The 72,089-nt window shown below is 40.0% G+C and overlaps 2 protein-coding genes across 3 annotated transcripts in view; one reads left to right on the forward strand and one right to left on the reverse strand.

The window, feature by feature from the left end:
* Positions 1–13,556: 13,556 nt before the first annotated feature.
* On the reverse strand, positions 13,557–53,941 carry ift43 (intraflagellar transport 43 homolog (Chlamydomonas)). 2 transcript variants are annotated; one of them, XM_026285244.1, is made up of 9 exons: positions 53,834–53,941; positions 53,068–53,169; positions 44,344–44,414; positions 40,172–40,207; positions 39,028–39,074; positions 24,341–24,413; positions 23,378–23,453; positions 23,103–23,156; positions 13,557–14,747 (listed from the first exon to the last, which is right to left on the reverse strand). In XM_026285244.1, the coding sequence occupies exons 1-9, from the start codon at positions 53,876–53,878 to the stop codon at positions 14,637–14,639; spliced, it is 615 nt and encodes a 204-aa protein (XP_026141029.1). In that variant the 5' UTR covers positions 53,879–53,941; the 3' UTR covers positions 13,557–14,636. The 2 variants fall into 2 exon arrangements, with proteins under 2 accessions (XP_026141029.1, XP_026141028.1); XM_026285243.1 differs by having other exon boundaries at positions 23,094–23,156.
* Positions 53,942–57,627: 3,686 nt separating this feature from the next.
* Positions 57,628–72,089, forward strand: part of LOC113116939 (transforming growth factor beta-3-like) — a 33,790-nt gene continuing 19,328 nt past the window's right edge. The window contains exons 1-2 of the mRNA XM_026285247.1: positions 57,628–58,344; positions 68,492–68,655. Coding sequence (XP_026141032.1) covers positions 57,999–58,344; positions 68,492–68,655 — 510 coding nt within the window. The 5' untranslated portion in view covers positions 57,628–57,998. The remainder of the gene's footprint in view (positions 58,345–68,491; positions 68,656–72,089) is intronic.

Here is a 72,089-nt window from a genome sequence, read left to right on the forward strand (position 1 = left end):
TAGTATGAAAATTATTTAAAAAATGTAAAGAACCTTATAAAGGCTGTGTGGATGCTTTGCTACTTCATGGAACCATCAAAGCCCATAAATAAAGGCATCTCATAAGACATCTTTTGGAACAGTTTTGGAAGTGTGCATACGATGCCTCAGAATGCTGTCTATGTAGGCAGCACACAGTGTTTTGGAACAGAGCCAGTGCTGAAAATCCCCTGAGAGGCGGGTGATAAGAGTAATCAGAGCTGTGCTGGGGACACAGTGTCACAATCTACACACGTCGAGCCTTCATCTGATCTGAGCCCGAGAGCTCACTGTCTTCACAGAAACTCACTGGACAGAGCGCTGCGTGAGACCACCGGAGCACCGAGGGTCCAGACAGAGACGAAGCCGCTCTGACAGTACCATGGGATTCAGGGGAAATAGTGTGCCTTTTGTTCTGATTAAATATTGTACCTCAACAATTATATTTTTGCTCTGATATGACTCGATATGATTCTTACAATGAGAGAATAAGAATTTCAAAATGTTATTTGAAACTCAAAAAATTTCAAATTAAATAAAATTAAATAAAAACAGTTAAAAAATAAATCAAAAGCACATTATATTCATATTTAATGTCATAATATTAACCAAATCATTTTGAATATCACCAGCCCGTGTTTTGAACATCACTAATTCGAAAATACCTAAATACATTTCTGTACATTTAAATAGTGTAGTGAAAAATAAACTTCACTACTTATATTAATATTCATATAATATTTATTAATTTCCTTCCTTTTTTTAAGTAATACCCATGAAGGTTTCTTTAAAAATATATGCAGTACTTTTAAATGAAATTGTAGTGAAAATAACATTTAATAAATGAATGATTATTATCCTATAGTATGTATTAATATTCATACTATTGTATTACATTATATTAATTATACTCATATAACTATTAAGATGTTTATGGTATTTTGTTCATGTGTGTTATGTCTTTATACAGGACAACACTGTTAAGAATGGGAGGGATGTCAGAGTTCTGGATAAGGCTACGGATCCAATATTCTGTGTGTATTGAAATATATATTACAAAGCTTCTATCCAGTATTCTTAATGTCTATGTTGTAAATATTGCTAATATAAGTGGAAGTGCAGTGGAGAAGCTGAGTCCAGTTGCTGTGGGCAGCTTGGAGCCTCCACCCAGCTCAGTTTACCATCCAAATGAAAGCGTCTCACCAGTCCAGATCCAAGAGCTTCTGTCATTGCCGTCCAATAATGGAATGACCTCCCAAACACAGTGAGAACCAGACGAGGGTCTGCCAGCACACCTATTCAAAAACAAGTTAATACTGCTCTACTTCTGACTGACTGTGTGTCCAAACAGATCCTAGCAGCCTCTCTCCTGTTTATCTCCGTCTTCATTCACACACAGACCGCAAGTGCAACCAGCAACCGATGGATGAAAAACAGTTTAGTTTTTTATTTTCCTTCTTCAGGGAATCATCACAATGCAGTGGAACAGTCTTGTTGAGAAATGATTTTTTCCTGTGTCTGGGTCATAGAGGGAGGAGCCCAAACATGGGTTTTTAAATGGCAGACCCTAAAACTTTCATTCACAGACGTTAATGTATGTGCCTTACAACAAGGAAACAAGAAAGAGGAACTAAACAAAACTACAAACTTAAAGTCCTCAAAACAAGAACAGAAAGACATGAATATTGGAACACTGTAAAAAAAAAAGTTTTAAAAAGAATTTTAAACTAAAAAAATGTACTCATGATTTACCAAAGCATTTTTTTTTTTGTTATGTGATGGAAATGAATAAAAAATGAGCTTATATATATAACAAACAGAACAAACAAAAACTAAATAATGCAATACATTTACAATCCCTTGGCACTTCATTTGAAACCCAAACATTTCTTAACCTGATGAAGTAGCTCAAACAAAAGGAAGTGTTTGGTCAGTTATCGGTGAGTTTCGGAGGATAGTCAGTAAGGAGAGTGACAGCAGCAGACGTGGAGGTGGACGTTACCTCGCTGGTTTTAGGAGGTGAGTCCGGCCAGCTGGCACCGGCGTCTCACAATGGAAGTGTTTGGATTTAGAGGAACACAGAGAGACCCCGGCAGACGCACCACAAGGGTCCGGGACCCTCTCAGCACGCCTCTGTAGGGCTGCCCGGACCCCCGCTGGCTCAGGACAGATGGAGCGGCCGACCCCGGAAGCCAGGAGGGAGGAGAGGCTTGACACACAGGAAGGAGAATGGCAGCGGCCGCAGATGCCAGAGGAAGCTGAACTGCAGCAGGTGTGTGATCAACCTCACGCTTCGCTTCATACCGGCCTGCTTTCTGATACCAGACAGAACGCCAGTCACAGCTCTCAGACCCCGCCGGACGCTGGGTCAGGGCACTGTTATACCACTGTTTATTATACTGCCACCACGAGAGAGTATTTGTCACACTTCGAATCCTCAGTACGTCATTGCATTTCATCAAGGAAATCAAACTGTTCATTTATTTTAAAGTCAACCTGAATCCAAGACAGAACTTGATTGCATTCATCAGGAATTGATTGGAGGGTGAAAGCAGGTGGCTGAAAAATAAGAGGCTTAGTAATGAAATGGAAAGTAATGCAAGAACTGGTGTAAAGTGTGTAAAATGTTACTTAGGCTCATTAGAAATATGTGCCTCTACCTACATTTCTTCAAAATAGAATGAACACTAGAGGCAGTAAAACACAGACAACGTTTGCTCCTTTTCACACGAAGTATGTTTTACAGGGTAAGCCAACATTTTGCACAATTCTATGCACTTTACAAAATTGTTTACATGCGGTGAGATTTGAAAACTGATACTAACTGAACATTAGCGTCACATATACAGCTTCACGTGTATAGATTTTCTTGGTAGTCAAAGCGATACAGTGTTGTGCACTTTTAAAGTGAAGTACTCTAGTACAAATCGACAAAACTACAGTTTGACAAAACATCTCATACCTGCATAGAAGGAAGATATATAACAGGGTTGCATCACTGAGTGTGTTTTTCTATCACTTTTGCATTCGTTGACACTATCAGGCATTACCGTGTAGCGACATTCTTCAGACATTTGAATTCTGAACCAATGTAATAAAATGTGGACATGGTTACAAAGTGATCATGCTTTTTAGTGCCTCTCATGTGATATTTTACTTTACTGTGAAACATGCAATAGGTATGTAATATCAGTTTTGTAGAAACAGTGCCACAATAACATATATTTAATAAGCCAGGCTTGCGAAAAAGTAAAAATGTGTTAAAATGATTAATGCATTTACAGGTTCATCTCAATAAATTAGAATGTTGTGGAAAAGTTAATCTATTTCAGTAATTCAACTCAAATTGTCAAACTTGTGTATTAAATAAATTCAAACAGCAAACAGACTGAAGTAGTTTAAGTCTTTGGTTCTTTTAACTGTGATGATTTTGGCTCACATTTAACAAAAGCCACCAATACACTATCTCAACAAATTAGAAATATGGTGACATGCCAATCAGCTAATCAACTGAAAACACTTGCAAAGGTTCCCTGAGCCTTCAAAATGGTTTCTCAGTTTGGTTCACTAGGTTACACAATCATGGGGAAGACTGCTGATCTGACAGTTGTCCAGAAGACAATAATTGACACTTTTCACAAGGAGGGAAAGCCACAAACATTCATTGCCAAAGACCAAAGAAGCTGGCTGTTCACAGAGTGCTGTATCTAAGCATGTTAACAGAAAGTTGAGTGGAAGGAAAAAAGTGTGGAAGAACAAGATGCAAACACAACCGAGAGAACCACAGCCTTATGAGGATTGTCAAGCAAAATAGATTCAAGAATTTGAGTGAACTTCACAAGGAATGGACTGAGACTGGGGTCAAGGCATCAAAAGTCAACACACACAGACGTGGTAAGGAATTTGCAGAACCACAGACAATGTCAGAGACGTCTTACCTGGGCTAAGAAGAAGAAGAACTGGACTGTTGCCCAGTGGTCCAAAGTCCTCTTTTCGGATGAGAACAAGTTTTCTATTTCATTTGGAAACCAATGTCCCAGAGTCTGGAGGAAGGATGGAGAAGCTCATAGCCCAAGCTGCTTGAAGTCCAGTGTTAAGTTTCCTCAGTCTGTGATGATTTGGAGTGCAATGTCATCTGCTGGTGTTGGTTCATTGTGTTTTTTGAAAACCAAAGTCACTGCACCCGTTCACCAAGACATTTTGGAGCACTTCATGCTTCCTTCTGCTGACCAGCTTTCTGAAGATGCTGATTTAATTTTCCAGCAGGATTTGGCACCTGCCCACACTGCCAAAAGCACCAAAAGTTGGTTAAATGACCATGGTGTTGGTGTGCTTGACTGTCCCGCAAACTCACCAGACCTGAACCCCAGAGAGAATCGATGGGCTATTGTCAAGAGGAAGATTAGAAACAAGAGACCAAACAATGCAGAAGAGCTGAAGACCACTGTCAAAGAAACCTGGGCTTCCAGACCACATCAGCAGTGTCACAAACTGATCACCTCCATGCCACACAGAATTTAGGCAGTAATTAAAGCAAAACAAGCCCCAACCAAGCATTGAGTACATGTACTGTAAATGAACATACTTTCTAAAAGGCCAACAATTCACAAAAAATGTAGTGAATGTATATTATTCTAATTTGTTGGGTTTTTGTTAAATGTGAGCCAAAATCATCAAAATTAAAAGAACCAAAGACTTAAACTACATCAGTCTGTGTGCATTTAATTTATTTAATACACGAGTTTCACAATTTGAGTTAAATTACTGAAATAAATGAACTTTTCCTCAACATTCTAATTTATTGAGATGCACCTGTAATGCAGTTGCCTATCTCTGACCTGTCTATTATAATTCAGTGATATAGCCCTAAAACTCAAGATATCAGGGCATGAAATTACACTGTATGGTTTTTTATCTTGTAATATAGTTTAGCAATATCATACCAGCAAGAGTGCTGTATCCTGAATATCTGCAAGATTTTTGCTTAGTTTCACAAATGAAAATGTTTATACTTTTTGCATGAAGTATGCTTCTGGTCCATATACTGTGTAGCTTCACTGTTTATCAGGTTCTCATCTGATATCACTTGCAGATGATGGTGCTCTGATCTCTTGACTCGCATTGCTTTGCAACTTTTTATGCGTCCATGTCAAGCATACAGCCATGCGCAGCCCTGACCTCTACATGCTCTCACATGCAAACGGCGTCTCCTATCCATCCTGCTTTATTGCCACCAGCGGCAGGACAGACGGTCCACCCTGCGCAATCGGTTGCAGCCGAATGACTCCAGTGATGGAGAGGGTTTATAGGAGGGCAGCGTGCTGGAGACCACCTTGACCCGTCCCTCCGCAGACCCCAGATCCCGACACCCTGCTCACCTCAGCTCTTGAGTTATTATCATAATTTCTCATGGCTCCATGTTTTACAGAATGTTTTGTGTTTTATTGCTTGAGAATCAGAGGCAGGAGCGGCAGCAAGCGCCGGCGTGATAAGAAAAGCAGTCATGTGAAAAATGAAAGGGGCCACATGTCCGGCAGAGAGAGGAGTGAGGGTCAAATAATATAATACATGACAAACGCACCGGCGGTATTTCATGTTCAATGTGAAATGCACACACAAACACACGCGCACCAAATTCACATACAAAAAAGTCAAAAGATCAAAAGACAAAGCAGATCTTTTTATCTCATAGTTATGACTTGTTAATTTTAGAATCTCATGACCCTGCATATAAGCGGTTATAAGTATAAGCAGTTTGGAGAACAGATGGATGGATAGAACCTTTTCACAATTACAAACAATGTCATAATTGAGACTTTTTGCCAGATAATCGCATCTCATTTTTATCTCATAATTGTGACATACTGTAATATTTTTTTATTTTTGTATAATAATGGTTTAATCTCATAACTATGTCTATTTAATAATTCTAAATTTTGATCTATGAACTATGATCTCGATATTTTGATTATAGTCTTTATTATGACTTTTTATCTCAAAATTGTTAATTGGTTTGGAGAATGGAGATGGAACCTTCTCATAATTATGACTTGGTAAGTCATAATTGTGATTTTCTGTCATGATCTCATTATTGTGACAAATTATCTCATCATTTTTGTTACAATTGTAACTTTTTTTATTTCATAACTGACTTGGAATTTCATAATGTCCATGTTGTCATAATTGTGACTCATAATTTATGACTGATGATTTAAACTTTTTATCTCATAATTGTGACGTGTTATCATTTCAACATCACACTGATGACTTTTTATCTCATTAATATGGGGTTTTATGTCATTATTTTCAACTTTTTTATTTAATAATAGTAAATATAATAAAGATCAAAAGACAGATGCTGAACTGGTGACTGGTGTTTTTCATTTATTTTTATTTGATTCAGTCTCTATATTTTGATGTGATGTCACTTCACCACATTCATTTCTCAGTTTGTTGTACGAAGAGATTGTGTTGCTTTTTTGTCCTCTTTCATGATTTCTGGAGGTAGAAATGTTTGGACCCTGTTTATTATAAATTAACGAAAAAAAGAAAAAAAAACAGCTGGATATTCTTCAACCATCGTTTGTGTTTTACATGAGAAAGAAAACCATACAAGGACATGATGGTAAGAAAACGATGAAAGAATTTAAAATTTTAGGTGATCGATCACTTTAAACATGAACTGCTGGTTTCTGGCAGACAAGAAAAGCTAAAGCTTTCACACACTTTACCTCATAAAAGTATCTACACAGTGTGACTGGATGGCACAAGTTTGCATTGAATAAATGTTCATTTGTACAACAAAGTTGGAGCAGTTCAGAATGAGCTGTTTTTACAGTTTACAGTAGTTTCAAAAAATGCTCTTTTCTGAGTTCTGAAAATTACGATATGTTTCCAAAATTAATGTCTGTATTATCACTAAAGATCAAGGACAGTTTGATTCCTTGTGACAAGAGTCTCAGTGCATTAATGGCCCCGATGTATCTACATGTACTGTATGAAGTCATGTGCTTTCTTGCAGCCAAAGCCAGTGAGGAATCAAACAATACGGCCCCTATAAGAGGTCAGGACCTGAGGCCCAGCACGCGGTCAGGTACGTATAAGCGTGCGCTCATAACATCTTGTGACTTCCACGCTTGGTCACTTCTGTCTGCACCCCTCACTCTCCCATATCTCTCAATCTGCACATTTTCTTACACTTTAATTACACGGCCGTATATTGCTCTGGGACATTTGGATGGGCCATACTGAGAGCAGATCAGATGGAGGAGCTTCTGTCACCACCCAAACATATTAGAATGGCACCAAAGCCAATTATCTCCATTCTGAACGACAATTAAGCATCCGACTCCATCCAAACACATGATTCCAGACCTAGGGAGCTCCGGCAGCTTCACTTTTAGGACCAGAGGGCATTTTTAATAAAAATGTATTAATTCCCCCTGGTTTGTTTTACTAGCTATGAGAATGAGCGACAGGATGAAAATATATTCTTCTGATTAATAGGTCAAGAGTTTTTTCTTTTCTTTTTTCATCAAGTATACATAAATTTAATAGAATAAGAAACAGAAGTTACAATAAAGACATGATGTTGCAAAATATTTCAAAATTTCAAATAAATGCTGTTCTTCTGAACTCTCTATTCATCTGTGAATCCTAAAAAACAAAATGTATCAGTTTCCACAAAAATATTGTGCAGTACAACTGTGTTCAACATTGATAATAATCAGAAATGTTTCTTGAGCAGTAAATCATCATATTAAAAAGAGATTCCTGAAGATCATGTGACACTGAAGACTGGAGTAATGATGCTGAAAATACAGCTGCACATCACAGAAATAAATTACACTTTAAAAGAGATTCACACAGAAAACAGTAAATTTTATTTTATTTTGCGATACTTTCTCCCCGATGAGAGGGCACGACGCGCTGCCTGTCTTTCTCTGAGGAGATTGATGTGGAAAGGCGTCGATGAGCTCGCCAGTTGCACAAGCACCAGTTACACAAGCATATTATGCCTAATATTATAATAAGCAGCATTAATGAAGAGTGGAGCTCACGCAATCGGCTCTCGGGGGGGCTGATTGTGCTTTTCTCGCTGTTAAGCAGTCCGCTCTCGCCGGGCACGCTCTGAGGAGTGTGTCCGTGCCTGCGATCTTGATGTTGCAGTCGCGCTGTTGCTGAGGCACGGCGGCGACCGCGATCCACCCGTGTTCACTAGATCAAGAGCTCGTTCTCGAGGCTTGGCGCTTCGTGGCGCTACCCGCGCTATGTTTTTTTTAGGGGCTGCTGGGTGGAGCAGTCCCAACTGTGTTCCAGCCCCTCGTGCCGGGGGGTCACTTTTGTACTCCGCAGACACTAGAATCTGAGTGGCGCTCTCAGGCTGAAGGCATCTAGTGGAAAGCAGTTCTATGGACCGTTGTTTTCGCTGGATAGCCTTCATCATAACGTCCTGACGCCTAAGGACTAGGACGTTTTGAGGGCCAGCTCCCTCTGGGGAAGAGAGGTGTACTCCGCATTACATGGTGCCCGTCTCTCCTCAGTGCCCTCAGGAAATTGTTCTGCCAAACCTGCCGGTGTTCCAGGGCGCAGCGATTTCCGGCGAGCGCTTCTCTGAGTTACTGCCTGAAAATGTAGCGGTGCTGAGAGAGTCTCGTGAGACTGGTTCCCTTAGGAGGTCACATGGCAGTGTGGGAGCCCCTGCCAAGTGTACTTCACAGGGTCCTGCCCCGAGCAGGCTCTGGTCTAGTCTTCCTAGCAGACGACATGGGTCTGAGGACCGTCGTTTTTAGGAGACTTCAGCAACGAGAGTCCTGATGCTGCGGCTCAGGACCTCTGAGGTCAGGCCTCCTGGGAGGTTTCCAGAGCAGCTAGTTTGGCCATCTCTTGTCGGTGCGCTGCTTCAGGGCACCGAGCTAATTGCTCTTATGCCACCAGAGATCAGTCTTGAGAGACTGATTCCCTTAGTAGACTGGCAGTGGAAAAATACCAAATGTGTCTCAGTGGGTCCTGCGCACTGTAGTGAGAGGCCACAGAATCCAGTTCTGGTGGGCCCCAAGCAGGCTCTGGTAATGGAACAGAAGGTGTTTTCTCCTTGGGTTGCAGAGTCTGGGTCCTACAGCCGGTACTTCACTGTTCTGAGGAAGGATGAGGTGTTGTGTCCTTTTTTTTTTTTTTTTTTTTTTTTTAGATCTGTGCTTTTTGAACCTCTCAGTCAGGGGACTGAAGTTCAGCATGCCTGCACAGGCCAAGTCCAAGGACTGGTGTGTTACGATCTATCATAAAGATGCACTTATCTCCATCCTTCTTCATCGGAAGTTCATGAGGTTTATTTTTGGGGGCAAAAGCCTACCAATACGGATCTTCCACTTGCCTTGCACTCTCATCCCAGACTTTCACGACTCAACCACATTGACGATTCTCGCTCACATGAAAGAGCTGGGGTTAAGACTTAATGCCATGAAAAGTGTGCTTTCTCCAGTACAGAGAACCACTTATATGGGCATCGTGTGGGATTCGACCATGATGCAGGCATGTATGACACCTACTCAGATCGAGTCGATCCTCACTGCAGTCACGAGAGTGAGAGAAGGCTTGTCACTCACTGTCAAGCAGTCATTGAGATTGCTTGGTCTGATGGCAGCTGCGTCCATCGTGAATACTACTGGCCTGCTGTACATGAGTACCCTACAGTGGTGGCTCAAGACCAAGGGGTTCTCCCTGAGGGGAAACCCACTTCGCATGCTAACATCACACGGTGCTGCCTACGTGCCTTGGATATGTAGAGGAAGCCTTGGTTCTTGTCTCAGGGCCCGGTGCTGGGAGCTCCTTGTAGCCGCGTGATGCTAGCGACGGACACGTCCCTCATGGGCTGGGGTGCGGTCATGAGTGGCCACCCTGCCCGCGGTCTGTGGAGTGGTCGCCATCTGACATGGCACATCAACTGCCTGGAGATGCGGGCTGTGCTTTGTGCACTTCCTTATTTTCTCCCAGACCTAAAAGGTCACCATGTATTGGTGCACACCGACAAACACAGCGGTTGTCTCTTACATCAACCACCAAGGAAGTTTGCACTCACAGCGTTTATACAATTAGCGTACCAGATCCTTGTGTGGGCCCAGGACAAATTCCTCTTGCTCAGAGCAGATCACATTCCTGGGCATCTTAATATGGGAGCAGACATGGCGACTTCACACCAAGGTGATTGGAGTTGGAGAGGTTGGCCAGACTCGAGAGACATCGCAGTGTCCTCTCTGGCTTCCTCTGACTCATCCAGCTCCGCTGGGGCTGGACGTCATGGTACAGACATGGCCGAGGCTTCATAATTTTTCCCCCGATTGCTCTGCTTCCGGGAGTTCTGCAGATAGTGCGCCGGGATGGAGTCCAGATGCTGTTAGGAGCCCTGTTCTGGCCGGGCAGGGCAGGGCCGGGCCGGGTATGGTTCCTGGGCCTGATTTCTCTTTTTGACGGCACTCCACGGGAGGTTCCCGTCAGGAGAGATCTCCTCTTGCAGGCAGAGGGTGCACCCCCGCATGGAGCTTAGAGGCTGTAAGTGTGGTCTCTGAGGAGCCACAACTCTTAGCGTCCAGTCTCTCAACCGAGGTTGTTAAGACCATTCTCCAATCCAGAGCTCCCTCAATGAGGAAACTGTATGCCTTGAAGTGGAAGCTTTTCACTTCTTGGTGCGGAGACAGCCAGCTCGACCCAGTTAACTGCCCGGTTGGTACAGTGCTAGAGTTCCTGTAGGCTCTCCGTAGGGTTGACTCACTACACCCTGAAGGTCTACATGGCAGCCATGGTGGCCTACTGCGCCCCTCTCGGTGGCCAGTCAGTGGTCAGAAACCCTCTGGTTAAATGCTTCCTCCATGGTGCACTAAGGCTGAGGCCTCCGGCCAGAAGAAGCTTATGCTAAGCGGTGATCAGGATGCTATCCTAGGTCTCGAGTCCTCTGATCTCCCCTCTCCTGGGGGTCAAGACTCCTTCTGAAGTTTGGCAATTGGACGGGTTGTCCTCGATTTCTGTCAGGTTCCTTCTCCTTCTCTTGCTTTAGCTGTGCTCTTCCACACTAGGCAGAGATTTGAAAGTCTGGCGGCCTGGGCATTCTCATTCCCCATTCATTCTCGAAGCAGCTCGAGTTCCTGAAGAGGAATGTCTAAGGTTACGTATGTAACCCTGGTTCCTTGAAGGAAAGAGATGCTGCGTCGCGGTGCCACACTTCCGGCATTTCAGGTCGGCACTTGCTTCATCCTTTGAGGCTGATTACCGGCTTTGCCGTTTATGCTTTTATGCTTCCTGTACTCTGTTGTCACCCGCCTATGACGTCTCGCCCTTCCATTGGACTGATTATACATGTTATTCAGAGACGTCACGCTGGACGCGTTCCCCATTCGTTCTCGACGCAGCGTCTCATTTCTTTGAGGAACCATGGTTACATACGTAACCTTATACGTTTTCTTGCATGAAATAATCACTTGTCTTAAATAAATACTTCTAAAAATAAAAATTCTATCATCACAATATTTCATAGAGCTTCGAGGCTAAAATGTATGTTTATCCTCACTGTCAATTGTCTTCTCTGACATTGCTCACAAATCATGTGTTTTTACAAAGTTGCACGTTTGCGTACATGTTTTTGTTGAGTATCATATTTGATCCATCAGGCTTTTATGGCTCATATATTCGGATATGGTGTGAATATGAAGTAAAGAAAAGCCAAATTTTATTATTTTAGAAAAACATGCAATTTAATGCAGATATGTTATATGTTGCTTTTACTGTAAATCAATTAGATCTTTCTAACAGTGCAGCAGATACTGACATAAACTGATGTGAATATGAGTCTGTGCTCTATATCTCCAGTAATGTGTGTCAGTAAGATGAGATGTAAATGATCCGCACATATAATGCAGTGATTAAGATCTGAAGAAATAAATGCTCCTCAGAAGATGTAAGATGTTCTGGAGGCTTGTGAAGATCATTCCTCCGCTGAGGAACAGTGAAAGTAAAGCTTCTGGAAACAAACGCTCAAAAGATCCTGAGGATCAGATTTGAGACTCTAAAACATGATTGATGTAGAATCAACCTTTCTGACCTTCTGACCAAATCTGACCTTTACTTGATCAAAATCAGACAAGATCTGAGTTGAGCTGAAGCTGGACACTTCTACAGTTACACTAGAGGAGCTGTGACTCTATCAATCACAGGCAGATGACCTGCAGGAGATGAGTGTGAAACAAGTTTAACAGTAAAGTTTTGATTGTGTTGAGGTCTTAGAAAATTTGAGCATTATTAAATAAGATGCAGTGGCACTCATAAGGTTAAAAGTCACACAGTAAACAGGACAGAATGATAAAATTTTGGTGCTGCATCTCTATAATAAGCTATAATCTTCAGAAGAGATGCAGTACAGTGGAGCTGCACAGAAAGCAAGATGGAGAGAAATAAAACAACAGAGAGAGAGAGAGAGAGAGAGAGAGAGAGAGAGAGAGAAAGAGAGAAAGAAAGAAAGAGAGAGAGAGAGAGAGAGAGAGAGAGAGGGGTGACTTTGAAGAGCTGGACTGAGTCTTGTGCCAAGCATCTCTCTCTCTCTGTCACCTAATCCTCAGTCCGACGGGTCGGTTATGGGAGCGTTTGGTTGAGGCGGGTCAGTTACCCGCTATCACAGGGCTTTAATCTGAGCGGCCGCCTCCTAAACTGGCTGTGAGCGTGGTGCCAGGCGCTGGCATCCCTGAGAGAGACAGCTAGAGGTTGTCTGTACATGGATGGGCACTTCACAGCTCGGTGGGGGGGGAGGAAGGGGCATCGTGGCAGCTGCTCGGGGCATATGGGCAGAATTCATTAAAAGAGCCCAAAAAAGCTGATGTGAGGAGAGAGACAGAGAGACGAAGTACAGCAAGAGTGTTTCTGTGTGTGTGGATGTGTCCATGTACATCACAGGTTCTTGAGAAACGTCTTGCATCACACTTGGAAGCTGTGCTAGACCTGGAGCCAGCGTTAGTTTATTATCTTTGATAGGTTACACTTTATTTTTATTTTTATTTTCCACTTCAGACATTCTACTAACTATAATAAGTAACTTTGCAACTACATGTGAACTAACTCTCAGAGTAGACTGTTAGGTTAGGTTTAGGGTTAGCAGAATAAGTTGACATATACTAGTAATGTTTCTCATAGTCAGTATGTTGTAGACCCGTCATAATAAAGTGTGAGCAGATATTAAACAGACAGTCTAATACTCTAATGACTGCTAGCTGACACATAGTTGTAAAGTTACTTAATGTTAGTAGAATACCTGAAGTGGACTATCAAATAAAATGTTACCCTTTGATATATTATTATAGTATATTTAGAAAAATAATTACATTTTAATTAAAGTTTTAACAATGTTTTTGTGCTTTTGCCATTTATGTATTTTTTATTTAAACAGTCTTTCTATATTTAGGGTTAAATTTCTTTTTTTATTTTATTCTATTTCAGCTATATTTTAGTTATTGAAAACAATTGTATTAGTCTTATCAATAACGACACTGTGTAGAACATGCTATTTCTACTGTTTTTATTTTCAGTCTGCTGGTCAAATCCTCATTTAACCTTTTAACCATTTACAGTTTTTCTCCATGGATTTCACACGTCTCCAAACTCAAAACAGTTAACAGTGATCTGAAAACTTAATAATTTTCCTAAACAGACTGAACGTTTTCATTCATTTCATACAAATGACTGTAAAACACTGATCTGTAGTTTTCAGGAAACTTAGTTGGCAGTTCTTGCTGCACAAACAGATCTGAAGTTTTTTTTTTTTTTTCTCAAAGGTGATAACAGGTGTTTCATTTAGTTTAGATATACAGTACACTATATATGTAAAACAAAACTTCCTGTTGAAGTATTGCAATAAACATTTATTTTCATTAGAATATTTGTGCATCTACAGCTAAATGTGTAATGTGTTTTATAATAAATAGGGAACACATCTATAGATTTGATATTAATATTTCATTTTAATAATTGCATTATTAGGAAAAATTGCCGTGCTTCATTTTGCAGTAAAGCTGAACTGTTTGGTTAAGGCTGTGTTAAATGTTTTGAGAACAAGTCCATTGGAGACAAGTATCAAATCGATTGAGAAAAACGGTAAAAACAAATACATAGTATACAAAATACATACTGATTATCATAAAAAAATAATAATAATGAAACATTTCAGTTTGAACTAATGCTTATGAATGAATTCATGAGATGTAAAGGTTTCAAACACATATCTCTGATGTTGTGGCTTAAATCCACACGTTGTGATAGAGACGCAGGAATGAAGCTCATGAGCACAGGACGAGCTCAGATGGTCGATGCTGTGGTCAATAATGATAAGGCCGGCTTGCTCGGATGTGCAAAGTTAATTTTAACTTAATCAACTGGATTTCAGTTTGCTCGCTCATTAACCTTGGGTTTATGTTTTTTCCAGATACTACAAACGGTGACAAATGTCTCCAGATTGATCTAGTTAATAAAAGCAATGTTTCTGGGTTTGCAAGGTTAACCTTAATGAGAAATGCACACGTCAAGAAACACATTCAACATGAACAATATTTTCCCATCTGAACACATGACGTGTAAATCCATCCTCAGGCCACAGGAAGTGGAGACTGATCTTCTCGCTCTCCTTGATCCCATTCTGTCTGGAGTTCAGAGGAGACCTCGGTGAACAGATGATCCCAATCCCAGCCCGCGTCCTCCTGCACAGACACCACCAGACCACAAACACAGTGCATTTAATCCTAGAGTTCCTCTTCAGGAACTTGAGCTGCGTCGAGAACGTTTGGGGAACGCGTCCAGCGTGACATCTCTGAATAACATGTATAATCAGTCCTAAAGGAAGGGTGAGACGTCATAGGCGGGTGACGTCAGAGACCAGGAAGCATAAAAGCATGAGCGGCGAAGCCGGTAATCAGCTTTGTGCCTTCAGCAAGCACTCTGTGTGTGTGTCAGTCGCTATCTGTTTCTGAGTCTTATTTAGTGTCGTTTGTCCACTGATAAACTCCATTGTCAAAGCCTCAATCAAAGAGAAGTTTTGGGCGAGAGCAGGCAGCGCTCAGGCTGTGTGTTTTTCCCTACCAAAAAAAAAAAAAAAGGGTAGGGACACACGCAGCTCGTGTGTTGTCTGCTTGAGAGTGAAGTGCGCAGTCTCAGCTCTCGAGGGAGTTGACGGCTGTGAAGCGAGCCTTTGCTTCACTCTCAGAAGGCTCTCTTTGAGGAGAGAGCTTTCACTGGCGTTTCTCGCGGTGCCAGTTCGCTTTCGGATCTGCTGGAAGGAATGTAAGACGGGCAAGTCCCTATCTTCTTTCTTAGCCACCAGATCCAGCGCCCGCTATCGGTGGTCGGAAGCCCGCATTTGCGGTACTTTATCCCAGATGAGAGGGCGCGACGGCGCTGCCTGTCTTTCTCTGAGGAGATTGATGTGGAAAGGCGTCGATGAGCTTGCCAGTTACACAAGCACCAGTCACACAAGCACCATTTACACAAGCATATTATGCCTAATATTAACATAAGCAGCATTAATGAAGAGTGGAGCTCGCGCAGTCAGCTCTCGGGGGGCTGACTGTGCTTTTCTCGCTGTTAAGCGATCCGCTCTCGCCGGGCACGCTCTGAGGAGTATGTCCGTGCATGCGATCTTGCGGATTGCGGGAATCGCACATGATCTGGCGAATGGGTTGGAGACAACACATCCTATCTCCGCCCGTGTTCACTAGATCTAGAGCTCGTTCTCAAGGCTTGGAAACCAGTGCTGCGGTTTCTTCGCCCTCTGAGACAGCTGGCTGCTGCTGCTGCTGCATGCTCTCTCGCCGGGCACGCTCAGAGGAGTGTGTCCGTGTGTGTGATCTTGCGGTTGCGGTCGCGCTGTTGCTGAGACACAGCGGCGACCGCGATAGCGGGAATCGCACATGATCTGGAGACGGCTTGTCCTATCTCCACCCGTGTTCACTAGATCTAGAGCTCATTCTCGAGGCTTGGAAACCAGCGCTGCAGTTTCTTCGCCCTCTGAGACAGCTCGCTGCAGCATCCATCTTTCTCTGAGGAGATTAATGTTGTTTGTGTGACTGAGTAGCATAAAATAATATACAGTATTGTTCAAAATAATAGCAGTACAATGTGACTAACCAGAATAATCAAGGTTTTTCGTATATTTTTTTATTGCTACGTGGCAAACAAGTTACCAGTAGGTTCAGTAGATTCTCAGAAAACAAACAAGACCCAGCATTCATGATATGCACGCTCTTAAGGCTGTGCAATTGGGCAATTAGTTGAATTAGTTGAAAGGGGTGTGTTCAAAAAAATAGCAGTGTGGCATTCAATCACTGAGGTCATCAATTTTGTGAAGAAACAGGTGTGAATCAGGTGGCCCCTATTTAAGGATGAAGCCAACACTTGTTGAACATGCATTTGAAAGCTGAGGAAAATGGGTCGTTCAAGACATTGTTCAGAAGAACAGCATACTTTGATTAAAAAGTTGATTAGAGAGGGGAAAACCTATAAAGAGGTGCAAAAAATGATAGGCTGTTCAGCTAAAATGATCTCCAATGCCTTAAAATGGAGAGCAAAACCAGAGAGACGTGGAAGAAAACGGAAGACAACCATCAAAATGGATAGAAGAATAACCAGAATGGCAAAGGCTCAGCCAATGATCACCTCCAGGATGATCAAAGACAGTCTGGAGTTACCTGTAAGTACTGTGACAGTTAGAAGACGTCTGTGTGAAGCTAATCTATTTTCAAGAATCCCCCGCAAAGTCCCTCTGTTAAAAAAAAGGCATGTGCAGAAGAGGTTACAATTTGCCAAAGAACACATCAACTGGCCTAAAGAGAAATGGAGGAACATTTTGTGGACTGATGAGAGTAAAATTGTTCTTTTTGGGTCCAAGGGCCACAGGCAGTTTGTGAGACGACCCCCAAACTCTGAATTCAAGCCACAGTACACAGTGAAGACAGTGAAGCATGGAGGTGCAAGCATCATGATATGGGCATGTTTCTCCTACTATGGTGTTGGGCCTATTTATCGCATACCAGGGATCATGGATCAGTTTGCATATGTTAAAATACTTGAAGAGGTCATGTTGCCCTATGCTGAAGAGGACATGCCCTTGAAATGGTTGTTTCAACAAGACAATGACCCAAAACACACTAGTAAACGGGCAAAGTCTTGGTTCCAAACCAACAAAATTAATGTTATGGAGTGGCCAGCCCAATCTCCAGACCTTAATCCAATTGAGAACTTGTGGGGTGATATCAAAAATGCTGTTTCTGAAGCAAAACCAAGAAATGTGAATGAATTGTGGAATGTTGTTAAAGAATCATGGAGTGGAATAACAGCTGAGAGGTGCCACAAGTTGGTTGACTCCATGCCACACAGATGTCAAGCAGTTTTAAAAAACTGTGGTCATACAACTAAATATTAGTTTAGTGATTCACAGGATTGCTAAATCCCAGAAAAAAAAAAATGTTTGTACAAAATAGTTTTGAGTTTGTACAGTCAAAGGTAGACACTGCTATTTTTTTGAACACAACCCTTTCAACTAATTGCCCAATTGCACAGCCTTAAGAGCGGGCATATCATGAATGCTGGGTCTTGTTTGTTTTCTGACAATCTACTGAACCTACTGGTAACTTGTTTGCCACGTAGCAATAAAAAATATACTAAAAACCTTGATTATTCTGGTTAGTCACATTGTACTGCTATTATTTTGAACAATACTGTACATACACACACACACATATATATATACACACATATATATATATATATATATATATATATATATATATATATAAATAAAAGACATGAGCGCTGCCGAGGCAACGCGTGTATTACATGGTTTCATTTTTATGTGAGTTTTTTCTACACCAGACTGTGTTGACTAGTCTGGTTGCTGACTACATTTAATTCTAAGGAATAAAATGACATATTTATCTGGCTATGTGAAGTTAGATGAACAGGGGCTCTAGGGATGTGATTTCTTGTGTGAGAACACGTGTGTACCTCTCTTCCTCTGAGGAGGTTGAGGCGGTCAGGGGCTGCTGGGCGGAGCAGTCCCAACCATGTTCCAGCCCCACGTGCCGGGGGTGTCACTTTTGTACTCTGCAGACGCTAGAGTCGAAGGCTTCTAGTGGAAAGAAGTTCTACGGAACGTTGTTTTCGCTGGAGAGCCTTCATCATAACGTCCTGACGCCTAGGACATTTTGAGGGCCAGCTCCCTCTGGGGAAGTGGTATACACCGCATTACACGGTGCCCGTCTCTCCTCAGTGCCCTCAGGAGATCGTTCTGCCAACCCTGCCGGTGTTCCAGGGTGCAGTGATCTCCGGCGAGTGCTTCTCTCAGTTATTGCCCAGAAACGTAGCGGTGCTGAGAGGCTCGCTACCTCTACGGAGGTCTCTAGAGCAGCTAGTAAGGTCGTCCCCTGCCGGTCCACCACTTCAGGGCACCGAGCTAGTGGCTCTAGGCGCACCAGAGGCCAGTCTCGTGAGACTGGTTCCCTTAGGAGGTCACAGGGCACTGTGGGAGCTCCAGCCAAGTGTACTTCTTGGGGTCCTGCCCCGAGCAGGCTCTGGTCTAGTCTTCCTAGAAAGAAGAAAAGTGTGCTTTCTCCAGTTCAGAGAACCACTTATCTGGGCATGGTGTGGGTTTCGACCACGATGCAGACACGTATGTCACCTGCTCGGATCGAGTCGATCCTCACTGCAGTCGCGAGAGTGAGAGAAGGCTTGTCACTCACTGTCAAGCAGTCACGGAGATTGCTGGGTCTGATGGCAGCTGCGTCTAACGTGAATACTATTGGCTTGCTGTACATGAGACCCCTACAGTGGTGGCTCAAGACCAAGGGGTTCTCCCTGAGGGGAAACCCACTTCGCATGCTTAAGGTCACACGGCGCTGCCTACGTGCCGTGGATATGTGGAGGAAGCCTTGGTTTTTGTCCCAGGGATGCGCCCCTCACCGGCTGGGGTGCAGTCATAAGTGGCCACCCTGCCCACGGTCTGTGGAGTGGTCGCCATCTGACATGGCACATCAACTGCCTGGAGATGCTGGCCGTGCTTTGTGCACTTCGTTATTTTCTCCCAGACCTAAGAGGTCACGATGTGTTGGTGCGCACCAACAACACAGCGGTGGTCTCTTACATCAACCATCAAGGAGGTCTGCACTCACGCCGTTTATAAAACTAGCATACCAGATCCTTGTGTGGGCCCAGGACGAATTCCTATCGCTCAGAGCAGTTCACATTCCTGGGCATCTTAATATGGGAGCAGAAATCCTGTTGAGGCAGGGGCCAAGGCCCGGGGTATTGTGGCTTCACACTGAGGTGATGAAGCAGAGTTGGAGATGTTGGCCAGACTCATGGTGTGCTGAGGCTGAGGCCTCCGGCCAGAAGAAGCTTATGCTAAGCGGTGATCAGGATGCTGTCCTAAGCCTCGAGTCCTCTGATCTCCCCTCTCCTGGGGGTCAAGACTCACTTCCTTCTAAAGTTTGGCATTGGACGGGTTGTCCCAGATTTCTGTCAGGCTCCTCTCCTTCTCTTGCTTTAGCTGTGCTCTTCCACACTAGGCAGAGATTGGAAAGTCTGGCGGCCTGGGCATTCTCGTTCCCCAAACGTTCTCGACTCAGCTCGAGTTCCTGAAGAGGAACGTCTAAGGTTACGTATGTAACCCTGGTTCCTCGAAGGAAAGAGACGCTGCATCGCAGTGCCACACTTCCAGCATCTCTGGCTGGCGCTTGCTTCATCCTTTGAGGCTGATTACTGGCTTCCCCACTCATGCTTTTATGCTTCCTGGTCTCTGACGTCACCCGCCTATGACGTCTCGCCCTTCCTTTGGACTGATTATACATGTTATTCAGAGACGTTACGCTGGACGCGTTCTCCAAACGTTCTCCACGCAGCGTCTCGTTCCTTCGAGGAACCAGGGTTACATACGTAACCTAAGACGTTCACCTCAAAATCAAGCTGCTGTCCTCATTCACTTACACTCATGTCGAGGAACACAAAAGGAGGTTTTCTGAGAAATCTTTATGCATCTTATTTCCATAACATTGGATGTATAGGACAGTTCATAATTAGCATGTCTTTCAAGCTCCAAAATGACTGCAAAATGTAGGAATAAAGTAGATTTTATGAATTTTGTGCCATATTTCACTTCCTCACATTTAGAATGTAGTATGCAAATCATATGTAATTCTATAGTGTTTTTTAAAAAAATATCATTTCTGTCTTAAAGTCATTGTATATACAAGAGAGAGGGTTCTTCAGAATATCTTTGACATTAACACTGTGATTTCAATTAATTTAATTCAAAGCTATTAATTTGTCATCACTTTCAAAGTGAAATAGTGAAAAACACAATAACAGACACTATTATAGTTTTTAGAATTTTAAACGCGCAGTATGGAATTTTTGGTCACCAGGGGTCACTCAATCAAAATAATAACATAAGACGTACTTTGATGACATCGGGAAAGAGCGTAAGGCTCATGGGAGTTGTTGTTCATTGGAACACGTGCTCTGTCGCTCCCTATCATTCCTCACTCATTCTAACTTAGTATTTTGACAATCACGTCTTTTCGAAAGGAGAGACGGTTTCAACGGCAACAAAATAAACAAACGTTACTGCGCATGAGCGCTTTTGCGGATCTAACTTAACTTCCGGTAGACTTCCAAATAGCATCAATAACAACAGCCAAGTCCCTCTAGAGTAGATATTTTTTGATAACAAACAAAATGTTTGCTGCGTGGATCAGGCGGTCTTAATGAAAATGCAAATTCATTATTTGCCAACAGGAAATGTTTTAAAGCACAGACATAAAGCGCGAGAAATAGAGGTTTCCCCAGTAACAGCTGTAAATGAAGCAGAGCTGGTACGCTCATACGCTGCTTTATCAGGCATATAACATGCAAGTCTTCAGAAATACAGCGATATAAAAACACCCGTATAAATGTAAGGAATTATTATGAAACGTGCAGTAAGTAACGTTACTCATGTTTATTCAATGAAGCCTTTTTGAAAAAAGATCAGTTTTAAAATTGTGGCGAGTCTCCAAAAATAAATAAATGTATGGGAAACACACCCAGCAGCACAACCACCTGAGCCCAACTTCAGTCTACTCATCACCTTGCCTTTAACTGTGTTTGTAGAAGGCACCACAGCCAGACCGATATACATGACTGGCGCCCGATGAAACTGTCTATATGAATTATGTGACCCCTATCAAATCAATATTCCATCTAGCTAGTAGTAATATATGTTAAAAAACACGGCCGCCTTTCGTTAATAATTATAATTACGTTATACTATGATATCGAACAAGTTAGAGAACTGCATTTGAAGCTACTTTATTCAGCTAGATATAGAACAAATGTAGATTTACAAGAGAGCTAGTCCATCTGCGTTTTACACAAGACATCATATCGTTTCACAAAATATACGGATAGATACAGTTAGCTGAATGGATGCATACCTGTTTATCAGAATGCAAGCGAGTTCGGCATCTCTCTGTAGTTTCAGCTTGTCACGAAGCTTGGAAATGTAACTCCAATATTTACCCGTGTCTTGTAGGTTCTCTTGTCCCAAAACCATCTCGGGTCATTTATTTCACCCATGCGTTTGCGCTTCACAGAACGTGCAGGCAAAGCATAATCATGATCCATAACTAAGTTATTGATTGAGGTTTAAATACGAATATAAGTATAAAATATAATAGTCTCAATCAAGGCTACTACTTTTACTTCTTCGTCTCGTCTTTGTTTCTGTTCACCTTTGTATTTGGCGGGTCCGCAGGAAGTTAGATAAACTAGAGGGGTCAAAGTTTATATGACGCCATAGACGGGCGACAAAACGGAAATAAAGAAACGTGCCGTGTCTTCTAATTAAACTATAATTTTCTCCGGATTTGAAAGTTCGTGGAAACTGTCAGGATTATGTAAGTACACAACTAAAAAATATATATAACATAGATATAGTGATTTCTGCTATTTTTAAAGCAAAAAAATTACATATTGTGCCTTTAATTACAGCTTTTATTTTTTACTATTTGTTTATAAACGCTATTTTAATTGTAGTAAAATTTTTAGTATTTTTGTAATGTGCTTTTGTCATTCATATTATTTACGATTATCAAAAAAATCTATTTTTTTCAGTAACAGTAATTTAAGTTTTTTATCTAATATTTATATTTTGTTCTATTTCGACTTCATGGAATATGGCTTTTAATAGTTGCATTTTTAGTTTAAGTTAAATGTTTTACAGTATGTGGTCAAACTTGCTGTCTTCACTGCTTTTATTTTGAGCCTACTGGTTAAAAAGAAGATTTCTCTTTTAACCATTTAATATCCATTTAAAACAAATACATAAGATACAAATACTAAATATCATCAAAATGCTGAAAAATATTTGATGAAAAAATATTATAAACTTTAGCTCTAGATGATATTTAAAACACCATACAGACAGATATTACCTATTCATTATTTAATCTGGATATAGATCATTTCACAAGAAATTTACTTTTTTATTATTATTATTAAACATGTTTACATGAATCAAATGCACTTTTATGGTGCTTTTTTATTATTTTGATGTTTTTGGTTCTTTTCATCAGGGGTCAACCGATATTGTTTTTTTTAAACCGTAAACAAGAGAGAGTGTGAGTACTGTGAGCTCAGTTGCCGCTGCTCTCAGCGCCCTCAAAATAAAAGTCCCGCCTTGAACACATCGCCGAGCAGAAAAACTTATCGGCTGAAAAATGCCAAATATCGGCTGTTATATCGGTCGACCACTACTTGTCATAATGGACTGTCATTCTATATAGAAGAGTGAAGATTCTTCAAAATATCTTCTTTTGTGCTCCACAGAATAAAAGTCATATGAGTTAGGAACGACGTGAAGGTGAGCAAATGAAGACAGACCGCTCATTTGTGGGTGAACTGTCCTGTAACACACTGTGGAACAGTATGAGATGAAGAATGCTGCTGGTGACTTCATAAATCTGTTGGTCTGGCCTAGAAAGAGCCGGATAGACGCGATATTTACTAGCAGAGCTCACCTCTCTCACCTCCTGCTCCGGGGCTAAAACCTTCGTGAGCAGCTTCAGGTCAATCTCTCCATCCTGAGAAACATTCAGTACAGACAAAACATTAGCCAAGCCATCACTGACAATACTGAAGCATTGCAATATGATGCCAGGTCAGTCAAAAAAACTAAAGAGATGCTGTAGGACGTGAAGGATGAACTAGGCAGTAACTTCACGCTCCTTACAACATCCTTGATTTACACAAAGCAGCAGTTTGTTGTTGAGGCATGATGGGTAATGATAGGTGAGTGTCTCACCAGAGTCTGGAAAGCCGAGTACTTCATGAGGTCATTATCCAGGTCTCTGTAGGTCATAACTCTGTTCACCTGGATACTGCAGACAAGAGAGATCCATAAACACGTGTCTGTTTTTAGCATCGCAAAGGTATCTAAAGACTATTTTATACTGGATGAACTGGATAAAATTCAGCTCCATCAATGAATTCAAACTTTGACAACATATTATGACAAACCACAGACATGAACACTGATTGTTAAACCCATTATTCATGAGACAACCGTTTGCACGACATATCCACGTGTTTTTGGCAGATGTGTGTGCACAGACTTGTGTTGGGACATTAAATAAACAAGTTTAGTGCAAATATAAAGTGATAACTATTGAAGAGCAGCTGTTTTATTAGTGTTGTATGTGGGTAGACTTTTTGTGAAAAAATATTCTCTGTAAAGCTGCTCTGGAGTGATATTTATTGTGAAAAGCACTACACATGTAAATCTGAATTTAACTGAAAATGTTTCTCTTCTGTTAACTTAATACAAATAATTGTAGTCATTTGTTTTGGCTTCAGTACAGTGACAAACTAACACCAATTATTTTATTTGGGAAATTATAACTTTAAGATTGGTTACTACTTATGTTTACAAAGAGAATAAATGGGTCTGTATACATGAAAATGAAATTTATTTACTGAAGGAGTCCAAACAAGGAGATCTTCATATTTGAGGGTCACTGGCACCAACAACTATCCATTTACCTATGCGTTTAAAAATTATGTAAATAATATAATATAATATAATACAATACAGCAAGAAGGTTAATGGAAAGAAAGTCTCTTTATTAAGTACCATAGTGTCTTTTAAGCCAGAAGCACATAGACAGTTTAATTAACTTAACTAAGATTCTCAGCAAGATCCAGCAGATCTTCAAGCATATGAGAGTTTGTTTTCTTGATGATGATTATTGTTTTGACTGAAGGATACCTGGGTGGAGCAGCGATCTGCATGCTGAGGTCTTCCTCTTGAACCTCCTCCAGGTCTGGAATCACTGGGATGTCTAGAAAATGCAGGTGAAATGTGTTAATCTTGTTAATAGATCAGTGGAAAATACAAAACATTTCGCATAACTACCTATAATATTATGGCCAAGAGAGAAACATTCTTACAGTGGCTGATTCAGAATAAGTGCCAGATTGTCCTAGCAAAGTCGGAATATTTTTTTTTTAGAAATAGCCTTTACACACAAAACTGTTGTCCATAAAATGTGTTGCACAAATTCGAACATCTGGGTTGTGCTGTTCTGTTGTAAATAAATCTTAACCAATGATTCCTCATTCTATCTAGTTTCAGAAGCCCAAATAAAGTGCTTTTGCTTTGGCACAGAAACACAGAGCATCTCCCTGACATGCTGCATCCACACTACTGCGCTTCCTGAAACCACACCGGGCTCTACTTCAATCTAAACACACAGTGTAAAGCGCACAGTGCAGGTGCACTCAGGGCGTGTCCAAATCCACTTTTGCTATTTTAACGACAGAAAAACGGTTTGCGTGCCCGGGAGCATAGTCTAAATGGGTTGTCCCTATTCTCTTAATGAGTAATGGGTGTTTTTGGGGCATAACATGCAATAAACCAATCAGAGTCTCATCTTCCATTCCCTTTAAAAGCCAGTTGTGCTCGTGCCATGATAGATTGGCTATTTACACACCTGAATTTGGCAAGCGCAAAGACAGAACACGTCTCCGAGATGAAATTCTTATACTCTGCAATACTTTAATTTTTTTATATTTGCCATGTTTGTGTGCTGCTGTGCGTCCCTGTGTTTAATAAGCAGCATGTACGTGCGTTGTGGACCCGTCTATACTAACACGATCTTTAAATAACAAAGAAAAAAACATTGTGCCACACTTTAGATAAGGTTTGAGTTGGTCTATGGCGCAGTCTATTTTCAACTCTTTAAAATAGCAATGCACCAGGCAATGTGCCTGAACACACCTCTGTTTTAGACCAGCACGCCCATGGGCACACAAATGAGCACACATTAATTTGCTAATTACACGACGTGGCACTGGACGGGAAAATGAGTATTATAGGGCCCACCTTCTTTATTTGCGTGAACATTTGGGCGGCATTACGCAAATATTTCCACATCGTGACACAGTCTTGTGAGTGCCTGTTTGAATGAGGTGTTTTAGCCTGTTCTGGATCAGCCTTCTCTTTTAGATAGAATAAGTCCTTTTGTGGGAGACTTTTGAGTTTTGTAACTCTCCGCAGAACTTATACACGCACAAATAGCTTCTAATAACTAAATAAATAAATAGCTAAATAACACACTAAAGAAAAGGAATCATATGCATCATATGACTCTCTTAAAAGTAATCCATCTTTGTAATTCCAAATAATGCAAGTGGATAGGATCCTCAAAGTTAATGCTTCAAAAACCATGCGAATGAAAATTACAGTAATCCATAAGATCCCAGCCAATGAAGAAATGTCTTAAGCAAAACAAAAAAAAAGTTTTTTAAATACAACTAAAATCTGTTGCCATGAACTCAGAATCCACTGTTTTAAATATTATTATTTTACTTATACACACCTATAGTTTTGCTTTTAAAGACATTAATTTATCATCTCTGGGGTCACATGAATTACCACCATGTTCACTTTTTTTGCATGGTTTTCGAAGCATCATCTTTGAGGGTCCCATCCATTTTCATTATATTGACTTCCATAGATGGATTATTTGTCTTAAAGGGGTCATATGATGCAATAAAAAAAATTCATTTCTCTTTGGAGTGTTACAAGCTCTTGGTGCATGAAGAAGATCTGTAAAGTTGCAAAGACTAAAGTCTCATATCTAAAGAGATTTTTTTGAATAAAATGTAAGTCAACCACACCCTCCTAAAACAGCTCGTTTAGACACACCCCCACATGTCTATGTCACTATGTGGGAAGATATTTTCACACAAATAAACAAGGCCTAACTTTTATTTCTCGCTGTTGCCATGCCATCTTGTAAAGACACTGTGTGTTTCATTGTGAAAGTGAAACTACTAGCTCTTCCAAAAGAGGACACAGCTAGAAATCAGTGGTCAAGTTGTATTTACCCAACCCAAATATTCAGAAGGAAATACAGTGCGTTTATGGAGGATGAGGACTGTTTGCTGAACCAGTATCCTACAATGCCTCTGTGTACAAAGGCTGTTTCTATAACCTTTGCAAGGACAGTCTGGTGCTTCTGAATCACAGTCTGTAAGTACATTTTCATATTAAAAAGAATTTGCCACTGATGATTCAAACATGAGTTTTGAGCAGTGTAGAGCTTGCTGTTTGACGTTTCTCCCATCACAAATGCAGACATGGTTTTATGTTTACGCAGCACGATATGCAACACAACACATAAAAACACAGTATAAGTCATTATATTCATTAGTTATCTCCCCACTGGATACAACAAATGTCTTGTTTGTAATGGGTTTTATTGGTTTTGTCTCTGCGCTCCGGGACACACATCACAGTATGGTGAGGGGCATAACATTTCCGTCACATGCTTGAGGTATTCAGCCAATCACAAAGCAATAGATAGCTGGCCAATCAGAGCATGCCTCACTTTTCAGGTGAGCTTTGTAAAAATGTATGTTTCAGAAAGGCGGGGCATAGAGGAGCAGCAATAATGTACAGTAAGTTGAAAATAGTTTTTTTTTTGTTTTACTTTAAACCACATAAACACATTGCATTACACCAAATACACAAAAAAATGTTATTTTAAGCAACATCATATGACCCCTTAAACATCTCCATATTTGTTCATAGAAAGGAATAGTCACACATTATTTCAAACATCTGAGACGACATTAGAATGAGTGCATTTTCATTTTAAGGTGGAGTATCCCTTTAAATGATTCACAATGGTTCTGCATGGAGACGGAAAAAAAAAGTAGTAAATAAAACAGAGTACTGAAGTACATTTTGTGAAGTACACAAATTAAAAATGTTCTACTTCAAAATCTTTTTTTAGTTTCACGTTACTTGGAGTTTCTATGTAATTCTTTGAGAAAATAACTAACAATTTACGAGTGAAAACTGTTTTCACATCACATTTTTCATGCACAGCACATTAATGTTAAGCTTCAAGTGTCAATCATTCATTTGTAACAGTTAGTTTACAAATATTGGCCGGTTATAATTGACTTACATGTTTATTACAGTCAGGTTTATTTAATCGTCAAAGCCATTTTTGTTGATCTTGGAGTCTGATTATGGATTTAAACCGACCATGTGAGCAGCATAAAGTTTTTCTCGAGATGCACTCGGCAATATGCTGCAGCTACTGCTGTGTGTTACTGCGAGTTGCAGCATTTCCCACAATCCCCGCAATCATCACAGATGCTGTCTGTCTCCTCGGCGCGGCTCTGTTTATATTGTGTGTGAACTGCCGTTTGATTTCCTCTCTCTCTGTGTTTCTCTCACTCTCACTCTGACATCCTCTTCCTCGCTGCCCCCTGTCACGGCGACCAGGCGGCCATGAATATTCAGTGATCAAGACAGTATCTCTTCCCGCTGTGAGGCGGCGCTCCGGCCAGGGGCTCCCCAGAAAGACCCCCCCCCACCCGACACACACTCGTGCTTGTCCCTGCGCCGAGCATTTGGGCCCTGTCAGCAGCACCCACCCTCAGGACCCTTCAGGCCAGAGCGGCGACCTCAGTGTCCATTTGGGGCCGGGCCGGGCTCCAGGAGCGAAGGCCTGCCTGTGAGCCCATCTGTGTGGGGTCGAAAGTCACTGTGCGCCCTGGCAGGAGCTGCGGTGCCAAGAGCTGCATGCCTGCTGCCTAGAACAGTGGGAACCCGCTTTAATTGGCAAAACTCGACAGGACAGAGTGTGGCAGCGCTCCCAAAGTAGGACAAACTTTCACAGCCCTTCTCCTCTTTTTGGACAGACTTCTGGAGTGCGTTCAGGTGTGCCACGAGAGCGCACGTTTACAAAATCACTGTCAAACACTGTCTGACAGTGCTAAGAAAGTAAAAGAAAAGCTTTGTTAATAAAACCAGAGGCTGATACATAAAACATAAACAAAACTTTTGTCACATTGACCACTCAAAGCTGTTCAAAACTGACATGACTGGAACAATATCCATAAAAAAAAACTTACATTCACTTTACATTCTGTACGGGAAGCACTCTTTTAAAAATAATAACTTTGTGATTTTAAAAAAAATACCAAGTCATTAAGTAAAGGAAGAGTTCACTTTTAATTGTATGGAAAAGAGCAACTCAGACATTCTGCTAAATATTTCTGTAATATATACTGTATATTAGTTTTTATATCTCCAATTACATGTACTTAGTAAAATGAGATTGAGATGATCCGCAGATATAACACAGTGATTGAGAGCTGAAGAAATAAAGGCTCTTTAGAAGATGTGAGATGTTCTGGAGGCTTGTGAAGATCATTCCTCCGCTGAGGAACAGTGAAAGTAAAGATTCTGGAAACAAATGCTCCTCAAAATATCCTGAGAATCAGATTTGAGACTCTAAAACATGATTGATGGAGAATCAAGTAAAGCTGAGCTGCTTCAGTCCAGTAAGAGTTCATTTGGAGATATTACTGACGTTATTCTGACCTCTTGTTACAAGTATGGAAGAACCATCACTTCTACCACAAAAGACTGCTTTTTAAGTTATCTTCCTGATGTATCCAAATTCCTTAGCATATCCAAAACCTCAAAACAAATTAATGATGTAATATAAACTATGGACTCTCTCTTTTCTAGCACTTTAAATACAGTTGCTCCTCTACGCTTAAGGAAGGTTAAGGAAAACAGTTTGACATCATGATTTAATGAGCATACTCACACCCTAAAGAGAGCAGCCCGAAAAATGGCGCGCAGCTGGAGGAAAACAAAACTAGAGGTATTTCGTATTGCTTGGCGGGAAAGTAACCTATCCTACAGAAAAGCATTAAAAACTGCTAGATCTGATTACTTTTCTTCTTTTTTTAAAAGAAAAAAAACATAACCCCAGGTATTTATTCAATACAGTGGCTAAATTAACGAAAAATAAAAACTCAGCAAGTGTTGACATTTCCCAACATCAACAGCAGTAATGACTTTATGAACTACTTTACTTCTAAAATCAATACTATTAGAGATAAAATTGCAACCATTCAGCCGTCAGTGACAGAATCGCCTCAGACAGTGCACTACAGACCCCCTGAGGAACAGTTCCACTCATTCTCTACTATAGGAGAGGAAGAATTGTATAAACTTGTTAAATCATCTAAACCAAGACACAAAGATCTGAAAATCTTTGCCTGAACCCGATGGGACCCGTCGGGACCCGACGGGTTCGGTCGGGTTCGGGCTTAATTTCTATCATCTTACTCGGGCTCGGGCTTGCGCTCCGGTTTGTGAGGTAAACAAGCGGTCATGTGATGTGTTTCGATTAGCGCGAGAAAAATGCTAAAATGAATGCTGAGCAGGTGTAACGGAGGCTTGCCTCTGGTGATTACGTTTTGGTTGCACTAGCAACTAAAGCAAACTCTGAGAATAACGAGTGAATAATGACGCACCATCAGTGAGCGCAGGAACGCGCTGAAGACATCTACAGTGGATTCAATCATTTTCCTCCACAAAAACATGTAGACCTAGCCTAATCTTTGTGAGTAAAGGTTTTTCAAATGATAACTAAATATTAATTGAGTCTTAAATGCATAATGTTGACAGAGTATTTAATGTTGCCATTATTCTTTTATTAAATAAAGCAAGTCCGGCGGAGCCTTTTATCTTAATTTCGTTATTGCCAAATACCCATCTTAATTTAATTTTTTTTTTTTAAATGACTCGTTTTTATTGGTGCGTTGGTCTATTTATAGGTTAAATGAGCCTAGAATGCTGAGATGTTACGATGTCACAGAGGACTTATTTTATTTCTTTATTCCAACTTCCAAGTGGTCTAGTCTACGTTAGTTATGAGTAAATTATGTTAAAACATGAATAAATTACTCATTGTTGAAAAAAGGCAAAAGAGCTGTGTGCGTGCACACATTTGAATAATGTCGGGCTGTAAACGGGTTCGGGCTTTAAAAAAGCTGTCAATCAAAATGTACTTGTCGGGCTCGGGCTGAAACCTGTCGGGCTCGGGTCCTGTCGGCCCGATTACAGCTCTAATCTAAGCTCTTAAAAGAGGTGCTTCTAGAAGTCATAGATCCTCTTCTGACTATTATTAATTCCTCATTGTCATTAGGACATGTCCCCAAAACCTTCAAACTGGCTGTTATTAAGCCTCTCATCAAAAAAACACAACTTGACCCCAAAGAACTTGTTAATTATAGACCAACCTCGAATCTCCCTTTTCTATCCAAGATACTAGAAAAGGTGGTATCCTCACAATTATATTCCTTCTTAGAGAAAAATGGTATCTGTGAGGATTTCCAGTCAGGATTTATACTGTATCATAGTACTGAGACTGCTCTCCTTAGAGTTACAAATGATCTGCTCTTATCATCTGATCGTGGTTGTATCTCTCTATTAGTTTTATTGGATCTTAGTGCTGCGTTTGACACAATTGACCACAACATTCTTTTGCATAGACCTGAAAACTTTGTTGGCATTAATGGAAGTGCATTAGCATGGTTTAAATCATACTTATATGACCGCCATCAGTTCGTAGCAGTGAATGAAGATGTATCATATCAATCACAAGTGCAGTATGGAGTACCTCAAGGCTCAGTACTAGGGCCGCTACTCTTCTCGCTTTATATGTTACCCTTGGGAGATATCATCCGGAAACATGGTGTTATGCTAATGATACTCAGCTCTATATTTCTTCGTGGCCCGGTGAAACACACCAATTTGAAAAACTAATGGAATGCATAGTCGATATAAAAAACTGGATGACGTATAATATTTCTTACTGCTAAATTCTGAAAAAACAGAGGTGTTAATTATAGGAGCTAAACACTCTGCATGTTATAATGTAGAACACTGTCTAAGACTTAGATACCTAGAATAATACCTAGAATATCAAATACCTAGAATATCAAAATCAACTGCGGGCGGCAGATCCTTTTCCTATTTGGCGCCAAAACTCTGGAATAACCTACCTAACACTGTTCGGGAGGCAGACACACTCTTGCAGTTTAAATTTAGATTAAAGACCCATCTCTTTAACCTGGCTTACACATAACATACTAATATGCTTTTAATATCCAAATCCGTTAAAGGATTTTTAGGCTGCATTAATTAGGTAAACCGGAACCGGGAACACTTCCCATAACACCCGATGTACTTGCTACATCATTAGAAGAATGAAATCTACGCTAATATTAGTCTGTTTCTCTCTTATTCCTATGTCACCGCAGCCACCAGATCCAGTCTGTATCCAGATCAGAGGGTCACTGCAGTCACCCGGATCCAGTACGTATCCAGACCAGATGGTGGATCAGCACCTAGAAAGGACCTTTACTGCACTGAAAGACAGCGGAGACCAGGACAACTAGAGCCCCAGATACAGATCCCCTGTAAAGACCTTGACCACCAGGACAAGACCACAGGAAACAGATGATTCTTCTGCACAATCTGACTTTGCTGCAGCCTGGAATTGAACTACTTGTTTCGTCTGGTCAGAGGAGAACTGGCCCCCCAACTGAGCCTGGTTTCTCCCAAGGTTTTTTTCTCCATTCTGTCACCGATGGAGTTTAGGTTCCTTGCCGCTGTCGCCTCTGGTTTGCTTAGTTGGGGTCACTTCATCTACAGCGATATCATTGATTTGATTGCAAATTAATGCACAGACACTATTTAAACTGAACAGAGATGACATCACTGAATTCAATGATGAACTGCCTTTAACTATCATTTTGCATTATTGATTCATTATTGTTTTCCTAATGAATGTTGTTCAGTTCCTTTGACGCAATATATTTTGTTTAAAGCGCTATATAAATAAAGGTGACTTGACTTTACTTGATCAAAATCACTCAAAATCTGAGTCGAGCTGAAGCTGGATGTTTCTTCAGTTACACTAGAAGAGCTTCGACTTTAAACTATCAGTCAGAGACAGAAGACCTGCAGGAGATGAGTGTGAAACAGGCTTAACAGAAAAGGTTTGATTGTGTTAATCATTTGGAGCTTTAGATTAGAGCTGCAACTAACGATTATTTTTTCTGTCGACTAATCTAACGATAATTTTTTCGATTAGTTGACTAATCTAACGATTATTTTTATTACAATAAATAATTAATCTAATGTTTTTCATTAGCTTTAATTAGCTAATGAATCCTTTGGATAACTTTACAAAAAAATATATAAGTATAACTCCTAATATAATATTTAAACCTTTATTAATTTTCAACCTATGTGGTTGAAGTTTTTACAGTATAAAATAATAAATAGGAAAAGAAATGATTTTACTATGGTAAATATGAACTTAGCGTTTATAGCGTTTATAATTAAACCACAGTAGCCATAAATTTACAGTTGTCTGAGACGTCATGAAATGTTCTTTAGCATCACAAACCATAAAATGTAGTCAGGGTTCTGCTATGGTTTAGCATGGTTTCCAGAGATCTGGAGCTGATTCGGGGAAGCTCGTTGGTTTGTGATTGTTGTCTCGCGGCACGCTGTCCTTTAAGGGGCCGTTCACATATAACGTCTTTTGCGCGCTCAAGTTCGTTATTTCCAATGTAGGAAACGATAATGGAAGCAACGCGGTCGTGATGCGCTCTTTTTTTTCCAGGTGCGTCCGCACCGCATCGAGTTAAAAACATCTCAACTTTTCAGAATTCCACAAGCGCAAGAATATCAGACCCGGAAGTTGGTCACCAGATCACACGGTAACCAGTTAAACCGTAACACCGGAGAGCACCAAGATGTTGTCCTCTGAGGTGCTCGCGCATCGCAGTTGTGCATCAGTTTTGCAAAGGGAACGAAGGGCCATTTTATTTGTCCTCTGTTTAAAGTATTCCCATACTTTTGATAACAGTGGTCAGTGAGCGCAGGAACGCGCTGAAGACATCTACAGTGGATTCAATCATTTTCCTCCACAAAAACATGTAGACCTAGCCTAATCTTTGTGAGTAAAGGTTTTTCAAATGATAACTAAATATTAATTGAGTCTTAAATGCATAATGTTGACAGAGTATTTAATGTTGCCATTATTCTTTTATTAAATAAAGCAAGTCCGGCGGAGCCTTTTATCTTAATTTCGTTATTGCCAAATACCCATCTTAATTTAATTTTTTTTTTTTAAATGACTCGTTTTTATTGGTGCGTTGGTCTATTTATAGGTTAAATGAGCCTAGAATGCTGAGATGTTACGATGTCACAGAGGACTTATTTTATTTCTTTATTCCAACTTCCAAGTGGTCTAGTCTACGTTAGTTATGAGTAAATTATGTTAAAACATGAATAAATTACTCATTGTTGAAAAAAGGCAAAAGAGCTGTGTGCGTGCGCACATTTGAATAATGTCGGGCTGTAAACGGGTTCGGGCTTTAAAAAAGCTGTCAATCAAAATGTACTTGTCGGGCTCGGGCTGAAACCTGTCGGGCTCGGGTCCTGTCGGCCCGATTACAGCTCTAATCTAAGCTCTTAAAAGAGGTGCTTCTAGAAGTCATAGATCCTCTTCTGACTATTATTAATTCCTCATTGTCATTAGGACATGTCCCCAAAACCTTCAAACTGGCTGTTATTAAGCCTCTCATCAAAAAAACACAACTTGACCCCAAAGAACTTGTTAATTATAGACCAACCTCGAATCTCCCTTTTCTATCCAAGATACTAGAAAAGGTGGTATCCTCACAATTATATTCCTTCTTAGAGAAAAATGGTATCTGTGAGGATTTCCAGTCAGGATTTATACTGTATCATAGTACTGAGACTGCTCTCCTTAGAGTTACAAATGATCTGCTCTTATCATCTGATCGTGGTTGTATCTCTCTATTAGTTTTATTGGATCTTAGTGCTGCGTTTGACACAATTGACCACAACATTCTTTTGCATAGACCTGAAAACTTTGTTGGCATTAATGGAAGTGCATTAGCATGGTTTAAATCATACTTATATGACCGCCATCAGTTCGTAGCAGTGAATGAAGATGTATCATATCAATCACAAGTGCAGTATGGAGTACCTCAAGGCTCAGTACTAGGGCCGCTACTCTTCTCGCTTTATATGTTACCCTTGGGAGATATCATCAGGAAACATGGTGTTATGCTAATGATACTCAGCTCTATATTTCTTCGTGGCCCGGTGAAACACACCAATTTGAAAAACTAATGGAATGCATAGTCGATATAAAAAACTGGATGACGTATAATATTTCTTACTGCTAAATTCTGAAAAAACAGAGGTGTTAATTATAGGAGCTAAACACTCTGCATGTTATAATGTAGAACACTGTCTAAGACTTAGATACCTAGAATAATACCTAGAATATCAAATACCTAGAATATCAAAATCAACTGCGGGCGGCAGATCCTTTTCCTATTTGGCGCCAAAACTCTGGAATAACCTACCTAACACTGTTCGGGAGGCAGACACACTCTTGCAGTTTAAATTTAGATTAAAGACCCATCTCTTTAACCTGGCTTACACATAACATACTAATATGCTTTTAATATCCAAATCCGTTAAAGGATTTTTAGGCTGCATTAATTAGGTAAACCGGAACCGGGAACACTTCACATAACACCCGATGTACTTGCTACATCATTAGAAGAATGAAATCTACGCTAATATTAGTCTGTTTCTCTCTTATTCCTATGTCACCGTAGCCACCAGATCCAGTCTGTATCCAGATCAGAGGGTCACTGCAGTCACCCGGATCCAGTACGTATCCAGACCAGATGGTGGATCAGCACCTAGAAAGGACCTTTACTGCACTGAAAGACAGCGGAGACCAGGACAACTAGAGCCCCAGATACAGATCCCCTGTAAAGACCTTGACCACCAGGACAAGACCACAGGAAACAGATGATTCTTCTGCACAATCTGACTTTGCTGCAGCCTGGAATTGAACTACTTGTTTCGTCTGGTCAGAGGAGAACTGGCCCCCCAACTGAGCCTGGTTTCTCCCAAGGTTTTTTTCTCCATTCTGTCACCGATGGAGTTTAGGTTCCTTGCCGCTGTCGCCTCTGGTTTGCTTAGTTGGGGTCACTTCATCTACAGCGATATCATTGATTTGATTGCAAATTAATGCACAGACACTATTTAAACTGAACAGAGATGACATCACTGAATTCAATGATGAACTGCCTTTAACTATCATTTTGCATTATTGATTCATTATTGTTTTCCTAATGAATGTTGTTCAGTTCCTTTGACGCAATATATTTTGTTTAAAGCGCTATATAAATAAAGGTGACTTGACTTTACTTGATCAAAATCACTCAAAATCTGAGTCGAGCTGAAGCTGGATGTTTCTTCAGTTACACTAGAAGAGCTTCGACTTTAAACTATCAGTCAGAGACAGAAGACCTGCAGGAGATGAGTGTGAAACAGGCTTAACAGAAAAGGTTTGATTGTGTTAATCATTTGGAGCTTTAGATTAGAGCTGCAACTAACGATTATTTTTTCTGTCGACTAATCTAACGATAATTTTTTCGATTAGTTGACTAATCTAACGATTATTTTTATTACAATAAATAATTAATCTAATGTTTTTCATTAGCTTTAATTAGCTAATGAATCCTTTGGATAACTTTACAAAAAAATATATAAGTATAACTCCTAATATAATATTTAAACCTTTATTAATTTTCAACCTATGTGGTTGAAGTTTTTACAGTATAAAATAATAAATAGGAAAAGAAATGATTTTACTATGGTAAATATGAACTTAGCGTTTATAGCGTTTATAATTAAACCACAGTAGCCATAAATTTACAGTTGTCTGAGACGTCATGAAATGTTCTTTAGCATCACAAACCATAAAATGTATTCAGGGTTCTGCTATGGTTTAGCATGGTTTCCAGAGATCTGGAGCTGATTCGGGGAAGCTCGTTGGTTTGTGATTGTTGTCTCGCGGCACGCTGTCCTTTAAGGGGCCGTTCACATATAACGTCTTTTGCGCGCTCAAGTTCGTTATTTCCAATGTAGGAAACGATAATGGAAGCAACGCGGTCGTGATGCGCTCTTTTTTTCCAGGTGCGTCCGCACCGCATCGAGTTAAAAACATCTCAACTTTTCAGAATTCCACAAGCGCAAGAATATCAGACCCGGAAGTTGGTCACCAGATCACACGGTAACCAGTTAAACCGTAACACCGGAGAGCACCAAGATGTTGTCCTCTGAGGTGCTCGCGCATCGCAGTTGTGCATCAGTTTTGCAAAGGGAACAAAGGGCCATTTTATTTGTCCTCTGTTTAAAGTATTCCCATACTTTTGATAACAGTGGTCTCTGTTTTTGTGATAGAATGCAACTTTCTCCATTCCCAGTATGCCATTACGTGAGATGTAAACAAACAGTGTGACGCATTTCTCGCACGTCAACGTATTTTTGTAGTCGACGTAATCGATGACGCCGACGCATCGTTGCAGCACTACTTTAGATACTTGAATATCATTTGAAAATTAAATAATATTTCATAATATTAGTATACTGTATTTTTAATCAAATAAATACAGCCTAGGTGAGCAGAACAGTCTTTCAAAAAAAAAAAAAAAATTATATATATATATATATATATATATATATATATAGAATTAACCTTTTGAACAATAGCATATATTGGGCAAAAACAGTATTTGTTATTACATTGAAAAAAATTGTATACATAGTTATTGTTATTGAATATGGTATTATTTAACTGAGCTTGACGCCATGCATTCTGTCATTGCACAAATACTTCTACTCTACAAAACACATACAAAGCTGCCTTAGTATCTCATGAAGCAGCCTAGATGTCCTAAAATGCTCCTCCTCAGAGTCTCAAGGAGATGAACGTGGTCATTTTGATATAATTTGTAATTCTCTCTCATACTCTCTGAATCCTGTCACAAAAGCCACGTTCAGTTCCATCTCCCTGACCCTCGTAACAAGCCCCGTTATCCTACATTGATAACTTCTTCCTTTTCTCTCATTTTTAATTAAAGCTAATTAAAAATGCCAGCCTCGTTTAGTCACTGACAAGATTCATCTGTGTTCCTGATATACAAATAAATGCAGGCGCGCACGAGCGCTGCTTCATATTCATGAGCGCGAGGTGACACCGTCTCCTCATTTCTAAAGCAGTGCGTTCAGCAGATTCGGGCCCCCGCGGACCCCCAGTCAAATGTAATGGTCTTAGTGCAATGACATCAGAAAGCCTCTACGTCCAGCCTTTGCTATCGCTCTACTGGATCTCAATGTTTCAGAATAATGCACCATCAACACAAATGCATCAGAGCTCAATGTGAAGCGCGGCGAGGTAAAGCTCACCATGATTAAGCGGTCAGAGAAAACAACGGTTTTCAAATGAGGTCGAGATGTGACCTGTGACACGAGGTCGAGAGGGATTCGACAATGACGTGCAACCAGACACCGCTTTTTGATGCTGATTAGATCAAAAAGTCATGTGTCACGGCTCTAGATGATGCTATGTTCTTATTTATTCATGAGTTTGAGCAGCTTTTCCATGAAAGAGTAAAGAAGCTCATGATGTCAAGTTCAGAGATTTTGACAGCCAACAACTGTTATATTAATATTTGGTAAAACAGAACCCAAACAATCATTTGACCACACTAGAGCACACAATACACATAGTATGAATATATTACTGACACTGATGATAATAATTACCACAATAATCCCATTTCTGTTCATCTCTCCTGATGTTTTCACATGGTGGATGATCAAATCCCACAGACTTAACATTAAAAGAAGGACCCAAGACCAAAGGCAGATCTGAGGCGTTTCTGAGCAGTAAGAAACCACCTAGCAACCAGAGAGAACACCCTAGCAACCATCTACAAGCACTGCAGCGGTGAATTTGGCAAAAGCACCAAATAGGTATGAGAAGCCATTAATTTGATATAGACTGTTATTTTACTATAATTGACATATTATATCTATTACAGCTTCAATAAATATTTTGAATTAGACTTATTTTTTAAATATATCTTCTGTTTTCATTTTAATTTCAAAAGCTTTAGTACATAAAGTTTTAGCAATTTTGTAATTTTTATTAGCTTAAGCATTTTTATGTTCATTCTAAATTATTTTTTAACAAGTTTTAGTTGGCTTTTTGGATGCTCAATCAGTATAAATGTAATAGTTTATATATGTTTACTGATGCTTTTGAATGTCATTTAATGAATATTCTGGCAACTGTATCCAGTAGGTTTAAATCTGCATAATCTCTTGACTTTTTAAAGAATTATGGTATTTTTAAATTATTTTTGTTATTATTTGAGAGCTGCATATGTCCTGAAGATCACATATCTCTGAGCCTCACACTATCAGGTCTTTAAAGCCCAGTGTACTGTCAGTGTGTTTGTATCTCATGAAATAACTTTTATGAATGTGAAGACTTCATCAATCACAGCAGCTGGACTCTCACTTTATCTAGCACCATTCTGGAACACCATACAATAAATGAGCAGCCATCAGCTTGAGTTCTGTATGAACTTCACGTCTGGTCAAACAGAGTAAATGTGTCTGAAGTGAAACAGAGCTCGAGGGAATCATCTACTCACCACTTTCATTGTCAGAGCCCTCTGGGGTTTGTGGCCTCAGCCGCCGGCTTCAGACGGGACAGACAACATGTTAAACACAAGAGATCAGGGACAAATACTCCATCCACACACACACACACACACACACACACACACACACACACACACCTCGGTCCAGCTTCTAAGAGTCCAAATTAGAGATGAGAGGAACTGCTAAGAAAAATACCTTGAAATGTACGCATTTACTAATGGCTTAGTTTTCAATCAGAAGATCATATTAACCAAACATACTTTATAGCCAAACGGATTCATTACAAGAGTAAAAGTAAAAGTTTGGAAAATAATATGTCATGGGAGATGGGAGTGTTGTGAAAAACCTGTGTGAGAATAATTATTATTTTACATTTGGTTTGCAGTGTTTGGTCTTGGTAGTGGTGCAGAAATTTAATAATTGACATTTAACACTTTGGTTACACTTTATAATAAGGTTTCATTTGTTAACATTAGTTAATGCACTGAGAGTAAACATGAACGAATTATTGAACGGGATGAAAAAAAATTTGCTACTTTTTCATCTCACAATGCTGACCTTTTTACTGCAATTCTGAGTGAAAAAAAAATAGAATTGCAAGATATAAACTCCCAACTGCATAAAAAAAAAAAAAATAAAAAAATAAAATTATTCCATGGCAAAAAAACAAGCTTCTATAACAAAAAATGAAGAATATTATTTTTATTAAGTAGCATTAACAAAGATTAATAATTGATAATAATGGATTAATCATTGATAGTCCATGATATTTTATCAAATGCGTTAACTATTGTTAATAAATTCCAGTCACAAGACAAGGTGTTACTGTTTAACAACACTCTTTGGGAAAATGAATGGATAAATCACTATGAGTATTATGTGAAGATTGTGATATACAGTCCAGTGCTAGTGGTGCTAGCGCTAGTGATCTAGTCACTAACCGCAGGTTATTTATATAAACCCCACCATCACCTCTTTTAATCAGAGTGATTGTTCTCACATTAACCAAGGACAAATTCAGCACGAGGGTAATTTCCTCCTTAAATCAAGAGCAGAAACAAACATTCCCGATTCTTGAGATTTGAGCTCCTAATCACTGCGTGTCAAAGTGAAAGAGTGAAGGTGTAAACTCACTCCTCCAGCTCTTCAGCGGCCGACTGTCGTCTGGACCTGTGGAGGACATCACAAATCAACCATCAGCTTCACGTCTGAGGAGTCTCTCATATACAACACACTGCATCATTTAACAGCAGTAACTAATGCCTTTGATTTTAAAAGAAGCAGTTTTACTCTTGGACGTTTAAACAGATAGGAATGATGAAATAAAAATACATTAGGCCCTTTATTGCAGGTATACAGCATTAACCATATAAGGACTACTGTACCACATTTGATACACACATTTTTAAAGTCTTGACATGATTAACAAGACCAAAATGTTTCTGTTGAGCCTGTTTCACACTCATCTCCTGCAGGTCTCTGTCTCTGACTGATAGTTTAGAGTCAAATCTCTTCTAGTGTAACTGTAGAAGTTTCCAGCTTCAGCTCGACTCAGATCTTGTCTGATTTTGATCAAGTAAAGGTCAGAATAAGGTCAGTAATATCTCCAGATGAACTCTTACTGGACTGAAGCAGCTCAGCTTTACTTGATTCTCCATCAGTCATGTTTTAGAGTCTCAAATCTGATCCTCAGGATCTTTTGAGGAGCGTTTGTTTCCAGAAGCTTTACTTTCACTGTTCCTCAGCGGAGGAATGATCTTCACAAGCCTCCAGAACATCTCACATCTTCTGAGGAGCCTTGATTTCTTCAGCTCTCCATCACTGTGTTATATGTGCGGATCATCTACATCTCATCTTACTGACACACATTACTGCAGATATAAAGAGATAACTGATATATAGAGCACTTTATGTCAGTATCTGCTGCACTGTTAGAAAGATCTCAGTGATTTACATTACAAGCAGCAGCATTTGATCATATAAATATCAGCATCTGCACCATATATATATATATATATATTTTTTTTTTTTTTTTTTTTCAGTTTGAGTCTATATACAATTTATTATTTTTTTCGCTTCATGTTTTCACTATATAAGACTATACGAGCCATAAAAGCCTGATGGATCAACAAAAAAATATATACACAAACAATTTGTTTTTGATTTTTAGTCTAAAGGTTCAATAAAATTTTCAGGATCAAAGAATTATATTTTTCTTGTGTAATAAGTCATATGTACAGGGTTAATGTGATATACAGCTAGTTTTTGCTGGTGTTGAGCACCGCCTAATGGATCCTGACATCAATGTGCATCTCATAATCTATATATTTAATGCTAACCCTAAGGCCTGGTTCACACGGGACGATTTTAAAATTGTCGGCAGATTTTCCAAACCTGAGAGACCCCACACACGGCGATAAAAAATCACGGGTCTAACAGTTTTGGTCGCTCCGTGTGTGGTGTGCAGCCACACGGCAATATCAACACATCACACACGAACCGATTTGACTCCCGAGCATTCCCAGGTCAGACGGGAAATCTCGCAAAATCCCTCGAGATCAAACGTGACTTTAGAGTAAACAATCATGGCGGACAAAGAGGATGCAGTGGCCATAGTTTGTGCTTTGTTTTTAACGGGAAAAAAAACATAAGAAAAATAAGAAAAGGCGATGGTCAAAGAGGTGGAGACGACGCGAGCATGGACTATACTTGCTATATCATGATATGGAGATAAGTTGTTGTTTTATCTCATAGAAATGTTGTTACGTACTACACAGATTAATAACCGTTGAAATAAACGTTCATATATTAGTTTCCATGTACTCTGGTGGACTGCAGTTGTGGATGTAGTTATGCCCATCGACTTTATTTGTATTTGTTATATTATATACGCCGGCTGTTTTGATTTTGTTTCCCGGTACTATCACTGCCTCGTCACCTCGCTTTCTGATTGGCTACACGCCACAGTCCACAGGCTGCGTGATTGTTTGTCCTCGGGGGACACCACACACGAGAAGAAATCGGGCCAAATAAATCCAACATGTTGGATATCCCCGATTTGAGATCGGAGCGGTCCCGACATTCTTCCGAGCAGAGGAGAGCAGTCTTAACACACCACACACGGCAGGAATATTTGATCAGATTATTTTACGATAATCGGAGCATCCTAAGATTGTCGGAAGGGCTGAATCGGGGCTAAAATCGGCCTAATTATCCTGCCGTGTGAACCAGCCTTAAGATAATAAACAATCTAGTTTTTTAGTGCATTAATATCCTGGAGTTACTGTGTATTCAGAGATGGGAAGGTGTTCATTATACAGTGCATCTGCTTCCCAAAAGCCTGGATCCTCTTGTAACCTCCGGAGCAGCACAGGGTAATAAAGTCATGTGTAAACTGTAATGCAGATGCTGATAATCACAGTGTTAGCTCACAGTGTCCGGCTCTTGACACACTGCCTGTCCTCTCAAGTGCCGTTTAAGACTCAATACGGAGCTCTCCAATAAGACCTGTGTAACACAGCACCATAAACACAGTAAAGCTGTCTGGAAAAAGTTGATCAGGATAAAATATATAGTGACAAGTTGGCTTCAAAGATTCATCGATACACTGACAGATCATTTAGTGTCAATTAAGAGTGATAGATCTGTAAATCCCGGGATTTCTGCTGTGGGATTAGCGGGAACAGAGCGCCGGTGATTGAGCACGAGGGTGACATTGAGATGAAGAAAAAGTCCTTGTCTTCTTCAGAGGGGACGACTGCTTTGTTCCAGAAGGAGAATCAATGCGTGGAGAAGCCCTTTAACACTCCCAGCCGAGAGAATCAAGATAAGTTTGGCAGACGCACAGAAGCGACACTTTGACCTTTCCTGAGAGACGTGTAGAGTTTGCTTCATTCCCGTTAACTGTTGACATACTAACATTCTTCATGTCAATGTACAGTATGTTTACTGTGTACAGTATGCACATTTACTGCATGCATAAGACTGAGCTGCTGCATTTGCCAGGTCCATTTCCAGTGCAAAACAAACACTGATGTAACATTGACCATGATTTTTAACATCGTGTTTTATTTGATCAGTCGACAGGTTTACACAAAACTGATTTAAAAATGCCAAATAATTTCTTAGATGATAACAGGACAACCTTTTTTTGTGGTGTTGTTTTTTCAGTTTCTGAAGAAAATATTGGTCAGCACAACTGTGTTCAACATTGATAATAATCAGAAATGTTTCTTGAGCAGTAAATCATCATATTAGAATGATTTCTGAAGATCATGTGACACTGAAGACTGGAGAAACTGCTTCTTTCAGTTTTTGTTTGTTTTTTTTAATTTAGGGCTGTTCTTTATAGAGCTGTTCCTGTGTTTTTCTCTGATAGGGTTAACAGGACTTCTCAGTGTTATGGTAAAAGCTGCTCTCTGCATGCAATAGTAATTGAGTTCTGAATATATGATATTCAAATATTCAGAATTTGGATTGAATTCATTCAGAATGGTAAACAATATGTGCATATTTATCAAAAACTTCATATGGCAATATGAGTGTTTCTGTTTTCTTTCACGAGTGTTTACAGGTGAATTACTGAAATAAACGCTGGCAGTAGGAGTGCTCACTGATCTGGTCGGTCCAGTAAAACTCATTTAACAGGAAATGACACCATCATGTGGCCACTGAACCTAATTGCAGCAGATTCTAGGGGCCGCAACAAACCCTACAGCACTGATGCTGGATTCACTGTCATTTGTTTTACATAATAATAAAACATAAAAATAAAAAAAACATTTTACAAGCATTTGATTTACTTATAACTGCAGTTTATGTAATTCATTCTGTCAAGTGAGAAGAAAGAACTAAAATTAGATCAAATAGATGAGAGCGGAAATAAGAGGACGTTAACACTGATGAAAAAGAACTAAAGCAAAGATCACACATTTGACAAAAATTAAGAAAAACGTGATGAGAGAAATACTAAGAAATACTCAGCTTTTTATACTACAACATTACCGGTGGAATGCAAACACAGCTCACACAATAATGTGTGCTGTCCAAAAGTTGCCTGATAAATATTATGAAATGTGTAATCATTTATGGATTTATCACTTATAAATGCTGGACTGAAACTGCGGTTTAATAAAGCTTTGTGAGTGAAGACGTTTTGTGGAACATCCTTATCTTTGCATCTAATTGACTGTGACTAAGGAGTGCTTGTTTGTGTGTGGGACAGAACAGTGTGGGCTTTTAGGAAGGCTGAACATTAAGAACATCTATGTATCTCAGAAAGACAGAGAGAGGGAGATGTGACTCACTTGGCAGATCCGGTTCCTGTGCTCTCCTCCGCCCATCCTCCCTGACGACGGGCCGGCTTCGGTGGAGGTCCCTGAGATCAAACACACATTCACAGCTGTGGGTCTTCACATTATTAAGTATTTCAGGTATAACCAATATCATAGTTTACTATTAAAATGTCCAGAAACAACAGCTTTAAGACAAATAACATGTGTGTGCTACCAGTCAGATGTCTACAGATTGTTTGATGACTTATGTTAATCCAAAAGTACACTTAGTTTTTTATGTGTACAAGAGGGCCTGTGTGTGTTTGATACACATAGAATTATTTATTATTTTGCACTAATTAGGTGCTCCACAAGGTGGCAACAGTGTCTCAGGCCGTTGTTTGACAGTAGAAAATGAAACTTAAGAAATGGCCGCACTAACAAGTGATTGTGTTAGAGCTGCAATTTATTTTAAAAGAGTACAACAAAATTTTTATTCTAGGAGCCTAGAACAGGTCGCTGGCAACCACTGATGGTTCAAGGTTGTGGCATGGGGATATAATGCCTCAGTTACATAACGTCTCGGACATGATGGGTCACATACGTAAGTATCTCTCAGTCACGAGTTATGTCGTGACAACATAGGGGGGTTCACGGAAAAGCACCACAAACAGCACCCTGTTACAACCCTGTAGCCCTGCAAATGTTGACAAACAGCCGCAAGTCAGACAAATGCTATGCAAAGATAGTAACCTTCCCATCACTCCTCCGAGGACGGTGCTTAAAGGTTCACCACCTGATAGAAGAAAGGCGTGGTGGGAACCTTGGGCACATATCCAGGCCAGGGTCTCAGGACAATGTGAAAGTAGGCCGGCACGAACACAAGGAACTCTTCACTCACCGAAAAAATGCTTGAAGGTCCCCGACCCTCATGATGGAAGTGAGCGTGGTCGGGGCGCTGTCTTACGGCGGTTTAACACTTCAAGCGTGAGTGGCGTGTGAGCGGCACATATTTTTTTTGCCGTGCATGTCAATCAATGAGTGCATTCACACCAGCAGCAGGAGCAGTGTGTGAGCATCGAGCAGGAGCGTCACGTGAGTCCATTGAGCACTGTTTACACTCAATTAAAGTCACAGCACACTTTTGATGGACAAAATAAACATGATTTCACACAAAACATGCTAAACATGAACAGAATAAGCATGTCTAGTGTGTTTTAATACGATTTGGAGAATGTCAGGAAAGAAAATGAAGAATAAAAAATATGTACAGAACATCTTAACTTAATTAGTTTAATTGTCATAGAAGCAAATTATAACTTAAAACATTTAAATCAAACTCACAACAAACAATTCATCTTGCTCATTATTCATAGATTATTGACAGCTTCTGTAAATACTGTATTCTGTAACTATTGCACATGTGTTCACTTACGATTGTCAGACAAACTTAAGACTTTTATTTATTTTCAGTTCAACAGTTAAGCCCCTTTCACACTGCACGTTGGCCGGGTGGCCTTCTGTGTGAAAGCAAACAGGTCCCGGGATTGATCCTGGGTCAGGGACCTAGTAACATTGCCAGGTTCGACCCGGGACAAGCGCTGTGTGAACAAAAGCCAGATCTAATGCCGTGTCGTAGTGATGACGCACATTATCGCGCAACTGTTTACCGGGTGTTTTGAAGGAAGATCAATGTTCGCGACAAAAAAAAATATGTGCAAACTGTAATGAAGCGGAGATCAGTTAGTTCCTCACTTTCCGCGCTGAACCTGAGATCGTTCACCAGCTTAAGTGAAAGTTAACGTGCCTAGCGTTTTCGACTCGTACATTACACGTCACACCCTGATGTCACATGTTTTTACGGGACCGTTGTGTGGGTTGTGTGTAAGCACGCACATATTCAGAGAAATCATTAGCAGTGTGAAAGTGCAAAATCTAGCAACCCGGGAACAATTGCCAGAACACATTACCCAATGCACATAAAACATTCTGACATCTTCAATATTCGGCCTAATAAAAATATTACAAACGCTGATAGGAGCAGTTTTCCATCACGCGAATCCCTGTGTATCAACTTTCAAGATATCAAAACATTCAAGTTTATAACTGACCAACCTCTAAAACAAATTTATAGCTGTCTTCATAAAGAAACATGTAGCTTTGGAGTCGCTGCTGTGATGCCGAACAAACGCTTGCAGTGTGAATACTCTGGCGCATCTGCAGCGACGCTGTACTTACATCAGGAGGATTTAACCTCCTGGCACCCCTCAGGAACCTGATGATGAGATTGTTCTTTTCTAGGGACTGGTATCTATTGGATTGTGATGTGCATACACTTTCAGGGTGTAGTGTGTCAGTCTACGCTCCAACCTTTCTTGCAGGAAAAAAAAAGCACTACTCCAATCATGCATCTTTGTGGGTCCTCTCAGTGAGAATAACACTAGTTCATGAACAGACTCCACTTCAAAGCCTAGGCTCTAAACTGAGTGAATGTGTCACCACCGCAGATGGCTGCCGCATCGCATCCAGGAGCCACACATGGAGGTTCCAGAGATTTGGACAAGGAAGCCATAAGGGGCCGAGTCGAGCTGTGTGCCAGTGTATCCATGCCTAGCAAGTCCTCAGTCATGGAGTAATACAGCTGGCAGTGAGACGACTCGTGGGAAGCAATCAGGTCTACCTGGGCTACACCGAATCAACTCCAGGTCAGCCGGATCGTCTCGAGATGGAGTCGCCATTCTTCAGGAAATGTGAGCGGTTGTGAGAATGCATTGGCTGCACGATTAAGCTCCACAGGAATGTGGATGGCGTGCAGCAACATGGAGGTTCCAGAGGAGCAGATGGTGGGCAAGGTGTGACATGCAACATGATTGTAGACAACCCTGTGATGTACGAAACGGTCTCAGTGTTGACCATCCAGACCAACACATGCGGCCAAGAAGCAGCAACCAAAAGCACTCAAACGCTAGTAGCACTGCCAGCAGCTCGAGGCAGTTCATGTGCCAAAGCAGTCAAGTCCTCTTCGAGAGCAGCATATCATGTCTCTGGGTTGCCCATGTCAGGGTCACTACATTGTCTTTTTAGAGTACTTGGAGCCAGCTGGAACACAGGAGCCATGCACTCCTGCGAGAAGCTCACTCTGGAAGATGCAAGAGGGCACCCATAGTGACGAGGAGCAAACTGGGGCACGGCCCACAACGGAATGGTGGCAGGTGGAGGATCAAGTCAGGGCAGGATGTGCTGGATGGCCTTGGTCTGCTTCTGTGCTGCTGAGGACTGCAGCATCAAGCATCAAGAAAGCAAACTTCGTCAACGTCTCATCTTGACCAGGTTGAGCCAAGAATTCCATTATTGGACCACTTACGTTGACATTGCAGGTGACAGCTTACAGGCTTAACAGGACACAAGGACAATTTTTCAGTGTGGGCCTTCAGTGTGACCCTACAATTTTCATAGTCATAAAAATAAAGAAAACTCTTTGAATGAGAAGGTGTCTCCAAACTTTCGGTCTGTACTGTATATATTAACTGACTCATCGCGCAACGCTTTGGTGGACTCCTGTTCGTCCCATAGATGATCTGCTCGCGTGCTTTAACTTTGCGCAAGAGCAGATTGGTTTCTTCACTTGAGAAGTGTTCAACTTTTCTGCCAACAACTCCCCCCATGTAAATAGCGATCCGCTATGGCATGGGCCCATCTCGCTGGGAATGGGAGATGACACTCTGATTGGTTTATTGAACGTTATGCCCATTACTTATTAAGAGAATAGGGATAACCCATTACAAAAATGTCGTTAAAATAGCAAAAGTGAATTTGGACACACCCTGAGCGCCCCTGCGCCGTGCGCTTTACACTTTGTGTTTGGATCATTCAAATAGGGCCCTTTATAGCTTGTAATACCTTGATATATTTGCATGTTTTAGTAGCATTTAGCAGATTAGAGCTGAGCTGGGCAATAATATAGTTACGTTTTGATAAAATAGATTTTGAACAAGTAGTTCAGATTTGCAATATAGTACATGGAAATGTACTGTATGTATTTGGAAAAGGTTAGACATACATTGGGCATATATACTTAACTTTAAATAATATAATACTTTAAATAATAAGCTGTAATACAATACAGACAATATGATTAATATACATAATGTAGTTACATTCTGTGACTAAATAAAACGAGTGCAGGACACTGGGAAAGCGCTGAAGGGGTCTGAGTGGTATGTTAGTGTGGGAACTGCTCTGCTCATACATGACCCAAAATAGCTTCACAGGGGGAAAAACCCACTCATCTCCCTCTCATTCTTTCATTCTGAAAATAGTCAATTGGGTTACGGCGGAGGTTCTGTGAGTTTTAAAATGACAGAATTCCTCGGGGCACAACAAGGGTGGGCAACCCGCAAATGCACTTGTGAAAAAAAAAACACATTTCTCATTACCAAATTGGGTCTGCAAAATAAGCCAGAAGCCCGCAGGAATTCAATTACTTTCAACATAAAAAAGCATAGCAGAGCAAATATCCTTCCATTCCTGGGTTCCTTCAGTGGGGCCATTTGTAAATCCTGATGTCAGGGCTCAGAGACGACTGCGGGGGGTTGGGATGCAGTGCATACCGCCTCAGATAAGATGCTATTAGTGAACAAGTCGTTTTGTGCAACTCAAGTAAAGTGGTTCACAGTAAGAATGAGAAAAGTGAATGATGTCAGAAGAGTGTTCCATCATTTCACCTGAATAAAATCACATAAAAATCTCCAGTACTGAAGACAGTGCTGGGTAGATCACTTACAAACTGTAGTCCATTAGTGATTACAGATTACATGAGGAAAGCAATTGTAATGTAATCTAGTTTACTAATTTTAACTACTTTTAGATTACTTTTTATAAATACTTGTTAATGCTAAAAGGAGATTGTGCTGCCATATACTGTTAGTAAATCTGTCTATTAGTGTCTTGTTATTAGGGGCCAAGCATTTTTTATTTATTTATTTAAATTTTTTGGCTGGTCATAGATTCCTTGGATCATGCCGAGAACAGAGAAATCAATTATGCCATAATCAGCCGAAATTCCCATCCAACATTTTGTTTTTCTTTGAAAACATTATGAAACTCTTTTCGAACTCCTCTGATTTTCACCCAATTTTACTCAGATTATCTGACTATGAGACATCAGAATATCAGACTATGCTGACAAACAGATACCAAAAGCTTTTTGATAGACCAAACTATTGTGGAATAACACATCGATGAAACTGCTGGCATGATGCCAAACTGACCCCACCATAACAATTTGATAACGGTGCGACATGGTACAACCGTGAACACAAGTTGAAGGACAGACATGGAAGAGAAGAAATAGCTGAATCAATAAATTGCTGAAACAACAAAGTCATTATTTTTGGTTTCTTTCACACAGCAAGTATTCTCATAGCTTCATATAATTAAGGTTGAACCACTGATTTCACATGGACTACATCCTTACTACAGTACCTTTCTGGGCTTTGAATGTAGTAGTTCCATAGCGGTCTACGGAGGATCTATATTTCTAATTAAATGTATTGATTAAACTGTGATGCATACATCTAATAAGGTTAGAAAAATATGTCCTTATAAAAGGGAAAAAAATGCTCCAGAAATTCAGTTTAAGGTGGTACATATCGCTCCTTAATAAACATTTTTACGAAAACAAAATACTGTATAATTATTGTCTAGAAATCACAAAAGGCTCATGAGGCTGCAAGCCAAGTGCTGTAGGCAAGTGCCACGCTGATACAGAGCGATATCAAACGACTTGCATTTATACACCAGTGAGTGTGTAAATAAATAATAAAATAACCACAGAGGGTTTTAAAAACTTGAATGCAGAACTATGTACTTCTGCCATGGACTCAACAGTTTGATAGTTTAACAGCTGAGCCCAAGCTTTCATTCATGATTCAAAAACGTCACCTTAGAACTAGTTATGAAGGAACACCGAGTTGCTTTACTGAAAGTATGACTGTATTAAAAGCTCACTGAATTATGTACAGCAGAGTATTATGAGAGAGACTGACTGAGTGAGTGTGATTACCTGCATCTGATACAGCATTCATTCATCAGCTCAATCTCATATTAACATTATAACCTTAATTTGAATGTCTGCTGAGGAAAGCGGTATCTTTGTCGTACTATTGTGGCAGAGAGATCCCAATGCACTTTCCTTTGCACAGACCACATCGAAAATATTTAAGGTAATTGCAAACAAGCAATGAAAGGTGAGATCAGTAACCATAGGGCAATACCATTACAATTGGTAATCAATATGCCAAAAACCATGGTTAATTTGTGGTTACAATGGTTTAACTATAGTTAACCAAGGTTTTATTTGTAGTAAAACCAAGGTTAATTTTCATAAGGTTTCTTTTGTGGTCTGTGCTACTTGCAATGCTTTTCTGTATTTGGTTGTGTTGTGAGTATTTGCAGCACACTTCTGTATTTTGAGTTTTTTTCAGCACGTGATGTCAAACTGATGAAGAGGTTTTCTTTATTTGCTTGTGCTTTTTCTATTTGTTTTCTTAAGCTGCAGCGCACTGAGCTCTCTCAGCCTCCATACTTAAAGGCTTAGTTCAAAATCATCAGCTCATCGGTTCTCGAATCGGACACGTCTGACAGAAACGGTTCTTCACTCGTGAACGAGTCAGTCTGTTGTTCGTTATCTGGCTCGGCTCGGTGTTCATCTTCAGTTCTCTCTTCACATCAGTTCAGTCAGTGTACTGTTTGAGTAAATCAATTACTCCGGGATATTGTTTTAACTCAGAGGAAGTGTCAGCCACATTAAAGTTAACAGCTTAAGTCATTTGTGGATTAATGCGTATTAGAGATGCAAACCATTTAAAATGATTCAGTTCGATTTGGTGAACTGGTTCAAAAAGATCCGGTTACATCGAATGATTCGTTCGCGAACCGGATATCACAAACTGCTTTGTTTTGAACTCTCTCACAACAGACACGGAAGAGAAGACAATGCTGAATAAAGTCGTAATTTTTGCTATTTTTGGACCAAAAATGTATTTTCGATGCTTCAAAAAATTCTAACTGACCCTCTGATGTCACCAAATGACTCATAAAAACATGCCATCTAATGGTAGAACAACATAATTAAACTAACCATCGCTACTCAGCTGCTCTCCGTGGGTTCATGAGCACTAAACTGACGCTCTGAAGCCGAAAACCTCAAAACTAATTTTCATTCATCTTTATTAACAAACCGCATATTTCAGATTCAAGGACCACAAAGAACTGTTGAGCATATGTTATTTAAAGATATATATTTTTAAAATCAGTGATCAAAGAGTGAACAGTCCCAGTATTTAACATGAGGATCAATGTTGTGAAGATGTCTACAGGCAACACAGATCCCAGTGCTGCATGCCCAGATGTGTCTGCTTTTAGAGCGTAAAGCATACATATTTAAAGAAGGAGCTAAATTAGACTGACTATCAAGACATGGAAAACAGGCCTGTCACACTTCATGCCAGAAAAATGTATTTCATGTAGATGTGAGGTCACAGGGGACTTGAGAATCCTGGTTTTACACTGGAAAACGCAGCCTAATTTGGAAAGTTAACAGAAAAAAAGCATCGCTAGAATTCCGAGCAGAATTCATGTACGGCTCTCAGCGCTCTTGGGGACAAACCAAAGATGGCATGCCACGGATGCCGATGCCCTGCCGTCACGCTGCAAGACCTCAGCAAACATGCCTCAAACAATCCTTAGTTAACGTTTAAGGGAGAAAGCTCCTTAAAATAGCACACACCAGAACAAACCAGCTCACAACATTAATACTGCCTTACTCGCCTTGAGAGCACACTAAAATAGCCAGGTATTAAAACCTTCAAAATTGACTCTATATATTCAATTTGGCAAAAAATATATCACATTTTTAGGCATGCATTATATTTTTTAATGTTGGCTTTAAGCATGTTATTGAGCAGTATAACAAAGCTGATTTCCCTGTTTAAAAAAATAAATAAATACAGCCCTACATGGTGAGAAAAATTAATGACAGACCATTGTGTTCAATACACTCATGATTCACTTTTATACACTAATATCATACTCTCACAAACAGGTCTAAGGTTTTTTTTTATATATTGTTACTTGTAAGACATGTGGTATACATTTCCCAAATGTATCGTTCGTTAACCCGAATAGAAATATTCATTATTCTGCTTAAATAAATTAAACCAGAACTAATGTTAGACACATATGCTTGCACTCTGTCCATGACTACATACATTTAACTAGTTATAAATGTTAGATTTTATTAAATAATGTATGTTATTAATAATTACTATACATGGGAGCTCAAATGTGTGAGCTTCTGGATTTACGGTACTGCTGTTTTACTGTCCTCTCTGTGTTCATGTGTCAATCAAGGTTTATATATGTCAATAAAAGCCTAAATTAAATGTCTAAACTTTAATTTCGGGGCTGAACTATCTATGACACATATTGTTTGATTTTGTATTGCAAGCTATTGGGACACAATATATTGTTAGTATACATCCCTGTTGTTCATTCACGCATGGAGCACGGTTATTAGTATTTATTAAAAGCGTGTCTCGTGTGATAATCTGCTATATTAGAGACATCTTACAGCATGGACTGGTAAATATTGATATTGAATATTCATATTGACCACATTCATGACCCAAGGTCCCCAGACTGTGTGAAGAAACACGGGGTCACCCATGTTCTTCAGTTCAGATGAATGAGACTGACCTCTGCTGCGTTACTGACTGATGAAGAGGATCTCCTCTGACGAGAGTCTTCAGCGCTCATCATCTCAGCCGCCTGACGAGCTCTTCTGCCTGACCTGGCCACCTGACCAACATCAACATCATCATCATCACCATCACCATCACCATCATCATCATCATCACCATCATCATCATCATCATCATCGTCACCATCATCATCATCATCATCATCATCATCAGAGTGAAAACCTGTCAACAACGAGCTGTTCAGACCCCATCCCAGAGTGAACACGAAAGGAATATAAATATATACAGACATTCAATGCTCACATTGACATTACTGCAATGCAAAACAAGACTATATTGATACATAGCAATAGTGGTATACATATATCTTTACTCCTGATGTTAACATACGAATATATTAATAGTTAGTATCGTGTCATTGGATTTGAATGTTTATTGATGCACGTGGTCCACGGACGCCATTACTGTTGCTATGGCAACGAGACGCGTCAGCTCTGTTTACACGCTGCAGAAGAGGATCATACGAGTCTACAAACGACACTCGATCGTGTTATTTCTGTTTATTATAGCTGAATGATCTGTAGGACTCGGTGATTCGGAGGGGAGCAGTTGTTTAGCCCACACACGCAACACTCCTGGACTGCAGTTTCCATCGGAGCGCTTTCCGCGAGCTGCTCCGTGTCTGCACATGTCTGACTGCTTACAGTGAGGCACGAATCTCGAAAACTGTTTAATAGGAACAGTTTAACAGTTCAACTCACATTTTTAGTCAATCCACCGTCTGCCAGATGAAGACTGTCGTCCATTTCCAACGGAGCCGCGACCCGGAAGTGACGTCAAGCCAGCGACGACCCTCGTCACATCAAAGGCAGATTGCAAAAAAATAAAGTAATACAAATAATAAACCAAAGGCAAATTCCATCAGTCGTACCCAAATGTCCGTATTTTATGCAAAGTAAAAAAAAATGTACTGCTGACTTTCAAAGCAAATAACGAGAAGTTCATGATTTTCTTGCTTGTTTTCTTGCTTTCTTATGTAGCCTAATTGAGCCACAGCCTATGTGATGTTACCCAGAGTTTGATGTGTGTTGGTCATTCTATAGGCTATAATTACAGAAATAAGGCTAATAAACAGCAAAAAGTACATTGTGCAATGTTTGTACATGATATCATGGTTATATAGGATAAAAAAATAGAATTTTAATACTTTGGATAAAAGCGTCTGCTAAATGCATACATTTTAAATAAATATAGCCTACCCACTGATCTATAATAGAGAATTAGAGAGAGAGAGAGAGATTTATAGATATATAGATCAGTGGTTATATCCTGTTTTAGGCCTGTGCCATGATAATACTATTGTTTAAAGCACATTGGATTAACATAAATATTATATTAAATTAATATTGAAAGAATTTAGTGTCATAACATATTTAAGAGAAGTAGTATTACCATCATTGTACCATGGTATCACCACATATTTAAGAGAATAACAATAATTAAGAGTTGTCCCTTTTCTAATGTTCACGTTGATTAATTTAGGTGACAGAAAACCTCAATACAGAGACACAGAGAAGAGTATTAATGATGATCTTTTGAATACATGCAGTCTTCCAGCAATTCTGTACATAAACAGTGTCTGTGCATATATGAAATATGGGTCATTTTAGAAATTTTGTCACCTAGAATAATAAGACATAATGCTCAAAATTTGTATTGTGTCACTTTTCTTTATGTCTTGTCCCCTATAACAGATCATAGACTTCTGTAATACATGTGTAAAAATAGACTACTTTTAGTACAAAAAGCAAAAAACTAAATAGAAATCATATTATGTTTGTTTGAATTTTGAAGCTTGAATAATTTTCTTTCTTTCTTTCTTTTTTAAACATTTCAAGTGGTTGATTTTTCCCCTGACATTTATTTTATTAAATTTTCTAAAACCTGAGGTCATATATGGAGCCTATAGCAATATAAACACATATAAATGGAAAGCAAAAGCACAGTTCAGATGTATTCTCTGTCCCTGAGAGATTGTGGTGTAATGTGTGTGACTTCTGTGCTGTCCGTGGGACAGTAACGGTCAACGAGGGCTCTGACATCCCTGTGTCATGCTGTATTGTTTATTTTGTTTTTTAAGGAATAGTTGGTTTCGTGCCAGTAATCTGGGGTCTTATATTGTTTAGGACATTGCCTGTGCATGTTGATTTAAGCCACTTGGATCTTGCCATATATAGAAATGTTGAAATGCGAGTTCCCACTGTAACGGGACATCAGTGACTTCATGCAAACTGAAGTATGTCATGGACAGTGAAATCTGAATGAAGATCATCAGCTCTTACATGAGGAAAAGGTTGCTTTGCTCAGTTGCATTTGAAACAGTAAAATGTAGGTTACAATGCTCAAAATAAATATCTACTTACATAAATATCATAACAAATGTCTTGCATTTCTCTAGAAACGCCACTGAGTGTACACTACACTAACTATTATTTACTTGTAGTGAGCCTGTGGGGAAGTTGAGCCACCTTGTTTCCACACAACCTTAAACAAAATTGGTGATATGATCACACACATATTTGAAGATTTAATCATTTTACTAGTAATGATCCAGTCTTTGAACTGCCGTTAATTCACCACACAGACTTTCACACTACACAGTACAGCCTGGATTACATTTCCCATGATCCATTGCACTGATCACAAGTTCACCTGATAACAATCACACCATGCACCTGGGGAACAATCTCACACGCACACACACACACACACCACACAATCATCAGACATGCTTTATAAACACTGGACTTCTTCTCACGCACTGCTGAGTATTGTTCTGCACGTATCCCTCTCCTTGCGATAGCTGCTACACATAAGCCTTTCCATATTAGTTTCTAGTTTTCATAGTTTTGTCTCTGTTTCTAGTTTTCATAGTTTAGTCTTTTTCTTGCTTTTCCCTGTTACTCGTGTTTTGTTCCTTTGCTCTGGATTCTGGATTACCCCTTTTGTCTACCCCTCTGGATATTGTTAGCTCATCGTAGACCCACACCTGCCCTAGGATAATTTTCGTGTCTTGCCCTCTATATACCTGTTTGCCATTGTTTGACCCAGGCCTGGTATGACCACGTCTCTGTCTAATAAAAGCTTGCAGGTGGATCTGTACGTCTCATGTCTAATCAGCCCTGTTACATTACTCACCCTGTGATGGAGAATAGACCATGCAATACTTGATAATTGAGGTTCAAAATCTTCTAACTCTCTAAACTGCTGGATGAACTGCTCTTGTGAGTGTAAAGTATTATAGATGTACATTTATATTTAATTGGAGAATAAACATGATTTTGTTCTTTGTTTTAAATTTAATTTTGTTCTATACATTTTAATCATGCCTTGTTTATGAAAACTGGTGACTGTTTTTTTTATGAAATGGTATTTCTCTGCAACATTTATAAGTGGAATGTTGAGTACTATTAGCACATTTCTGTAAGGTCCGTTGCAGTATGTGGTTTATTTTTTATTTTTTTCCTCTCTCAGTTCATCAATTTGAACTTTTTGTTCTGAAATGTTTAAATAATTTTAAAAACACCATCAGGGTTGTGGACTGTATCTAAAGATAACAATGTTGAAGTCATTCATCCACCCATCCACCCCATGACACAGAATGAGGCTCAACTAACCCTCTTGCTAGGCTCAATTTACCCCTCACTGCGGAGTGAATTAGAGAAACCACTTTTTTTTTTTTTTTGACCCAGAGTGATTATACCCAATGAAACAGAGCACCACACCCTGAAATTTATGTACATATTTAAGTTGGATCCATTACTGTTATATGCTTGCTTATACACACTGTAAGTAAAAACTGGCTCATCTCACCCCACTCTCCCCTACATAAAATTAGGTCCCACCTTATATTAGGTGGCTTTAACTACTACAGGTATGTCATTACATTTAAATTAATACGTTGATACAATGCACTTATAGTGTACAAACATGTTTTTACATTGCACTTTATATTTTTAAGAAATACATTCATGTAATTGCATATATAATTACTACACCTTAAAAACCTACCCACCACACCTGTCACTAACTTTGTATCCCTCCTCAATAAGAGCAGAAGTGTTTAGCAATTCAGCATAAACACAATCAGTAGATTGTATGATGTAAGTACATAGTAGTTAAGATCAAGTGGGACCTACAGTTAAGATACACGTAGAACGATGTCAGTTTATGTTGGTATCAGTCTAAACGTCCAGCAGAAGGCGCACAAGCTCAACAAACACAGCGGTCAGACTGAGTGTGTGTGCGCAACGGAGAGGGACATTTGGCGTTTGGGTAATTAGGATTGCACAGTCATTTCTAAAATATTCTACTCGTTTCCATCTCTTTGGGTTACGTAATGTGCAATTACATTTTCTATGCGTTAGCTATTGTATAAATAAAGCAACTGCATGAATGGGAAAGCGGTGGAGAGCTCCGCCCACCACACACGTCACTCCGGCTCTGACTATAAAACCGCAGCAGGAGCCAAATAAGCCTCAGCCTGCAGCTCAGCGCGAGCAGCCAGAGAGAGAGATAGAGAGAGAGAGAGTGAGAGAGTGAGAGAGAGAGTCTGACACCGAGGTCCTCCACACAAAAGTCCTTCACAGCGCTCGGTTCAGGGGAAAATGCGGCTGGGGGACGCTATGCTGACAGTCTGGTTCCTTGTAGAGCGCCAGTGATGGATGATTAAGGATGTTATGGGATTACTGTGTAGTGCTTCTATGGAATAAAGTTGCAGAATGGACTCTCATGGAGAAAACAGGCTCAGCACTTGAACTGCAGCCCATAGAGAGGACAACCTGGAATTAGTCTCATTATCTTTCTAAACCTATTCAGCTGAACTGGAACTGTGTTTACTAGTGTGACAAGTGTACAGAACAAACCATGCATTTGGGCAGAGGACTGCTGTTTTTCCTTCTCTTGAACAGTGTGACCATGAGTTTCTCTCTGTCAACCTGCACCACGGTGGACATCGACCACATCAAGAAGAAGAGGGTGGAGGCCATCCGGGGTCAGATCCTCAGCAAGCTGCGGCTGACCAGCCCGCCGCAGACCCTGGGCCCTAATCAGGTGCCCTATCAAGTGCTGGCCCTCTATAACAGCACGAGGGAACTGCTGGAGGAGTTAGGACGAGACCGACACCAGAGCTGCGGCCAGGACAACACCGAGACCGAATACTACGCTAAAGAGATACACAAATTCAACATGATCCAGGGCTCCCCCGAAAACAGTAAGTCCACATCGAGGAGGAGGTGTCACACCGGAGACGGGGCTTTCCATAGAGCCTTCTGTATTTATAGTAACACTTTAAAATAACCATAGAAATAGATCAGGAGCTCACAGAAATGCACAGACAAGAAAATAATGCTGGATCTAGTTCTCTGATGGCCAATGCTGATATCTAGACATATAAACAATGCAGTTTAAAGATTTTCTAAGCATTTGTTTATTTCACTGAAGTCACCAAGAAATATTTGAACACTGAAGTTTGAGGAGAAGTTCCATTTGTTAAGGGTTGTCTGAAGTTCTTATGAATTGCTGCAGGCAGGTGATACTGTAAGAGCGCAGCTGTGACTCTGATCACATGACGAGGTTTTAATCCCTTTGTTCATAAATGGACATGTGAAAAGCATTCGCAGGGTTTGTCTGGTCTGTTTGTTCATCAGAGGGTCAGTGCAAAATGATCCCCACCAACTTTCCATGTGTCTCTGGGCCCTGTCCAAGTCCGGACGGGCCCCAGATTATTTGAGGACACAGTCCGTTGTGGGAACGTCTTCCTAGTTTAGCACACTTGATTGCACAGAGATTCTGGAGAAGTGATGGGATTGAGTGAGATCAGAACCAGACGGTCATATTACTGCTGTTTACCCTTCGTCCTAGAACAACTTGCTGAATCAGAGAAACTTCTATATTTCAAGATCTTCTCTTGTGGTGTTGCTGCACTCATAAAAATACAGGTTACTCAAGTGGTTTTCACCCCAAAAATATTTTCCTTAAAGAACAGTTTTCTTAGTATGAAGAGCATGATCTGAACAATGTTTTCCACTATAAAGAACGTTTATGAATGTTATGGAGCCATCAATGCCAATGAAGAACCTTTATTTTTAAGAGTGCACTGGAAGAAGTTTCTCCAGAGGTTTCTGATCTGAACTGTTTTATTCCTAGATTGTGACACTTTTAAAAGACTTGTCATGCTTAGTCTTCTTTGTGAACTGTGATTTGCTGCTTGTTGTTGGTGGCAGGTAGTAATAGGAGGAGGGGCTTTCTTATTCTAGAGAGCATCTGATTGGACAAAATATGACATGTGCTTGTGAGAGCAAAACAAGGAGTCAACTTTCCTTTTCTTTTTCTCGGAAAATAACTTTTGAAATCTAATGCACATTATTTGGGTCTTTCTTCAATTGGGGTGACAAATGAGAGGCAGAATTTGTAAAAATGCTTGTTTGTCATTTTTTTTTCTGATAAAATGTATTGCTGTGCATTTAAAATGAGATGCTATATGCATTAAATCTATAAAAAAGTATATTTAGATTTTAAAATAATTTCAAGCAAACACTGGTGACGCAGCCACTTATGTCTGTGGGGGTTACCAATATTTGAAGTTAAATTTAGGTTTGTTCTAAAATGAGCAGGAATTTGCAACTTTAGATAATAATTAATAAGTTAATTAATAACTTTAAGGATTCAGTTTCATTGATCATTTAAATTTCAGTTTTTAAAATAAATGTTTGAGTGTTCATCTTGGCCCCTTTTTCTGCCAAAAGAGAATATATATATATAAATAATTGATATACATAAAAAAGACAACAAAATTATAATTTATAAATTCTAAAATATTAAAACTATTTATAGTCTAAAGACATTCAATTATAAGATGAAATGTCTCTGAAGGAAAGAAATGTCGGATAGATTTTGAAGGACTGTAATCCCCCTGCACCCCTCAGATCAACCAGCACCTGCAGTGACCTCTACACACAGGAAGTAGTCCAAATAGATTCCCCCTTTTTCTTAAAAGGGCTAAATCCATTATTGTAACACCACAGACATGAATTTGGGGGACACAAGTTTTTTCTTAAATATAACAAAACCTGTATTTGTGTTAAAAATGTTATATTGTTTGAATTACATCCCATATGGCGGAAACATGCATATTTTGTTCCAAATGCAATCTCTCAAACTCAATGGAGTTAATGCCCATTTTGATTTCATTTATAATTCCGGTTGCACTTTATTTTACAGTACGTGTACTAACATGTACTTATAGTGTACTTACAGTGTATTTATCTAAGAAAGTTCTGGTAACACAAGGTAACTACATGGGGTAGGGTTAGGTTTAGGGGTAGGTTCAGGGTTAGTACCTAGTTATTACATAGTTATTGTAATTACTATAATAAGTACATAGTATGTACATGAGGAACAGGCCTGTAAAATAAAGTGCTACCATAATTCCTTTACATTCTCTGAAATAAGATGGCAGTATGTGACTGCAACACATAAATGTACACTTTAAGAGCTTCCTATTAAATGATTATCTCCCTATGGCAAACGCTCATAACTCATGCTATTTTAGACAGAGTCCCGCTGGAGCACAAAGTAAAGAGTGACAGCACTCCAGCACATCCACACCGCTCTTTTCTTTCCATGAAGCAGTGTTCAGTTTCAGCAAGCGTGGTATGGGAGATACGTGGCAGGGATGGAGTAATGTATATTCACGTTCCAGTCACATCAGCTAAACTAATGGCTTTTTCATGCGCGCTCTGGAATCATTTACGCATCGTGCTTTTCCAAGCGTCCCAGCACCGGCTCTGAGTACATCAACAGGTTACGCTTTCTTATCACAGCATCCAAAAATGACATTGGTGACATCACTGGAAAGCATTCTTGCCATTCCAGACCTGTTTATGCGTCAAACAGGAGCAGCACCTGCGTCCCAGCCTCTCCAGTCGCTGACTGATTGGGACTCAGATGCTCTCCAGAAAAAGTTCTCTGTTAGCAGATGGTGACAGTTTCTGGCTTTTGGACATCACGGACGCCAGAGGAGATCAGAGCGGCAGAACTCTTCTGATAGGTCTAATAGTTAGAAGGTGATGTCATTTCCAAGCAAAACAGAGATCGCACTTGCGGGCCAGAACACACAAACACGTAGGTTTTTCCTTCTCTTCTTCTCTCGTTTCTCGTCACGTGAGCGCTGGAGTCAGCAGAAGGTTTTTGCGCATTATCTCATCTCGCAGTCTGTGGCCTTTCAGCCGTGGTGTCATTTATTTGAGGGATTCCACGTTCACTCAGAGATACTCCAAATAACGACCGCAGGAGTCAAACAGTCACTTCACCTCTCACTATAAACAGCGCTTGATAAATGCACTCCCAATATTTACAGCATGACATCATTTCACTTTGGACTTGACATTTGGAAGCTGAAAAAAGACAGCACAGGACCTGAAAGAAAACACACGTTCTTCACAGATAGATTGGCCTTTACAAGTTTGTGTTCAGTCTGCTGTTATCTGCTGTGATGGCTGTAGGCATGGGTGCTTGGAAATGATTTAACCCTTACAGTTCTGGACTTTAAAGGCTGTTGAATATAAAAAAAAGAAAACATACTGGAATCCATTTGGAGATCCTATTAGCTAGCAGTTTATTAACTGTCTGATCTTCAAACTGGCATAGAGCACTACAGGGATGCATTTTTGTAGGCCGACTCATAAGTTCATATCACTCTGGTTCCTGCCACAAAAAACCAATAGGATTTTTTCCAATACATTTTGGATCATTGCAGAGAATAAGCTCTGTGACTAACAAGTGAACACAACTTTCATAAGGCCTAATACAATCATAAGAAGCAAAAAGCTAAACAGAAGATATAAACAAACTAAACCAGTCACACGATTTCAGCGTCATCTTTCAGGTTTTATTTAAAACATTTCCCTCGTAACTATCCACTGTGCTCTTTTTGTAGTAGCTACCTGTGGACGAATCTCTTTGCAGTATTTTTGGGAAAATTCAGCTTGTTTATTCATGCATCTTTTTTTCTCCTCTGTGGCATAAAGATGTTTAATTTGGCTTCTAGACTTTTGACAAAACATTTTATTGAAAGTTGTGTTCTGAAATGTTTGCCGTGATGATAAATACGTCCATATTGCTTACAGCAGTTATTTTTTTTGTATAAAATTACAAATCATGTAAACCACTACCCCTTAAAAAATCATTATAAAATGCATTCCGGCACTTAACAATTCTGAAAGTAATTTAAGAGGCACAAAACAAACGTTTAAAACGGTTCAAGTTAATGAGTGTCTGTAATATAAGAAACCGTATAAGGTGTAAGAGGCTGAGATTGTTATTTTTATAAGACTTTTATCTAGCTCTGACAGCAGAAAGTCTGCACCTTGTGCTCTGTTTCCTGATCTCTGCGCACCTGCCCTTCTCTGTTTATTCCTCTCCTCCGTCCTCAGCTCTGGACCATGTCATCTGGCAGGACAGGAAGGACATCCCAGACACAGGGTGCTTATATCTGAGCCGGGAGACACCTCCCAGTCTCTCTGTAGGGTCCGTGTTAGGAGTCCATCCTCAGAAATCAGACTAAACCAGCCGAAGGCCCGTTTCTGAGAGCATGTTAGAAAGTGAAACTGAATAAGATTGGATTGGTGTAAGCATATCGGTGAAACAATGCACCAATTTTTGCAAACATGTTGCAGTTTACCAGGGTTATTGTCATTAACTAAAACTATTAAAACATTATCATCAATTGAAATAAAGCTAAAATAGAAAGAAGAAAAACATAGCTGCCAAATCAACATTTCTCATTTCCATTTAATTAAATTTAAAACACTGAAGTGACTATAGTGGAAATGAGTGATAAAAAAAACAAAAAAAAAACACATAAAATTATTAAATAAAAATAATATTAACTAAAATGAGCATTGTATTTGTTACAGTATAAAATGGTAGTTAATAATAATAAATACTGTATGTAGTTAGTTCAGGTTATCTCAGGTCCATTAAAGAATATATAAAAACAGATAAAACTTTAAATGAACTAAGATTAATGAATATTTTAGAAGTAATTTTCATTTTTATTTATCACTGAACTTAACTACTATTAAAAAACCGAACCTTACTGTAAACTGCTACCATAATACTAAAATAACACATTATCTAGTATCGCTGATAAAAACAGTCATTCTTTCTGGTTTGTAAACCCTGGAGGTGTTTTGGCAAACGTGTGATCGCTGTGATGTCAGTCTCTGGCCATTTGACCCATATCTGATGACTGCAAAATAATCTTTGTATTCGACTTCATTTATACCAACAATCCCTGCACTTCTATTCATGGAACAAATGAGCTACGCACTGGAGCCATAATGTGAAATCCACCTAAAACACAGCAGTAGGAAAAATGAGATCATCTAGAAGGAAACCAAAGAGTTGATTAGAAATTCAAGTCTCAAAGTGGGGCTTTAAAGAAGGAGAAGTAATGTGAGAAGCTTATGGAGAGATTATCGGTTCAACCTATATATACAGTGGTATTTTTCCTTCCTGTTTTTTTTTTTTTATTTTTTGCATATTTTTCACACTTACAAAATTCAGGTCATCAAACTAATTCTAATATTACACAAATATTATACAAAATGCAGTTTTTAAACGATGATTTCATTTATTTAGGGAAAAAAGCTGCCAAACCTACCTGTCCCTACATGAAAAATGAATTGCCCCATACTGTTAAATCATGAAAGAACTGATTAACCGCATTATTTTAGAAAGCTGATTAAATTTCACTTTCCACTGATTACTGCCAGACCTGTTGAATCAAGAAATCACTTAAATAATACCTACCTGATAAAGTGAAGCATGCTTAAAGGTTTAGTTCACCAAAAAATTTGGCTGTTGTACACACCTGGAATCAACTTGATTTGATTCCAGGTGTGTCTAGTTTCTGCCCTCGAGCGGATTTCACCGACTTCATGGAGTGGATTCTGGCGAGAAACAGTTTGCCATTCACCATCAACCCAGAGGAGGATCTCGCCGAATCCACTCCATCCCCAGTACCCAGCATCAGCCTGATCCCACTGACTGCCACGATCAATGAGCCAGCACAATGCCGAGTGACTGAGAGGAGGATCGTCCCAGATATGGATCTGATTGACTGGGAATCGGAACTGGAAATTTAACTGCCCCCTCTCCTCTCTCCGTTGTCTCCGCTGGTCCCGTTCAGCCCTCCTTTGTCCTTGGTTTCCTTGTCCAGCCCAGAGGGGGCTTCCGATCCTCCAGTTCCCACTCCTAGAATGTGTCCTTCAGTTCCAGAGGGTCTGCCATCCTCCAGCGTCGCCATTGTCGGAGTCTCCCCCGCTTCTTCTGCCTCATGTGTCTGAGGCCCGGACTCCGCCTCTGCCCGTAGTCCCAGTGGCTTCACCTCGGCTCCTAGCTCCATCACCTCCACTGTCAACCTACGGTCCATCAGCTCTGCCAGGCTCCCTTGTCCCTCTGACTCTGGCTTGGTTGGGCGTCGATCTGCCATAGCCTCTGGACTTCTCTACACTGGCAGTACACTTCCTAGTCGATCCGTCCCACCAGCTCCATTGGGCTCCTTCCTCCCACCAGCTCAACCTTTGTCCTCAGTCGCTCTGGCTAGGCCACAGATCTCTGGATCTTTGCCTCCGCCTCCGCCTCCGCCTTGGTCGCCGAAGCCCTCGGCTCCACCCTGGCTTGTTGGCTCTCAGGCACTTCTAAACCTGCTCACCACCATTGGTCAGCCCCTTGGAGTCGGCGGCCATTCCTCCTCCATGCCTCCTCCCACCATCGGCTCTACCTAAGGCAATCATTATGGATGTGGCCCTGGTCCAGCTGGATTCATCCTGCTCCAAGCTTCTCCTGTCTCCTCCCTGGCTCCTTACTTTAGCAAAGGAAAACCAGTCTCCTCTTGGCTTATATCGAAATCCTCCGACATTCTTCTTTACAAGTCCTAGTTTTGTACTTCTAATTCGTGACCATTGTTTTGTTTTTATCTCTCCGCTGCGTTTCCGCAAGTGTTACTTCTGAGCAGCGCATGGGCAAAGCTGACCTCATATGTATTTCCTTGGAACTGCTTCGTGTACAACAGTTAGCTCAAGCTAGATTAAAGTTATTATTATGTTTTGAATATGGAGGTTTTTCTTACAATTCTTACGATTCACTACTCAGTCTGGAAACAGTTATTAAGCCATTTCTAAGGCTTTGGGATTCCAGCAAACCATGGCTAGAGCCATTACCCACAAATGGAGAAAACTTGGAACAGCGACGGACCTTCTCAGGAGTGATCGCCCCAGCAAAAGGACTCCAAGAGTGCAACGACAACTCATCCAGGAGGTCATAGAAGAACCCAGAATAACATCTAAAGACCTGTAGGCCTCACTCGCCTTAATTAAGATCAGTGTTCATGATTCAACAATAAGAAAGAGACTGGTCAAAAACGGCATCCATGGGAGCGTTATAAGGCAAAATCCACTGCTGACCAAAAAGAACACAAAGGCTCATCTCACATTTGGCAAAAAAATATATCTTGATTATCCCCAAGACTTTTGGGCAAATATTCTGTGGACTGATGTGACAAAGTTTAACTTTTGGAATGTGTGTCCCATTACACTTGCATAAAACCAACACAGCATTTAGTAAAAAGAACATCATACCAACAGTCAAACATGGTGGAGGTAGTGTGATGGTCTAGGGCTGCTTTACACCTTCAGGACCTGGACGACTTGCTATAATCACTCTATCAGAAAATCCTGCAGGAGAATGACGGCCATCCGTTTGTGACCTCAAGTTCAAGCACACTTAGGTTATGCAGCAGGACAATAATCCCAAATACACCAGCAAGTCCACCTCTGAAAACAACATTAAGGTTTTGGAGTGGCCAAGTCAAAGTCCAGACTTTAATCTAATTGAGATGCTGTTGCATGACCTTAAACAGCCCTTTCATGCTCAGAAACCCTCCACTGTGACTGAATTAAAACTAGAGTGGGCCAAAATTCCTTCACAGTGATGTGAAAGACTCATTGCCAGTTATCGCAAATACTTGATTGCAGCTGTTGCACAACTAGTTTTAGGGGATTTAGGGGGTAATTAATTTGTCACATAGTGCCAGGCAGGTTTGTCCAAAATAAACAGGGGATCTGGTGTCCTCGTCGTGCTGCGGGTTTCGTGTAGGTCGGGCAGTGTTCATGTAGGAAGGGTCCAGGTAAGGGGTGGAGTCCGGCGGCCACCTGCGCTCCCCTTTTCGGTCCGGGGCGCGAGGGGCGGTGGCTTCTTCTAGCGGTCGCATCCTTCTCATCGGCCACGGCGCTGGTAGGGGTTGGACGGCCCGGCATCCTGGTCCTTCAGCCGTGTAAACAGGTGCAATTCTTGTCCGGATCGTGGGTCTGGCGCTTCACGTCTCTGTTCCTCAACGCGCCCTTCCTGGACCCACGAGGACACCAGTGTGTATGCAGGGGGAAGAGACAGGTCTCTCGAGGAGAGGCGTGTTGGGCTTTTAAACAGCGGCGGAGTTTAGGCTCCATTCACATCAGATGTGCCCAATCACACGCCGCCAGCCCTGGCTCATCCAGTACCCCTTCTCTCTCGCACCCACCCCTGTCGGGAGCCTGGTGAAGGGCGACGATTTAGGACGGGGTATCAATGATAATCAGGGAGGAGGCAGGTGACAATATATATATATATAGTTAACCAAAAATATACAAAATCAGACCGTCTTTCCATATAGTGCAGGAATGCTCTTCTGCACTGCTTTCTTTTGATTTAGGTGCATTTTTTGCACCAAATGGTATGACTTTGTACACTTTTGTATTTTTTTGCACCAAAATCAAGAAGGAGGCTTGCATAAGCTTGTGGTTTGCATGAGGTACAGTATGCACAGCGCGTCTGGACAGATCTGGACTGCAGCAGCCCAGCTGGCATAATCTGTTCATATTACATAAATATTCCACATCTGACTCGCCAGCCAGCCAGTCAGGAATTAAATGGATCGCTAATGGATTGTGGTCTGTCATTAGTAGACAAAGCAGAAGAAACGCGTTACAGTTGTTATTCTGTTTATTCGTAGGAGCTTTTTAAAATAGTTTAGTTAAATTAAAAGGTTTAGTCAACTGGTACAGAATTGTGCTAAAAAGTATCACGGTTTCTACAAAAAAACTGTGTTCAACATTGATAATAATGAGAAATGTTTCTTGAGCAGTAAATCATCATATTATTCTGATTTCTGAAGATCATGTGACACTGAAGACTGGAGGAATGATGCTGGAAATACAGCGGAGCATCACAGAAATACATTACACTTTAACACAGATTCACACAGAAAACGGCTGTTTAAAATTGTAATAATATTATATATGTAATATGTATATACTTTATGTGTAATATATAGAAGAGACTTCGGACAGCGTAGGGCTTGTGTGGAAACACTTTAAATAGACATGGTTTGAAATGACGTTTGGAAGTATTTTATGCTACTGACCAACTTAGAGAACATGTTTCTACAAGTTTCTTAATAATTGAATTAATCAAGATTATAGAAGGAGGGACAGAACAGTTGAAAGTGTTTCACACACCTTTTTGAATGAGAGTGTTTTCTGTGTAAATATTTAAGCTGTTGTTAGTGAATGACGTCCACTTCACTCTTGCAGAAAGCAGACAGTAAAAACAACTCAAAGACATGAATATGTATTCTACAGAACATGATACATGTAATGGAGAAGAGTAACAAAACAATGCACAGTATACTGTGTTTCAATAAAATATGCAATTATCAAATGAAGTGTTTTTGTTGAAATCTGTTTCTTCACAATGAATGTCACTTGCTGTGTCTGTTAACAGATTTAGACTTACAGCGGGTAAAATAAGTATTAGGACCTTTAGAAATGAATTTACTGAGAAAATTGCTCATGGGTTCAATTCTTATTTTACCAACTGCTGGCTTAAAATAAGAGTAAATAATGACAAACTTTTTATTTCTGGGGGAATAATAAATCATCCACAGAAAATAATATGGAGTAGAAACAATGTTTTCACTCAGAAACTGCTAGTAAACTTTCAAAATAATTAGCTGTACAAAGAAACAGCAAGTAACACATTGAATTAAATATGACATTTTAAAGTAGAAAGAGTGAGTGTAATGGTATTTTCTTGTAAAATCCTTGTAAACATGTATTGATGTAAACTGAGGGCTTTGCTGCACCTGTTCTGCAGTAACAGAGAGTTCAGTCTTTCACAAATTTGGCTTTCATTCCTGCATTTCTGAACTTCTGATTCTTGTGGCACAAAGCATGAAAAGATGGAGGACAGGTTTACCTGAATGTGTGATCAGATCAGAGGAAACTGATGGCTGTTCTCTGACCTCTCTCCCACTGCAGATGACCTTCCCTACTGCCCCAAGGGAATAACGTCCAAGGTTTTCCGCTTCAACGTCTCCAGCATGGAGAAGAACGCCACCAACCTGTTCCGGGCAGAGTTTCGTGCGCTGCGTGTGCCCAACTCCAGCGCCAAGAGAAACGAGCAGCGCATCGAGCTCTACCAGGTGCCAGCCAGCTGCTTTCATTCAGACACATTCAACCTGTACAGCTCAGATCAGAGTCAGACTAACTGAGTTACTCCAAATGGAACCGCTTACTGAAACCTTAGACCAAATATTGCACATTTACATGCGGTTGGTTTTTGTTGGTAATCATATTTGATCCATGGCTCAATAGTGGTGAGAATATGGAGAAATATGATTTGCTGCAGATGCTGATGTAAACAGTATAGGATGAAATGCTTCTGCTTGTGGTTTAAATCATTGAGATCTTTCTAACAGTGCAGCAGATACTGACATAAAGTGCTCTATATATCAGTGATCTCTCTCTATCTGCAGTAATGTGTGTCAGTAAGATGAGATGTAAATGATCCGCACATATAACACAGTGATGGAGAGCTGAAGAAATCAAGGCTCCTCAGAAGATGTGAGATGTTCTGGAGGCTTGTGAAGATCATTCCTCCGCTGAGGAACAGTGAAAGTAAAGCTTCTGGAAACAAACGCTTCTCAAAAGATCCTGAGGATCAGATTTGAGACTCTAAAACATGATTGATGGAGAATCAAGTAAAGCTGAGCTGCTTCAGTCCAGTAAGAGTTCATCTGGAGATATTACTGACCTTATTCTGACCTTTACTTGATCACAATCAGACAAGATTTTACACCAGAAGCAGCAGCTGAAAGAACTAAATAGTGTTACTATATGATACTAAAAGAGCTTTTACAGTTAACTAAAAGTCTAAGTAGACTGAGTGTGAAACAGGTTTAACAGCAAAGTTCAGATCATGTTGATCATTTAGAGACCTTCAAATATGATTCAGTAGGCTTTATAGGGTTAACACTTTATTTTTCCAAGCAGATTTAGAGGATTTATGATCAGGCCCAGGTGGGATCTCTGGATGTTTTTGCATCTGCAGAATTCTGTGGAATGGATGTAAATGAACAGAATGTGAAACTGTCTTAACCGTATCTGAAAGATTATGAAGCCAGAACTAACACAAAGGCTGAGTTACAGTGCTATCTGCAGATCCCAGTAACCAAGCGTGGCTCCACACAGGAGTAAATGCATTTATCATGCTTTAAAATAAAGAAAGCATCATTAGGAGAAGAGATGGTGGAGGTCTCTGTGTTCCACTGTTGCAGCTTGTAGGCCAATGACAGTATATACTGACGTTTATAACATTCATTCACCCTTGAGCAGAGAAACTCGAAGTCTTTACAGCAAAGAGCCAAAAACCAAACTGACCAAGAGTAAATGTTGCATTGTGTTATACTCAAATATTCTTCTTTATATCAATATTCTTTACATTTTAATGCAAAAGTAAAGATAATTTAGACATACTAAAATGCTTAAATGGCATGCTTTTCCTATTACCCTCCCTACACACACAGCTCATTCCAAAATTAATATTTTATACCAAACATATGGTTCATTTTTTTGTGTCTGATGTCTTTGCGTGTAACTCTTCATATAAGAAGTTTTAAAACGAGAATTGCAGATGATAAATTGAACATACTGGAATACAGTTTCAGTATAAATCTTTCAAAATGGACTGATCATGAGCTCTTGAGTTTGTTCTGTGATCATAAAGATTTCAGCTTCAGTTAAAAAACAGTCATAAAAAAGTAAATAAATAAGAGAATGTGCTGTAATTATGAAAACAGAAAACCAAGAACAGTGAATGACATAATCAAGTCCGTCTCCTGCTTTATTCATTACAATTCAAAAGTTTTGGGTCAAAAAATGTTTTTATTTTTTGAATGCAGTTAATACTTTTATTAACATGACTGTAAAGACATGTATAATGTCACAAAACGTTTCTGTTTCAAATAAATGCTGCTGCTTTTGAACTTTCTGTTCATCAAAGAATCCTGAGAAATACAATCTATCACACTTTCCACTAAAATATCTGGCAGCACAACTGTTTTCAGCGTAGATAAAAATCTGAAAACTTAGTATTTTTTAATCAGCATATTAAAATGATTTCTGAAGTTTTGTACAATGCAGAAAATTCAGATTTGGTCACAGCAATCAATTACATTTTACAATATATTCACATAGAAAACAGCTGTTTTAAACTGTAATAATATTTTAAATAAATAAATAATTAGTATAATAAATATACTCTTGGTTAGCAGAAGAGACTTGTCATTTTTTTTTTTACAAATCCCCAATCCCCCAATTTTAACAATTGACCAAATCGTAATAGACTTTAACACATCAGTTCAGTTAAAGGCGATGCCTAAGTTCATGCAGACACAGCCTTTGTCATTTTTTGCAGGTTTATAAATACAGCGTCAATACACCGTGCAACACATCCTTCACATCTAAGCCTCAAATACTAGAGTTTCCACACACAGATGATGGCACTGTACTGAAGTGAGCCGGAGCGCCAGTCTTTTCCAGGCCTGATCTGTATTCCTGGTGCTGATGGATTATACAGAAGAACATTTGCACAATTGCAAGCGAACAAAAGAAGCATTCTGAGAAACTCCCAGCTTTACTTTCACATGCCGGTGCCTCAGACCGCAATATAAACCCTGTGGCTCGCAGGCCTGAGAGCGTTATATAACAGACTCATTCGGCGAGTATATGTTCTATAGGTGCTGTATTTTCCGTGGGGGTTTGTGACCGACCGAGCCCTGAAGGGGTTCCAGTGTTTCCTGTAAAGGAGCCGCTGGTCTCGGGCCTCCCGTCAGAAGCTGCTTTACCTCAAGTGCTCTCCACAGACTCTCAAGATGTTAGATTAGCTCCTCGCAGCACTCCAGAACCTATTTATCCAAGCCTGCCTTTCATGGGCCAAGCAGTGGTGGGCCCTCTGTGTCCGGATGCAGCGAGGGGCCGCATTCTTACAGCTGCTTTCAAGGGTCTTCTGATTTTCTACTGCAATGACAGACGATAGGAAACACACTAAGTCATTGTACTTGTTTCTCTGAAAAACAACACTACAGAAGTTATTCTGCTTTGAAATGAGCAGCCCGTGTCAGAATGTCTGTTTTTGTTTTGAATATAGAACTATGAAATGATGGGGAAATATCTATTCTACTTTTAAAGATGACAAAGTGAATTACAGTGCATTACAATGCAAATTACAGTCTTAATGATTGAGTCAGTGAGAGATTAATTGATTCAGCCGATTGGTTCAGAATGGCTGATTCGTTCATAAGTGAAGCAAGTGACTGAGTTTCTGAATAATTAATGTAATCATTTACCAATTCATTACAAAATTTGCTGAATTATTCAGCAGTGAAACACATCTGTGTGCTGCTCTGAGATGTGCAAACAGTGATTTGTTTGAACATATTTTCATTGCTTAAATTTATTTTCAGTCACACATATAAATCTTTGGTTTCAAATGCGACTGAAATGGTTGCAGTCTAGAGCCTTGCTCTCTGTAGCCAATTTAGTTTTGAATGTTTTACGTCTTCAGAACGGTACTGAA

Source organism: Carassius auratus, chromosome 17, assembly GCF_003368295.1.
Source record: "Carassius auratus strain Wakin chromosome 17, ASM336829v1, whole genome shotgun sequence".
Lineage (NCBI taxonomy): Eukaryota > Metazoa > Chordata > Actinopteri > Cypriniformes > Cyprinidae > Carassius > Carassius auratus.

What these genes read in the sequence shown, in the direction of transcription:
- ift43 (XM_026285243.1), bottom strand. Translation starts at nt 53,878, where the DNA reads ATGGACGACAGTCTTCATCTGGCAGACGGTGGATTGACTAAAAAT. An exon ending in CAGATCGCTGCTCCACCCAG is followed by an intron (nt 23,454 to 24,340) that starts GTATCCTTCAGT and finishes TCTTGTCTGCAG; the next exon opens with TATCCAGGTGAACAGAGTTA. An exon ending in ACTCGGCTTTCCAGACTCTG is followed by an intron (nt 23,157 to 23,377) that starts GTGAGACACTCA and finishes AATGTTTCTCAG; the next exon opens with GATGGAGAGATTGACCTGAA.